The 72089-nt window shown below is 38.8% G+C and overlaps 2 protein-coding genes across 2 annotated transcripts; both read right to left on the minus strand.

The window, feature by feature from the left end:
* Positions 1 to 1324: 1324 nt before the first annotated feature.
* Positions 1325 to 33073, minus strand: LOC118899293 (golgin subfamily A member 6-like protein 6). The gene is made up of 10 exons (XM_036860814.1): positions 32998 to 33073; positions 32527 to 32682; positions 32005 to 32169; positions 31469 to 31656; positions 24026 to 24074; positions 23479 to 23643; positions 22970 to 23128; positions 22461 to 22616; positions 21923 to 22107; positions 1325 to 1435 (listed from the first exon to the last, which is right to left on the minus strand). The coding sequence occupies exons 1-10, from the start codon at positions 33071 to 33073 to the stop codon at positions 1325 to 1327; spliced, it is 1410 nt and encodes a 469-aa protein (XP_036716709.1).
* Positions 33074 to 34460: 1387 nt separating this feature from the next.
* LOC118899331 (guanylate-binding protein 7-like) lies at positions 34461 to 38952 on the minus strand. Its single transcript, XM_036860946.1, has 6 exons — positions 38836 to 38952; positions 37627 to 37744; positions 37077 to 37267; positions 35557 to 35641; positions 35044 to 35202; positions 34461 to 34696 (listed from the first exon to the last, which is right to left on the minus strand). The coding sequence occupies exons 1-6, from the start codon at positions 38950 to 38952 to the stop codon at positions 34461 to 34463; spliced, it is 906 nt and encodes a 301-aa protein (XP_036716841.1).
* Positions 38953 to 72089: the final 33137 nt, after the last annotated feature.

Below are 72089 nucleotides of genomic sequence, written 5' to 3' on the forward strand. Positions count from 1 at the left end.
ATATGAGTATTGCTACTCCAACTTTCTTTTGATTTCCATTTGCATGGAATATCTTTTTCTATCCCCTCACTTTCAGTCTGTATGTGTCCCTAGGTCTGAAGTGAGTCTCTTGTAGACAGCATATATATGGGTCTTGTTTTTGTATCCATTCAGTGAGCCTGTGTCTTTTGGTTGGAGCATTTAATCCATTTACATGCAAGGTGATTATCGATATGTATGTTCTTATTACCATTTTGTTAATTGTTATGGCTTTGTTTTCGTAGGTCCTTTTCTTCTCTTGTGTTTCCCACTTAGAGAAGTTCCTTTAGCATTTGTTGTAGAGCTGGTTTGCTGGTGCTTAATTCTCTTAGCTTTTGCTTGTCTGTAAAGCTTTTTATTTCTCCGTTGAATCTGAATGAGATCCTTGCCGGGTAGAGTTATCTTGGTTGTAGGTTCTTCCCTTTCATCACTTTAAATATATCGTACCATTCCCTTCTGGCTTGTAGAGTTTCTCCTGAGAAATGAGCTTTTAACCTTATGGGTGTTCCCTTGTATGTTATTTGTCGTTTTTCCCTTGTTGCTTTCCATAATTTTTCTTTGTCTTTACTTTTTGTCAATTTGATTACTATGTGTCTCCATGTGTTTCTCCTTGGTTTTATCCTGCCTGGTACTCTCTGCGCTTCCTGGATTTGGGTGGCTATTTCCTTTCCCATGTTAGGGAAGTTTTCCACTATGATCTCTTCAAATATTTTCTCTGGCCCTTTCTCTCTCTCTTCTCCTTCTGGGACACCTATAATGCGAATGTTGTTGTGTATAATGTCCCAGAGGTCTCTTAGGCTGTCTTCATTTCTTTTCATTCTTTTTTCTTTATTCTGTTCTGCAGCAGTGAATTCCACCATTCTGTCTTCCAGGACACTTATCCGTTCTTCTGCCTCAGTTATTCTGCTATTGATTCCTTCTAGTGTATTTTTCATTTCAGTTATTGCATTGTTCATCCCTGTTTGTTTGTTCTTTAATTCTTTTAGGTCTTTGTTAAACATTTCTTACATCTTCTCGATCTTTGCCTCCATTCTTTTTCCGAGGTCCTGGATCATCTTCACTATCATTATTCTGAATTCTTTTTCTGGAAGGTTTCCTATCTCCACTTCCTTTAGCTGTTTTTCTGGGGTTTTATCTTGTTCCTTCATCTGGTACATAGCCTTCTGCCTTTTCATCTTGTCTATTTTTCTGTGAATGTGATTTTTGTTCCACAGGCTGCAGGATTGTAGTTCTTCTTGCTTCTGATGTCTGCCGTCTGGTGGATGAGGCTATCTAAGAGTGGTTTAGTGGTTTAGTTCCTGGAAGGTTACTGTAGCTGCTTCAGAGGCTGATGGCTGATGGTACTCATGTAGTGGGCAACAGTGCTGCTCAGAAGTACAGTCAAGGCAAAGATCCATGAGCCATTCTTACAGTCAGCCTAGAAAGCATATTGCAGAGAGGGATTTAGGCATCCACTCTTCATTCGATAGCTCATTCACTATTTCTGCTATACTATATATAGCTAAATAGTAGGGCAAAAAAACATAACATTTGAAGACAATCTTAAGTTTAAACCTCAGCTTTGGTGTTTACAGTAACACCTCTCAGGGCTTTCTTTAGCTATTAAAAGAAGTGAATGATGCTGAGGACTTTTGCATCTATATTCATCAGAGATATTGACCTGTAGTTTTCTGTCTCTTTTTTTTTTTTTTGTACTGTTTTTGTCTGGTTTGGGTACCAAGGTAATAGTGGCTTCATAGAATGAGTTTTGTAGTGTTCCTTCTTTTACACTTTTTTTTGAGTAATTTGAGAATTAGGTTATTAACTCTTCTTTATATGTTTGGTAGAATTCCCCTGTGAAGCCATCTGGTCCTGGAATTTTTTTGCTGGAAGTTTTTTTTTTTTTTTTAATTACAAATTCAATTTCACTATAAGTGATCAGTCTGTTCAGATTGTCTATTTCTTCCTGACTCAGTCTTGGAAGGTTGTATATCTCTAGAAATTTGTGCACTTCTTCTAGATTGTCCAATTTGTTGCCATCTAACTGTTCATAGTATCCTCTTATGATTGTTTGTATCTCTGTGATATAAGTTGTTATTTCTCCTTTTTTGTTTCTTATTTTACTTGCTTGGGTCCTCTCTTTTTTTCTTGATAAGCCTGGCTAAAAGTTTATAAATTTTGTTTATCTTTTCAAAAAATCAGATCAAAGTTTCATTGATTTTATCTATTTTTTTAACCTCTATTTTATTTACTTCCAATCTGATCTTTATTTTTCTTTCTTTCTACTGACTTTGGACTTTGTTTTTCTTTTTCTAATTCTCTCAGGTAGTAGGTTAGGTTATTTGAGATTTTTCTTGTTTCTTGAGGAAGGCACGTATAGCTGTAAACTTCCCTCTTACAATATAAAATGGAGAAAAGATAACCTCTTCAATAGTGGTGCTGGAATGAAGCAACTGACAAAGGATTAATCTCCAAAATTTACAAGCAGCTCATGTGGCTCAATATCAAAAAAACAAACAACCCAATCCAAAAATGGGCAGAAGACCTAAATAGACATTTCTACAAAGAAGATATACAGATTGCCAACAAACACATGAAAGAATGCTCAACATCATGAATCATTAGAGAAATGCAAATCAAAACTACAATGAGATATCATCTCACACCAGTCAGAATAGCCAGCATCAAAAAATCTACAAACAATAAATGCTGGAGAGGGTGTGGAGAAAAGGGAACCCTCTTGCACTGCTAGTGGGAATGTAAATTGATACAGCCATTATGGAAAACAGTATGGAGGTGCCTTAAAAAACTAAAAATAGAACTACCATAAGACTCAGCAATCCCACTACTGGGCATATACCCTGAGAAAACCATAATTCAAAAAGAGTCATGTACCACAATGTTCATTGAAGCTCTATTTACAATAGCCAGGACATAGAAGCAGCCTAAGTGCCCATCAACAGATGAATGGATAAAGAAGATGTGGCACATATATACAATGGAATATTACTCAGCCATAAAAATAAACGAAGTTGAGTTATTTGTAGGGAGGTGGATGGACCTAGAGTCTGTCATACAGAGTGAAGTAAGTCAGAAAGAGAAAAACAAATACTGTATGCTAACACATATATATGGAATCTAAAAAAAATGGTCATAAAGAACTTAGGGGCAAGACAGGAATAAAGACGCAGACCTACTAGAGAATGGACTTGAGGACATGGGGAGGGGGAAGGGTAAGCTGGAACAAAGTGAGAGAGTGGCATGGACATATATACACTACCAAATGTAAAATAGATAGCTAGTGGGAAGCAGCCGCATAGCACAGGGATATCAGCTCGGTGCTTTGTGACCACCTAGAGGGGTGGGATAGGGAGGGTGGGAGGGAGGGAGACGCAAGAAGGAAAAAAAAAATAGTGGTGCTGGGAAAATTGGACAGCTCCATGTAAAAAAATGAGATTAGAACATTCTGTAACACTGTATACAAAAAATAAAAAAAACTCAAAATGGAATAGACCTAAATGTAAGATTGGAAACTGTAAAACTCCTAGAAGAAGACATGTATGGGGGTACTCTTTTACATAGAGCATAGCAATAGTTTTTTTTGGATCTGTCTCCTAAAGCAATGGAAATAAAAGCAAAGATAAACAAATGATATGACCCATAAGGAGTTAATATCCAAAATACATAAACAGCTCATATAACTCAACATCAAAAAAATAAACAACCTGATTGAAAAATGGGCAGAAGACCTGAATAGACATTTTTCCAAAGAAGATATACAGATGGCCAACAGGTACATGAAAAGATGCTCAGCACCACTAATCATCAGAAAAATGCAACTTAAAACCACAATGAGATATCACCTCGCACCTGTCAAATGGCTATCATTAAAAAGTCTACAAAAAACGTTGGCCAGGGTGTGGAGAAAAGGAGATTCTGGTATACTTTTGGTGAAAATGTAAATTGGTGCAGCCACTATGGAAAACAGTATGACAGTTTCTCAAGAAAACAAAAATAGAACTACCATATGATCCAGCTATCCCACTACTAGGTATATATCCAAGAAAATGAAAATATGGATTAGTAAATATACATGCACCCCAGTGTTCATAGCAGCATTATTTACAAAAGCCAAGATATGGAACAACCCAAGTATCCATCAACAGATGAATGGATAAAGAAGATGTGATAGATGATAGATAGATAGATAGATAGATAGATAGATAGATAGATAGATAGATAGATAGATAGATAGATAGATACACACACAATGGAATACTACTCAGCCATAGAAAAGAATGAAATTTTGCCATTTGCAACAATGTGGAAGGACCTGAAGGGTATTATGCTTAGTGAAATAACTCAGAGAAAGACAAATAATCTATGTTATCACTTACATGTGGAATCTAAAAAATAAAACAAATGAATGAATATAACAAAACTGAAGCAGCCTCACAGATATAGATAACATACTAGTGAGTACCAGTGGGGAGAGGGAAGGGGGGAAGGAGCAATACAGGGCTAGGTGTTAAGAAATACAAACTACTGTGTATAAAATAAATAAGTTATAGTTCCTCCTGAAGGGGTATAGATAACAATTGGATATATAGCTCTGAATTCTTCTACAGAAACTAAGACCCCCCCCCCACCCAGGTGGAGGATGGTGATTATGTGCTGACCACAAGCTTGTAGACCCCAGATTGGTTGAAACCAGAAGGTTGAGATTCCAGAGATATCACCCTGTTACCTCACTACCAACATATCAGAAGGATGTCACATACCCTGCAAATTTCACATTTAAAAACTCTTCCAGGAAAAGCATCAGAGAGTCCAAGCCTTTTGAGCAGGAGCCACCTGTTCTCCTTGCTTGGCCCTTGCAATAAACTTTCTCTGCTCTAAACTCCAGTGTTTGGTTTGTTTGGCCTGTGTCAGGCACAGTAACTTGAACAACGCTGACACTTACATCCTTGTTTTCTCCCCCTCTGCTCCAGAAGGCATTCAATGAATTTTTACAAACATGTGCATTTCCCCCTCTATCAAGAATTGGGGGTCATATGTTAAAATAATAAACCTTTGTTTTATCTTTTGATAATGTTATCCCAATACATATTTTGCTAGAAGAGGAAAGAGGCTGTGTGGAAACTCTTAAGAGTTCATATAGTGCCCAGATACTTTAGCTTTGGAAACCCTGTGGCAAAATGTACCACAAGATGACAGAGACATGCAGCTTAAATTGAATTACACATTTTGAATTACACCACTCTGTAATTAGTGAAGTTCCCAGCCAAGCAGCAGTTGCACATTCCTTGGAATTTTTCTGGCCAGTGAAAGACAATGTACCTCAGAGGAAGAGTGTGGTGTCTAAAGAGAATCTGCAGAAGCATTTTGGGAAAGTGATTTAATTATTGCTTGACCACTTTTCAAATTCTGCTATGGATTTAGATTTTCAAAATCAGGCTATTGTTTTGCTCATACAGAAAGACTTCTGATTTCCTAGGAATGAGCTTGTTGTAAAAGGAGCTCTTCCTTGCTTTCAGTTTCAATCTGAATTATGTTTATAGGAAATATCATTTCAAGTGGCCTTGAGTGACATAAGATATTATTTTTCTAGCTGGAAAACTTGTTATGCTAGAACATTTAAAAACTTAATGACTGTTCACCGTAAACTTACCCAATATTATATGTCAACTATATCTCACTAAAGCTGGGGGGGGAAAGCTATGACTGGAAGCGTGTGCAGTTTGGAGGGAGCAAGGGGAAGAACATTATATCTCAGAGTTCCAGCACCTCTCATTATCACTTTTCAAGAGCAAGTCTATGGCACTTAGCATTCTAACTCTCTTACAAACAGACTGTTAATTTTAGAAAACCCCAGATTGGTCTATCTGTAGGGCTGATGGCATAGCCTGGTATCATTTTTAGCAGTCTCCAATTCATTTTCACCCAGAAGTCATGGCGAGGTTTTTAAAACACAAAGTAAGTCAGGGCACTTTTCTGCACAAAATTCTTAGAAGCATGCATTCTCCATATGGAGGTTACAGGATCCTACATCATCCGGCTCCTGCCTGCCCCTCCCCTCCTCACGTGTTATCTCAGCTTCAGCATATGGACCTTCCTTCAGGTACCAGACACACCCAACTCTTCTCCAATCAGGAATTTTGTACACAAACTCTCCTTCTGTCTAGAATTTACTTCTCTCATTTCTTTCCTAATTGTGCTCTTACTAAAAATTCATCTGAACCCTCATTGTATCAGGGAAGGATTGCTGACTGACTAACCTAAACTGGGTCTCCTTTCGATACTTACTAATGGCACCCTTTGCACTGCTTATCAGAAAGTCAGATATTATATTTGTTTGTATAACTTGTTTTAATGTCTTCTTTATGAACTAAAAAAGTGCATGAGCAGGGACCACAGTTGTTATACTAACCACAGAATGCTCAATGCCGTTCCGATACCTCCCACCGTGCCCAGCACATGGTCAGTGGTCAATACATATTTACTGAGTGACTGAATGCAGTCACATTTAAAAGTGCCCACTTCGATGTCAGTCAGGACTATGTATGACTTTTGCTCTCTGCAGTGTAATCTTGTTAAAAAATATGGAAAATCCATCAGTAATATGCAAAACATAAATTGATGAAGGTGAGTCTTGCAAGTATTTGTTGCTCTTGTCATATCATCATTATCATCGTCCCCATCACTATCTGCATAAGGTTTGCCTTTGATGGTTCTGTGACTCAAAAGAAACCACTTTCTCTAAGAGATAAATGTATTTCTCAAAGCAAGGAACTTTAGGGATTTTACTTAGACTTGTTTTCTACTAATAGTGAGAGTTTCAGATTTTATTCTAGGCCCAGTTATTTACTTAATATCGTTCTTAATTTTTTAAAAAAGGACAAGATATTGAAAAAATTTAATAAAATAGGGCACACTTCCTTACCCATTAATAAAGCAACAAAAAACAGAGACCTGAGGAAGTACGGGTTTAGTGAATGGATTGAATCATGTTAGTTTTACATGCTACACAGAGAGTCAGGCAATTTAAACATATTTTAAGGCAAAGAAGACATCTTCTGTAGACATTTTTAAGTGGCCCCTTCCTCCATTCTTTTATTCAGCGCTTATGACCATTCAAACTCTGGAGCACCTATTATGAGATTGGGATGTGTTTGCATGAAGATACTTTTAATTATTCCAGCTCAGTATCTCCCAAAGGTGCTGATTTTGCCCCTGTGTGACATTTGGCAATGTCTGGAGACATATTTGCTTCTCATAACTGGTTAGTCTTCTTCTCAGGAAATTTCCCTTGACTGAACAGGAACTACTTTGCCCAAATTGGATGGCCCACAGACAATGCCTGACATGGGGTGCAGATGCCCAGTCCTTTCCTTCAAGGAGAGATCAACTCTGGTGCTCTTTGTGTTACAGAGATCCCATGGGACCAACTTGAAGCCAGTTTCCACCTGAGACTGCAGCCTTTTTCATTCTTACTTTCTTGCCCTCTCCTGCTTCCCTCAGACCCCTTCTACTGAAAGCACTTCCGCAATAAGTCACTTGCATAAAACTACGTCTCTCAGTCTCTGCTTCTAGGCAATCTGACCTAAGGTTTAAAAATCCTGCTTTGTGGTTTAGTATATGTAAACTTCATGAAAAGTTCCAAGTGTGTTTTCAAAGAATGAGTGTTCTACAGTTGTTGGGTGCAGGTGCTACATTAACACATTAAGCCAAGTTTGTTCATCATGTTTTTAAAGCATTTTTTAAATTTACTGACATTTTTGGTGTTTCATTTTTTGAATTACTGAGATCTGTTAAAATCATTTTTATACTCATGATATGGAAATTAAAAGCTTTCTCTGTTCTTTAATTACAAGTGAAAATATTCATACTTAAATTATCAAACTCAAAGTTATTCACTTTTACCCTCCTCCAAAATAATTCAAAGACTTTAGAACACTCGAACTGTATCTGCACCCTTTCTGAATGTTTTAATCTTAATTCTATCTTCTTATTTTTTAATCCCAGCATACAGTATGATGTTTAGTGTAGTCAATATTTATTGATTGTTTCACATATCAACTGCTGTCTTGCATCTTCATTTGCTTTTATACTTCAGGTTTCCTATTTTGGATCTCTATACTTTTGCCTAAAGTAAAATATTACAACTTCCGTTAGAGTTGATCTGCTCCCACCGAAATATATGACAGTTCTAGTTGCTCCACAAACTCACCGATATTGAGCAGTCTTCTCAGTTTTAGCCATTCTGATGGGTATGTAGTGCTGGCTAATTGTGGTTTAATTTGAATAAATATGTTGAATGTTTGATCTTGTTCTTATTGGCCATTTATATATCTTCTTTTGTGAAGTGTCTGTTCAAGACTTTTGCCCATGTCTTAAATTAATAGATTTTATTTTTTAGAGCTATTTTAGGTTTTCAGGAAAGTTGAGTAGGAATACAGAGAGTTCCCACATAACCCCTCCCCCAATGACAAAGAGGCCCTCCTTCAACAAACATTAGTGATGCTCCCTCTGAGTTCTCCTCTCTTCTCAACTAGGACTTGATCTTTGTCCCTGTTCTTGGCTTGCCTAGCCCAACTTTAATAAGAATCCCGCTAGGTTAGTTTATCAAGATTTCCCCACTCCTGATATCTGATCAAACTCCTCATCACCCACTCTTGATGCTATGGACTGAATGCTTGTGTTCCCCCAAGACAGAATTTGGTATCAAGAAGTGAGGTGCTAAAGTTTAGCAAATACCTACAAACGTGGAATCAGCTTTGGAACTAGGTAAGGGATAGAGGCTGGAAGAGTTTTGAAGTAGATGCAAGAAAAAGCCAATATTGCCATGAAGAGAACTAGAAAGGTGATTCTGGTGAGAACTCAGACAGAAATGAGGAACATGCTATTCAAATCTGGAGGAAAGATAATCTTTTTTATAAAGTGACAAAGAACCTCCCAAATGTGTTCATTTTCTAATATGTGGTAGAAGGTAGATGAAACTGGATATTTAGCTGAGGGGATTTCTAAGAAAATTCTTGAGAGAGAGGCTTGGTTCCTTCTAACTGCTCATAGTAAAATGTGAGTAGAGAGAAAGTAATGAAGATGCAATTGTTAAGGAAGAGGAACCAGAAGGCAAAGATTTGGAAAATTCTCAGGCTGACCATATTACAAAAAATAAGAAAATGTGTTCAGTAGATAATAGTAAGGATGTGGTGGCAGACAGACCATTTGATAAGAAAATCACTGTGTGTGAACCATGAATTTAATTAGCCATCTCAACAAAAGGCAAAGATAGAGATGAGACAATACCCACAGAAAGGCTGCCAGCTGGAACTACAGGAAAAAGAGAAAACGGGATGAAAGGAAGAAAGACTGTTGGACTTCTTAGACTCAAGAGAACTGGACCATAGAGCCATTCTTCTGCTAATATGTGCTATTCTTTAAGACAAGGGAAGAAGAACCCCAAATGCAATTCAGAGATCATCAGGGCTGCCACTTCTACCACAAGCACAGAGTGCATGGACATGTTGGGTAGGGGTACGGGGCTGCCTTTATTTTGATTTCAAAGGGTGGGGGAAATGCCCAGCAGAGAAATTTATAGCAACATGACTTCCAACCCACAGAGCCACAGGCACCTGACCCCTACCAGGCAGACCCTCAACCACACAACCCTCACCAGGCAGAATTGTGGAGGTTGGTTAATGCCCCAGTGAGTCCTGGGGCAGGACTCTGCCCCAATAAATATAGAAGGCAGAACATTGAGAAAAAGAGGATTATTCTTGTGCCTTAAGATCTAGTAGAGCTTGCCTTGCTAGGATTTAGGTTTGCTTGGGACATTCTCACCTTCCTTCTTTCTTTCCTATTTTTCCCTTTTGGGATGGAATGTGTATCCGTATGCTATTTGTCCATGCCCCACCATTGTATTTGGGAAATATATAACTTATCTGGTTTAACGGGTTCACAGTTAGAGAATTTTGCCTCAGGATGATTTTTACCTCAAATTCCTACACATATCTGATTTAGATGATACTTTGATAAGACTTTGCACTTTAGATTTTAGAGTTGATGATGGAATGTGTTAAGACTTTTGAGACTGTTGGGATAGAATGAATATACTTTGCATGTGTAAAGGACATGAATTTGGAGGGGTCAGGGATGGAACGCTCTGGACTTCATGTTTGTGTCCCTCCAGAATTCACATGTTAAAGCCTAAATTCCCAATGTAATAGTATTTGGAGGTGGGGTTTTTTGGAAGTAATTAGATCATAGGGTGGAATCTTCATGAATGGAATTATGCCCTAATAAAAAGAATGAAACGTGGGATCTCTCTCTACTTTCTGCCATGTAGGGATACAATGAGAAAACAGGTATTTACAAACTACGAATTAGGCTTCCACCGGACACAGGATCTGTCAGCACCTTGATCCTGAACTTCCCAGCCTCCAGACTGTGAGAAATTAATTTCTGTTGTTTAAGCCACCCAGTCTATAGTATTTTTGTTATAGCACCCCAAACTGACTAAGTTTCTTAGTGTTTAAGTCCTTGGCCTGTCCTAACAAGAATCCTATTAAGCCAGTTTAGCAAGAATTTCCCTACCTTTGTCTTTTAGTAATTTTCCATCTACTGACTCCCTAACTCAGCTTCTCAGCTATATATGCCCAGCTGGCTTTGCTGTATTTGGAACTGAGCTCAATCTTTTTTCTCTATTGCAACAGCCTTGACTCCTATTGCAATAATCTTGAATAAAGTCTTTCTTACCATTTTAACAAGTGTTGGTGTAATGTTTCTATTACAGTCTTGTGCTGCATCTCATATAAGATCAGATTCATCATTGTACACCCAGAACTATCACCTTGTGCTCCAGGTATAAACCTGTTAATACTATGTCTTCATTCCTGACTGATTGATAGGGGATCCATTAGTGAGTTTGACTCCTGATCCAGTGCTCCAGATGTTAGCACAGTAAGAACAGATTTTTGATTCTTAACCGTCTGTGTATGGTCTTCAAAGTGCATTAGAATCCCAGACTTCTATGATCTAGGACATGAGAGCTTCTCAGTTGACTGAAAACCCCCCTTCTTGAATCCCTGCTGACTACTTTTATCTTAGAGAAAGCCTGGAGCAAAAAGGTTCCAAGATCAGTCCTTCAGACCCTGAAACCCTTCTTGGACTTCCCAAAACACAATCCCCTACACCCCATCCTCCAGTGCCTCCATACTCCCCTCTCCACTCTCCATTTTCCTTCCCTTCTCAAAATGCTCTCCTGCTTTTCAGTATACCTCAACAATAAATGTATTGGATTTTCACCTTCTGTAGATGACGCTCAAGCCACTCCCAATCAGGACCAAACTGAGAAGTAACATTTAAACTTTGAGCTTTGATCAGATTCCATGACTAAAGATTTCCCCAAGTCCCAAAATGCAAGAGAGAAATTTACTGAACAATTCATGGGGTGTTGGGTGCTTACTCTCTGAGACTCCCTTAACATATTAAATTATCCACTTATTTGTGGATATGCCTTTCTCTGGTTTACGAAAGCTAAATGGACAATGATCTTGGAAGACCTTAAGGGACTTCAAACCACTGCTGAGTCCAGTCAGAGAGTAAGGGAATTAAAAAAAAATTTTAGAAGCCATTCCAAGTTTTATGCTCTTAAAATTGATTGGACATGTATTCAAAATTGTAAACAACTAAAGGATGAAACTGTGCTAAATTATCACCAGCAATTAGACACTACTTGGAAAGAGCAGTGAAAGCTTGAACTTACCATATAGCCTTCACTTTAGCCACAATTTTCTAAATGTTCTAAGACTTAAGCTTCATGACACTACCAAAAAAAGTCTATGTTTAAAATGCTGAGATGTATGAACTTCAGACAGTATCTCAGCACTGTGAGAGTTATATTTCTAAAAAATAAATAAATAAATAAGAAAAATTTAAACAAAGACAGGACCCCCAAAACCAGCCTCCATTGACCAGGATACTTGCTAGTATTACAAAGAAAAAGTCCATCGGGTTTGGGAATGTCCATTCCTCAGAAAGAAAGAAAAGACCCAAGTAACCTCTTCACAGGAGGAATACTAACTCAGGTCTGAGGAAGCAGACATTCCATACCCTGAATTCCCAATAAACTCACAAGATACTATTACCCTGTGAGTTGAAGGGCGTCCTACCATATTTCTTATCAATATTTCTGTGATACATTTCACCCTGAACACTCCTTCATCCCCCAGCCACTTCAAATTCATCAAACATTGCCAATGGTGGGCTCTGACAATTTGCCTCCCAGTCCCTCATTATCTTTATAGGATCCCTTCAGGCACAACACAATGTTCTTTTTAGACAAACTACCCCAATAATTTCATGAACTGGGGTGTTAAACTTTATTATGACCCTGAAGGACTTCTTTCACAAGTCCCCTATTCATTTCCCTCACACCTATTTCCTCTAATGGCTTTGCCTGACTTCCCAAAGTTTTTCTGTCCTCTTCAACCTAATACCTATCTTACTGAGGACTTAAGTAAATTAGTGGAAGTATTTCTCCTGTTTGTAGACAAGGAATTCCACTAATATCTGGCATTTATGGGGTGCAGAACCCCATAATAAAGTGCTATAACATGTAGAGGTAGATCTCTACATGCCCCTCCTTAAGATTCCCCAACATAATTTAACATCAGAGGGACCTGAGGGGCTCTGCCCAATAATTCAGGGACTACTAGATAAGGCACTTCTTTTTCCTACTTCTAGCCCATGCAACACTTCCATTCTGGCTGTTAAGAAGCCAAATGGAAAGGGGTACTGGCTATTCCAAGACCTGAGAAGTAACATTTAAACTTTGATAGTATTTCGAGGTGGGGTTTTTTGGAAGTAATTAGATCATAGGGTGGAATCTTCATGAATGGAATTATGCCCTAATACAAAGAATGAAACGTGGGATCTCTCTCTATCTATCTATTAATAGATTCCCCTTCAAATTGTTTCCCTTCCTACATACTTCAACCTTCAATCCACCGTTGTCAGACTTTCCCCTTCCCACTCTAGCCCTTAAACTCTCTACTGTCACTTGAGCTTTAGGATTTTTTCCTCCAGCTGGGGCTCTTGAGAAATGCAGGAACCCCAAAAGCAACTAAAAGAGGCTGAAAAGACTAATTGAAATAGAATGGATATTTAAACACCCAGACAGCTTCTTGGTGTCTTCTTAGTCCCTCTTCCAAAATTTAGTTTATGGTCTCCATAAGATTACATATCACAGCAAAAGAAAAAACTTACAAGTGTCCTTCAACAACTTTCACTGCATTTCACAAATTTTGGTAAGTTGGATTTTCATTTCATTTAACACATTTTAAATTTTCTCTTGACACTTGTTTGACCTATGTATAATGTCGAAGTGTGTTGTTTAATATCCAGATATCTTTTCAGATATCTTTCTGTTATTGGATTCTAGTTTAATTCCACTGTGGTTTGAGACATACATTGTAACATTTCTTTTCTTTTAAATTTGTTAAAGCCCATAATGCGGTCTATCTTGGTGAATGTTGCATGTGAGCTTGAGAAGAATGTGTCTTCCAGTGTTTTTTGGTATTCTATAAATGTCAATTACATCCTGTGGGTTCAAAAGACAAAAATCAATCAATGTAATATACCACATTAATAGAATAAAGAAAAAAGTGATCATCCAATTGGTGCACAAAAATCTTTGACAAAATTTATGAACATTTCTAGAAGAAAAAACAACCTAGGAATAGAAGAAAACTTCCTCAATATAATAAAAATTATGTATGAAAAATCCACAGCTACATAAAACTCAGTGGTGAAAGAATGAAACATTTTCCCCTAAGATAAGGAACAAGAAAAGAATGCCCACTTTTGCAAACTCTATTTAACATAGTTTTGAGAGTACTAGCCAGTGCAATAAAACAAGAAGAAAATGGATTCAAAATTGAAAAAAAAAGAAGTAAAATTCATCTGTTAAGAGATGACATAATCTTACTGTAGAAAATCGTTAAGATTTTACCAAAAAAGCATTAGAAAAAATATACAAATTCAGAAAAGTTTGAGGATACAAAATGAACACTCAAAAATTAGTTGCACTTTTACACACTAACATGAAATTCAAAAAAATTAAGAAAGCAATCTCATTTAAAATAGAATCAAAAAGAACAAAGTACTTAAAAATAAATTGAACCAAGAAGGTAAAAAACTTTTCACTGAGAACTACAAACATTGCTCAAAGACATTAAATAAGACATAAATAAATGAAAAGACAGCCATGTTCATCAGCTGGAAGTTTAAATATTGTTAAGAGGTCAGTACTACCCAGCACCATCTACAGATTCCATGCAATCCCTATCAAAATCACAATGATTATTTTTGCAGAAAAAAAAAAAACTCATCCTAAAATTCATAGGGAATTTTGATTGTCCAAAATAGACAAAGAAAAAAAATCTTGAAAAAGAAGAACAAAATTGAAGAGATCACACTTCCTGATTTAAAATCTTACTACAAAGCCACTGTAATCAAAGCAGTTATAGCAGCAAGGGAAAAGCAAAAAATAATATACAAAGAAATACCCATAAGGTTGTCAGCTGATTTTTCAAGGGAAAAACTTCAGGCCAGAAGGGAGTAGCACAATATACTTAATGTGATGAAAGGGGAAAACCTACAACAAAGAATACACCACCCAGCAAGGCTCTCATTCAAATTTGATGAAGAAATCAAAAGTTTTACACACAAGCAAAGGGTAAGAGAATTCAGAACCACCAAATCAGCTTTACAGCAAATCCTAAAGGAACTTCTCTAGGCAGAAAAGAAAAGGCCACAACTAGAATCAAGAAAATTATGAATGGGAAAGCTCACCAGTAAAGATAAACATAAAGTAAAGGTAGGACTCTCACCACTATTATTCAACATAGTTTTGGAAGTTTTAGCCACAGAAATCAGAGAAGAAAAAGAAATAAAAGGAATCCAATTCAGAAAAGAAGAAGTAAAACTGTCACTGTTTGCAGATGACATGATACTACACATAGAGAATCCTAAAGATGCCACGAGAAAACTACTAGAGCTAATCAATGAATTTGGTAAAGTTGCAGGATACAAAATTAATGCACAAAAATCTCCTGCATTTCTATACACTAACAACAAAAGATCAGAAAGAGAAATTAAGGAAACACTTCCATTTACCACTGCAACAAAAAGAATAAAATACCTAGGAATAAACCTACCTAAGGAGATAGAAGACCTGTATGCAGAAAGCTATAAGACACTGATGAAAGAAATTAAAGACGATACAAACAGATGGAGAGATATACCGTGTCCTTGGATTGGAAGAATCAATATTGTCAAAATGAGTATACTTTCCAAGGCAATCTATAGATTCAGTACAATCCCCATCAAATTACCAATTGCATTTTCACAGAACTAGAACAAAAAAATTTTTGATTTGTATGGAGATACAAAAGACCCCAAATAGCCAGAGCAACCTTGAGAAAGAAGAACAGAGCTGGAAGAATTGGGCTCCCTGACTTCAGACTATACTACGAAGCTACAATAATCAAAACAGTATGGTACTGGTGCAAAAACAGAAATATAGACCAATGGAACAGGATAGAAAGCCCAGAAATAAACTCACACACCGGGGCTTCCCTGGTGGTTCAGTGGTTGAGAATCTGCCTGTCAATGCAGGGGACACGGGTTCAAGCCCTGGTCTGGGAAGATCCCACATGCCGTGGAGCAATTAGGCCCGTGAGCCACAATTACTCAGCCTGCGCGTCTGGAGCCTGTGCTCTGCAACAAGAGAGGCCCGATAATGAGAGGCCCGCGCACCACGATGAAGAGTGGCCCCCACTTACCGCAACTAGAGAAAGCCCTCACACAGAAGTGAAGACCCAACACAGCCATAAATAAATAAATAAATAAATAAATAAATAAACCCAAAAGTTTAAAAAAACAAAACAAAACAAAAAAAACCAAAAAAACTTAAGCATACAAGCCAGTACTTGTTTAATGTTTTTAAAAAAAAACTCACACACCTATGGTTAATTAATCTATGACAAGAGAGGACAGAACATACAATAGAGAAAAGACAGTCTCTTCAATAAGTGGTGCTCGGAAAACTGAACAGCTATGTGTAAAAGAATGAAATTAGAACATTCTCTAACACCACACACAAAAATAAACTCAAAATGTATCAAAGACCTAAATGTAAAACTGGGCACTATAAAGCTCTTAGAGGAAAACATAGGCAGAACACTGTTTGACATAAATCACAGCAATATCTTTTTGGATCCGCCTCCTAGAGTAATAAAAATAAAAACAAAAATAAACAAATGAGACCTAATTAAACTTAAAAGCTTTTACACAGCAAAGAAAACCATAAACAAAATGAAAAGACAACCCATAGAATGTGAGAAAATATTTGCAAATGAAGTGACCCATAAGGAATTAATTTCCAAAATATTCTGAGATTAATTTCCAAAATAGCTCATGCAGCTCTATGTCAAAAAAACAAACAACCCAATCAAAAAAAAAAAAAAAAAAAAAAAGGGCAGGAGATCCAAACAGACAGTTCTCCAAAGAAGACATACAAGTGGCCAAAAATCACATGAAAAAGATGCTCAACATCACTAATTATTAGAGAAATGTAAATTAAAACTACAATGAGGTATCACCTCACACCAGTCAGAATGGCCATCATCAAAAACAAACAGTAAATGCTGGACAGGGTGTGGAGAAAAGGGAACCCTCCTACACTGTTGGTGGGAATGTAAATTTGTACAACCATTGTGGAGAACAGTATGGAGGTTCTTTAACAAACTAAAAATAGAACTACCACATGATCCAGCAATTCCACTTCTGGACATATATCCGCAGAAAACCATAATTCAAAAAGATACATGCACCCCAATGTTCATTACAGCACTGTTTACAATAGCCAAGACATGGAAGCAACCTAAATGTCCATGTACAGAGGAATGGATAAAGAAGATGTGTTACATGCATACAATCAAATATTACTCAGCCATAACAAAGATCGGAATAATGTCATTTGCCGCAGCATGGGTGGATCTTGAGATTATCACACTAAGTGAAGTAAATCAGGCAGAGAAAGACAAATATCACTCATACGGGGAATCTAACTTTTAAAAATGATACAAATGAACTTAGTTACAAAACAGAAACAGACTTACAGATATCGAAAAACAAACTTATGTTTACCAAAGGGGAAACGTGGGGGAGAGGGATAAATCAGGAGCTTGTGATTAACATACACACACTACAATACCTAAGGTAGATAACCAACAAGGACCTACTGTATTGTACAGGGAACTCTACTCAATATTCTATGATAACCTATATGAGAAAATAATCTGAAAAAAAATGAATATATGTATATGTATAACTGAATCATTTTGCTGTACACCTGAAACTAACACAGCATTGTAAATCAACTGTACTCCAATAAAATTTAAAAAACAAATGGATATATGCGGGGTCGAATCAAGACAATGGAACAGAAGGACAAGAGCTTACCTCCTCCCACAAATATTTACATCATAAATATATCTACACGCAGAACAATTCTCACAGAAAACCTGCTGAATGCTGGCAGAATATCTCATAAAACCAAAATTGCAAAACAGATCACCATGTAACCAGGTGGGACAAAAAGGAAAAAAGGAATGGGGACAGGACATGTACCCCTGAGAGGGAGCTGTGAAAGAAGAAATATTCCCTCACCCTTGGAAGCCTCCTCACCAGCACGGAGATCAACTGGGACAGAAAGGGAGTTTCAGAGGCTCAGAAGAGAGTGCAGCAGCCAATTTGTGGCAGGCAGAATAGATAGAGACCAGCACAGAGGGTCCATGCCACCTCACTGCATTCCCCAGCCCAGATGTGCATCTGTGGGTGTTTGCTGGAGCTGGGTGCTGAAACTTGAGCTTCAGAGGACAAACCCAAGAGAGGACTGCAGTTGACTTTTCGGAGACAGCCTAAAGGGGCTGGAGTGTGTTCCAGGGGGCAACGTGAGGAGCCTGGGTCCACCACTGAAACCCCACTGTTAACATGTGTGCTTGAAGGGAGGGTGTTTCCTGCCACAGCAGCTACCTCATTCTCACCATACTTAGGAAGCAGGGCTAAAATCTGAGCACTCTCCCCAGGGCTGTGCAATCCATGAATTTGTGTATCACCTGCAGCTTTGTAAAATAAGTGCCTTTGGGACATCCAAGTGGTTGCTGGTACTTCCCTGGCTGCAGCGGTTCTGGCTGAAGGCTCTGAGGATGTGTGCACATGGAGGCTGGGCCAGGGCCTGGGCTGACTCACGGCAGGTCCAGGTGCAAGACTACAGCAGTCCCATGCCTGACCTCAGCAGTTCTGCACCAACAGATCTGCTCTAGTGGCTTTGTGAGCACAGCACCTGATGAACACCCAGGCCGATTGTTTGAATATCCACAGTTGAGGTGCAGCCAAGGGTGGTGGCCAAAACAGTGTGCTTTGTGAATCCGAGCAATGGGTGACAGGCAACACCACACAGGGCACTTCTCGCTGGGCAGTTCCTGCAGTATAATACTCAGTGGCTCCTCTCCCAGCAGGAGCACTCCAGTCCCACCTACCTCACACCACAGTTCAGAAATGGATCTGGAGGCATCTATTCCAACAACTGTGGAGCTGACCCTGCTCCCAACAGGGCTGTGACAACCATAGCGCAAAGAGGAGTCACCACTCAACAACCAGTGCAGGCTCTGGTCATCACAACAACAACAGCCCCTATTAAGGGGAGAATAGCCAGCGCACATGGAGGAAAGATGTGGCAGCAGCATCCATACAAAAAAATAGCCCTCACACCTAAAATATTAGACTCACACAGACTACACAGGGACACTCCCACATAGAAACAGCACTTCAAGACCACAGTAGGTAACCATTTCTCCTAAACTCATAGAGTCAGAGAAACATAAGTAAAATGAAGAAGGAGAGTCTCATTCAGTCTACCAGATCACAAGTTCAAAAAGGAGGTAATGAAAATACTGAAGGAATGAAGAAAGGCTTTACATAGAAATGCAGTTTACTGTAAAATGGAACTAGGAACTATAAAGAGGAGCCAACAGAAATTAGAAGACTCATTTGCAGAGACAAAACCTGAGCTAAAGACAATAAATAGCAAACTGCGTAATGCGGAAGAATGAATAAGTGATCTGGAAGACAGAATAATGGAAATTACCCAGATTAGAACAGCAGACAGAAAGACAAATGAGGAAAAATGAAAGCAATTATAAGATAATATAAAGGGTTCCAATCTACACATAATAGGGATCTCAGAGGAGAAGAGAGAAGGGGATCAAAAATGTATGTGAAGAAATTACAGCTGAAAACTTCCCAAACCTAAAGAAGGAAACAGATATCCAGGTACAGGAACCACAGAGGGTCCCAAACAAGATGAACCCAAACAGACCTACACAAAGACATATTATAATTAAAATGGCAAAAAGTTAAAGAGAGGATTCTAAAGGCAGCAAGAGAAAAACAAAGAGTTAATTGCAAGGGAACTCCAGTAAGTCTATTAGCTGATTTCTCTACAGAAACCTTGCAGTCCAGAAGGGAGTTGAAAGATATATTCAAAGTCCTGAAGGGGAAAAACCTGCAACCTAGGATACTCTACCCAGCAAGATTATCATTTAGAACAGAAGGAAAGATAATTTCTCAGACAAGTGAAAACTAAAAGAATACAGAAATACTAAACCTATCCTAAAAGAAATTGAAAGGTCTTCTCTAAATAGAAAAGAAGTATCTATAGGAAAAAGAACATCACAATTGGAAAGTAAATATCTTAAATAAGTCAGTACACAGATTTTTAAAAAAATCAAAAAATTTCTGTGAAAGAAGTGATAACCACAATGAATAGCAAAATGATAAATATGAAGATGTAAAAGAGGACATCAAAGTCATAAAATGTGTGTCTGAGTTTTATGTCACTTAAAAATAAATTTGATGTTCCAAGTTTATTTTACAATTATCTGACATTTACTGTTTTTATCAAGATTTTTTAATGTTTAAGTCTAAAATCAAGCTGGAATTTTCTTTGTGCAGGATTTGTAAGTGATCTAGTCACCCTCTTATTCTATATGACTGTCCAGTTGGCTGACAACACTTTATATACAGTTTATATTTTCCAACTGATCTGAAATAACACTGTTCACATCGATTAGGTGTATTTTTGGTTCTATTTTTAGACTATGTAGCATGTTCTTATTCTTTGTTTTCATATTTCTGCCTCAATGATACATTGTTCTATTTATTGCAGTTCTATAAACTTCATTGTACCCCTTCTGAATTGTCACAGCTTTTTAATTTGTTTGATCAGCTCCATTTAAAATTTACAATCAGCCTTTGTGAAATTTTAACTCAAAACACATAAAATTTACAGGTGAAGTAAAAGATAATTGTTTTATATAAGAAATTAGTCCTTTCCTCTCAAGAAATCAGTATACATATTCATTTGTATAATTATTTATATGTGACTTTCAGAAGCATTATTTAATAAGTATATTCTAATGTTGCTTTTTTTCAAGATATTACAAATTTGACCTTCTCTTTGTCTTCTACTCAGTTGTTTCCATTTCCATTTAAATTAACTATCCAGCAACATTAATTCTATACTTTGTGTCCCAGGCATTGATGTCCTATAGTAGATAATTTTGCTATTTTTATATTAAAATTTTGATGAAAAAAGAAAAAGTGCATACATAAATAAAAATAATCCAGATCACAAAGCTGTTATAAAAACTTTTAATATTACCAGAATTTAAACAAGAAAAAAACTGGGTAATTAGTGACCACACATGTTTTATCTTCTCCCAAATCTGAGACCAAAACAAAAGGCCGTGAAGTATTTTCTTTGTCACTGTCTTCCTATGTCTATGAAGTGCAGTCGTTTTCAGTATTTTGCTCATAACCCTTGTCATTATCATTGCTCCCTGTGACCTAAAAATGTATGATGTGTTAGTAAACTGAAAACTTTTCAAAGTTTCAATATTTCAAAAACAAGGTTTTCCATTAACAATTTATAAAATCATCTGTGATTTCTTTTAAAAAGCTCTTTCTGAATAGATCATGAGAAGATATTATTTTCATCAAGAATATCTCCTGGTTTAGGCTCGGAAGGTGAGAGGAAGCATAACACAACCTTACTCATACTCACTCATCACTAGGGGTTTCCTAGAGTGCTAACAAGGCATAAGGACAATTGTTATAAGATATTCCAGCCAAATTTATGCTCTTTGGGTGGGAGCCCTCCCTGTGAATGGTACGAATTCTCACCCACATATTAAAAATACCCAGAACTCCTAAGCTAAGTTCCAGGTGGAAGAAGAGAGAACTGCCCCTCTACTGAAGGCTGTTCTGAAGGTCATCCTCACCTGCAGACAACTGCAGCCAGACTAGGAGCTGTCAGTTGCCAATATTTCTAAGTCTGTGCATATTTGACAGTTTTAGGTCAGCAAAGATCTGTCTTAGGGTCTTTGGGGGTAGTAGGATTCCTGAAAATTGGCAGGAAGCTTGGTAAACTGAACCAATTCCTGCTTCTATTGATATTAGATACAATTGGTTAGAAATCCACTTGAAAACCCTGGGAACCCCATTTAATACTGGCCCCATGAGACCATGCAGGAATACCTCAAAACAGCAGCACAAGCCCTGGGAAAGTTATTTATATTCTGTAAATGCTTGGAGGTACCAAGACCCTTCAGAAACTCATTGTGAAGAGAACTCAAGTGCCTGGATACAAGCCATTAAAATCTCAGGGTTTCTAGTGAATCTAAAGCAGTAAAAGACCGTGGTGCTTCTCTCTATGACTGCTTTAATTTTCACTCATCCCTTCCTGAGGTTCCAGGGCTTTGTTCCACAGTCACTGCCCAGACCCAGACCAGGTTACCTCCAGCATCTGAATCCTCTCATTCATCTTTCTCAGAAGACTGTCTCTTTCTTTCATCTCCTCTGTCATTTTGACTCTAAATGCCTCAAAGGCTCTTCCTTGGTCCTCAAACTTTTGCTGCAATTCATTAAACTTTTGCTCAGAAAGCTCCTTTCCCCTCTCAGTGGCCTTTCTTTTGGCTTGTTCTGCTCCAGGAAGATTATACACAGGGAAGAAGACAATAGTCAGCCCTGAGAGCTACAACCCTCATCGCCCACCCCTCCACTTTCTCAGTGACCAAACTGTCTTGAAAAAAGCAAATGGACATGTCTGAATTCACCTGTGATCACATATCAAGGGCAGGTGTGAGAGTGTGCTAGGAAAGGCGCTGACTAGCTGGATAGATGTACAACCATAACTGGCCTTGTTTTCACATGTAGCAGAGTGTGTTCAGGGAAGGAGAAGAAGGTCTCTGCTTCTGGAAGTTCCTCCTGTCATAGTTCTCAGAGGACACTGAAGGAAACTTCCTACCCCACTGTGAGCTGAGCCCTCCCAGTACCTGCTGAGGTCTTTTCACTTTCTCTTATCTCCTCTGTCATTTTGGCTCTTAATCCCTCGAAGGTTCTTTCTTGGTCTTCCAAATTTTTCTGCAGCTCTTTAACGTTTTGTTCAAGAGACTCCTTTTCCCTCTCAGCTGCCTCTATTTTGGCTTGTTCTGCTCCAGGAAGATTATACACAGGGAAGAAAACAATAGTCAGCCCTGAGAGCTACAACCCTCATCCCCCACCCCTCCACTTTCTCAGTGACCAAACTGTCTTGAAAAAAGCAAATGGACATGTCTGAATTCACCTGTGATCACATATCAAGGGCAGGTGTGAGAGTGTGCTAGGAAAGGCGCTGACTAGCTGGATAGATGTACAACCATAACTGGCCTTGTTTTTACATGTAGCAGAGTGTGTTCAGGGAAGGAGAAGAAGGTCTCTGCTTCTGGAAGTTCCTCCTGTCATAGTTCTCAGAGGACATTGCAGGAAACTTCCTACCCCACTGTGAGCTGAGCCCTCCCAGTACCTGCTGAGGTCTTTTCACTTTCTCTTATCTTCTCTGTCATTTTGGCTCTTAAGCCCTCGAAGGCTCTTTCTTGGTCTTCCAAATTTTTCTGCAGCTCTTTAACCTTTTGTTCAAGAGACTCCTTTTCCCTCTCAGCTGCCTCTCTTTTGGCCTGCTCTTCTGCTCCAGGGCGATGTTTGAAAGGGAAGGAACCAACGGTCAGATCTGAGAGCTACAACCCCCCCAATTCCCAACCCTCCACGTTCTCCGTGACCAAACTGTCGTGAAGAAGCAGTTGGACATGTCTAAATTCACCTGTGACCACATAACAAGGGCAGGTTTGGAAATGTGCTAGGAAAGGCCCTGACTGGCTAGATGGAGCTACAACCACAACTTTCCTTCTTATTTTCAGATGAAGCAGAGTGAGTTCACAGGAGGAGAGGAGCTTCTGGAAGCTCCTCCTGTCAGAGTTCTCAGAGGGCATTGCAGGAACCTACCCACCCCACTGTGAGCTGAGCCCTCCCGTGTACCTGCTAAGGCCTTTTTCCTTTCATTCAACTCCTCTGTCATTTTGACTCTTACTATCTCGAAGATTCTTTCTTGGTTCTCCAACTTTTGCTGCAATTCTTCAACCTTTTGTCCAAGAGGCTCCTTTTCCCTCTCAGCTGCCTCTCTTTTGGCCTGCTCTTCTGCTTCTGGAAGATTTTAGATAGGGAAGAAAACAACAGTTAGCCCTGAGAGGTAGAGCTCACCATACCCCCAAACTTCCACTCTGTCAGTGACCAAACTGTTGTGAAAAAGGAGATGGACATGTCTAAATACACCTGTGACCACACACAAGGGCAGGTTTGGGAACCTTCTAGGAAAGGCCCTGACTGACTGGCTGGACCTACAACAGCAATTAGCCTTGTTTTTGCAGATGTAGCAGAGTGTGTTCACAGAAGGAGAAGGTCCCTGCTTCTGGCAATTCCTTCTGTCAGAGTCTCAGAGGGCATTGCAGGAACCTACCCACCCCACTGTGAGCTGAGTTCTCCCCTGTACATGCTACATTCATTTCTGCATCACAAGGGAGCTCACCTTTCTTCATGTAGTGTTCCTCTGGTTTTTCTGGTATCCTAAGTAAGCACTGGAGACCAGAAAGAGGCAAAGACATGTCAGGTAGGTCTGACCTGAACTTCAACTGAAATGTTCTGAGAAATGAACTGTTCTGAATAACGTTCCCTGGTTGCTTCCCACTCTTCAAGTAAATTTACCAGATCCTGCCTGCCTCGCTACCCCTCTAGCCTCCTTGCCAGTTTTGCTTCTACCACCCATGCTAAGTTCCACCAGTCAGAAGAATGTGCAGTTTTACAAATAGGTAACCTTGGGTGCTTTCATATTTTTTTTCATATGCTGTATTTTACTGCTTGTGACTCTTCTGGTAACATCCCACCTTGGATAATATGTACAAATTTTCAAAATTTACATCACACTCTACACCACATCAACTAATTGAAGAATAAAAATCATACAATCATCTCAATAGATGCAGAAAAAGCTTTTGACAAAATTCAACACCCACTTATGATAAAAACTCTCCAGAAAGTGGGCATAGAGGGAATCTACCTCAACATAATAAAGGCCATATATGACAAACATACAGCTAGCATCATACTCAACATTGAAAAGCTGAAAGCATTCCCTCTAAGATCAGGAACAAGACAAGGATGCCCACTCTCACCACTTTTATTCAACATAGATTTGGAAGTCCTAGCTACGGCAATCAGAGAAGAAAAAGGAATCCAAATTGGAAATGAAGAAGTTAAACTGTCACTGTTTACAGATGACATGATGCTATACATAGAAAATCCTAAAGACACTACCAGAAAACTACTAGCGTTCATCAATGAATTTGGTAAAGTTGCAGGTTGCAAAATTAATACACAGAAATCTCTTGCATTTCTATACATTAACAATGCAAGATCAGAAAGAGAAATTCAAGAAACAATCCCATTTACCATTGCATCAAAAAGAATAAAATACCTAGGAATAAACTTACCTAAGGAGACAAAAGACCTATACTCCGAAAACTATAAGACACTGATGAAAAAATCGAAGACACAAACAGATGGAAAGATATACCATGTTCTTGGAATGGAAGAATAAATATTGTCAAAATGACTATACTACCCAAGGCAATCTATAGATTCAATGCAATTCCTATCAAATTACCAATGGCATTTTTCACAGAACTAGAACAAAAAATCTTAAAATTTGTAGGGAGACACAAAAGACTCCAAATAGCCAAAGCAATCTTGAGATAGAAAAAAAGAGCTGGAGGAATCAGGCTCCCTGACTTCAGACTATACTGCAAAGCTATAGTCAGCAAACCAGTATGGTACTGGCACAAAAATAGAACTATAGATCAATGGAACAGGATAGAAAGCCCAGGAATAATCCCACACAACTATGGTCAATTAATCTAGGACAAAGAAGGCAAGACTGTACAATGGTGGAAAGACAGTCTCTTCAACAAATGGTGCTGGGAAAACTGGATAGCTACATGTAAAAAAATGAAATTAGATCATTCTTTAACACCATACACAAAAATAAGCTCAAAATGGATTAAAGACCTAAATGTGAGACCAGACACTATAAAACTCCTAGAGGAAAACATAGTCAGAACACTCTCTGACACAAATTGCAGCAATATCTTTTCCAATCTGGCTCACAGAGTAATGGAAATAAAAACAAAAATAAACAAATGGGAGCTAATTAAGCTCAAAAGCTTTTGCACAGCAAAGGAAACCATAAACAAAATGAAAAGACAACCCACAGATTTGGAGAAAATATTTGCAAATGATGCGACCAACAACAGATTAGTCTCCAAAATCTACAAACAGCCCATGTGGCTTAATATCATCAAAACAAACAACCCAATAAAGAAATGGGCAGAAGACCTAAATAGACATTTTTCCAAGGAAGACATACAGATGGCCAAGAGGCATGTGAAAAGATGTTCAGCATCACTAATGATTAGAGAAATGCAAATCAAAACTACAATGAGATACCACCTCACACCAGTCAAAATGGCTATCATCAAAAAATCCAGAAACAGGGCTTCCTTGGTGGCGCAGTGGTTGAGAATCTGCCTGCCAACGCAGGGGACACAGGTTCGAGCCCTGGTCTGGGAAGATCCCACATGCCGCGGAGCAACTGGGCTCGTGAGCCACAATTGCTGAGCCTGCGCGTCTGGAGCCTGTGCTCCACCACAAGAAAGGCTGCGATAGTGAGAGGCCCGTGCACCGCGATGAAGAGCGGCCCCCACTTGCCACAACTGGAGAAAGCCCTCATACAGAAACGAAGACCCAACGCAGCCATAAATAAATAAAAATTTTTTTAAAAAATCCAGAAACAATAAATGCTGGAGAGGGTGTGGTAAGAAGGGAACCCTCCTACACTGTTGGCGGGAATGTAAATTGGTATAGCCACTATGGAGAACAGCATGGAGGTTCCTTAAAATCTAAAAATAGAGCTACCATATGACCCTACAATCCCACTCCTGGGCATATATCCAGAGAAAAATATGGTCTTAAAGGATACATGCACCCCAGTGTTCATTGCAGCATTGTTTACAATAGCCAAGACATGGAAGCAACCTAAATGTCCAATGACAGAGGAATGGATAAAGATGATGTGGTACATATATACAATGGAATATTACTCAGCCATAAAAAACAATGAAATAATGTCATTTGCAGCAACATGGATGGACCTAGAAATTGTCATAGTGAGTGAAGTAAGTCAGACAGAGAAAGAGAAATATCATATGATACTGCTTATATGGGGAATCTCAAAAGAAATGATACAAATGAATGTATTTACAAAACAGAAATGGACTCACAGACTTAGAGAATGAACTTATGGTTACCAGGTGGGGAAGGGTGGAGGGAAGGATAGTTAAGGAGTTTGGGACTGACATGTACACACTGCTATATTTAAAAAGAATAACCAACAAGGACCTACTGTATAGCACAGGGAACTCTGCTCAGTCTTATGTGGCAGCCTGGATGGGAGGGGAGTCTGGGGGAGAATGGATACCTGTATATGTAGGATGAGTCACTTTGCTGTGCACCTGAAACTATCACAACATTGTTAATTGGCTAAACTCCAATATAAAATAAAAAGTTAAAAAAAAAAAGAAACTCTGGATCAGAGAGATACTTAAGACAAGAGTCAAAATTTCAAATGTTCTATTCCATTATGGTTTATCCCCAGATATTGAATATAGTTCCCTGCACTATACAGTAGGACCTTGTAAAAAAAAGAAAAATTTTACACGACACTCCTCTTCCAGGAAGATTCCCTAAAGCACCTTCTCCAAGTGAAATCATTGTACATACTTTGGTCAATTTGTATCAATTATACATTTTAAATGCATGAAATTTATGGTTTGTGAATTATAACTCAAAAAACTGTTAAAAGAATCTTGAATCACTCCATTTCAGAAAAAATAATGAAATACTCTATTATGGCTGCTAGTAAGTGGCTTAAGTCCCTGAGCTTTCCTTGTGAAATGTTGGGTTTACATTATATAATCTTTATGCTTCCTCACAGCTCTAGCATCCTGAGTTTCTATCTACAGGGTATGATTAACAGTAATACAACTAAAAGCAAAGTAAATATAAATAAAGACCTGGTAAGAAAATCTTCCCAGAGGAACTTGGGTTGCTATGAATGAGAGAGAGTGCACAGAAAAACAACAAGCTCAAAATAACTTAAGTGTGTTCCAAGGACATATGGGAACTTTTCAAGTGTTCAGTCAAGGAGGACATCTGAGTGCCTGTACTATACTGACTTTGCTTCAGAGGTCAGACAGATTTCCAGAAGAAGTGCCTGAGTTTGGAAAAGAAGGAGGTAAAATAGAGTAATATCATCTATTAGAACTCTCTTACTCAGAGGAATCAGGATCTTTCTACTATGAATGGAAATAAATCTGTGGCCAATAAGGTGGCCTTGAGGTAGAGGGGGTAACATGAAGAATCAACTATTAAGACAAATTACATGTAGTGCTTCAGTAACTTCTCCTGCTTATATTAGATACACTCCTTTAGAATATCCACCTGATAACCCTGGGAACCCCATTTAATATTGGCTCCATGAGATCATTCAAGGATCCCTCAAAACAGCAGCAAATAAACCATTAGCCAGACTCATCAAGAAAAAAAGGAAGAAGACTCAAATCAATAGAATTAGAAATGAAAAAGGAGAAGTAACAACTGACACTACAGAAATACAAAGGATCATGAGAGATTACTACAAGCAACTCTATGCCAATAAAATGGACAACCTGGAAGAAATGGACAAATTCTTAGAAATGCACAACCTTCCGAGACTGAACCAGGAAGAAATAGAAAACATGAACAGACAAATCACAAGCACTGAAATTGAAACTGTGATTAAAAATCTCCCAACAAACAAAAGCCCAGGACCAGATAGATTCACAGGCGAATTCTATCAAACATTTAGAGAAGAGCTAACACCTATCCATCTCAAACTCTTCCAAAATATAGCAGAGGGAGGAACACTCCCAAACTCATTCTACGAGGCCACCATCACCCTGATACCAAAACCAGACAAAGATGTCACAAAGAAAGAAAACTACAGGCCAATATCACTGAAGAACATAGATGCAAAAATCCTCAACAAAATACCAGCAAACAGAATCCAACAGCACATTAAAAGGATCATACACCATGATCAAGTGGGGTTTATCCCAGGAATGCAAGGATTCTTCAATATATGCAAATCAATCAATGTGATACACCATATTAACAAATTGAAGGAGAAAAACCATATAATCATCTCAATCGATGCAGAGAAAGCTTTTGACAAAAATCAACACCCCTTTATGATAAAAACCCTGCAGAGAGTAGGCATAAAGGGAACTTTCCTCAACATAATAAAGGCCATATATGACAAACCCACAGACAACATCATCCTCAATGGTGAAAAACTGAAACCATTTCCACTAAGATCAGGAACAAGACAAGGTTACCCACTCTCACCACTCTTATTCAACATAGTTTTGGAAGTATTAGCCACAGCAATCAGAGAAGACAAAGAAATAAAAGGAATCCAAATCGGAAAAGAAGAAGTAAAGCTGTCACTGTTTGCAGATGACATGATACTATACATAGAGAATCCTAAAGATGCTAGAAAACTACTAGAGCTAATCAATGAATTTGGTAAAGTAGCAGGATACAAAATTAATGCACAGAAATCTCTAGCATTCCTATACACTAATGATGAAAAATCTGAAAGTGAAATTAAGAAAACACTCCCGTTTACCATTGCAACAAAAAGAATAAAATATCTAGGAATAAACCTACCTAAGGAGGCAAAAGACCTGTATGCAGAAAATTATAAGATACAGATGAAAGAAATTAAAGATGATACAAACAGATGGAGAGATATACCATGTTCTTGGATTGGAAGAATCAATATTGTGAAAATGACTCTACTACTCAAAGCAATCTACAGATTCAGTGCAATCCCTATCAAACTACCAATGGCATTTTTCACAGAACTAGAACAAAAATTTCACAATTTGTATGGAAATGCAAAAGACCCTGAATAGCCAAAGCAATCTTGAGAAAGAAAAACAGAGCTGGAGGAATCAGGCTCTCTGGCTTCAGAATATACTGCAAAGCTACAGTAAGCAAGACAGTATGGTACTGGCACAAAAACAGAAATATAGATCAATGGAACAGGATAGAAAGCCCAGAGATAAACCCACACACATACGGTCACCTTATCTTTGATAAAGGAGGCAAGAATACACAGTGGAGAAAAGACAGCCTCTTCAATAAGTGGTGCTGGGAAAACTGAACAGCTACATGTAAAAGAATGAAATTAGAACACTCCCTAACACCATACACAAAAATAAACTCAAAATGGATTAAAGACCTAAATGTAAGGCCAGACACTATCAAACTCTTAGAGGAAAACATAGGCAGAACACTCTATGACATAAATCACAGCAAGATCCTTTTTGACACAGCTCCTAGAGAAATGGAAATAAAAACACAAATAAACAAATGGGACCTAATGAAACTTCAAAGCTTTTGCACAGCAAAGGAAACCATAAACAAGATGAAAAGACAACCCCAAAATGGGAGAAAATATTTGCAAATGAAGCAACTGACAAAGGATTAATCTCCAACAAGCAGCTCATGCAGCTCAATATCAAAAAACAAACAACCCAATCCAAAATGGGCAGAAGACCTAAATAGACATATCTCCAAAGAAGATATACAGATTGCCAACAAACACATGAAAGAATGCTCAACATCATTAATCATTAAAGAAATGCAAATCAAAACTACAATGAGATATCATCTCACACCAGTCAGAATGGCCAGCATCAAAAAATCTAGAAACAATAAATGCTGGAGAGGGTGTGGAGAAAAGGGAACACTCTTGCACTGTTGGTGGGAATGTAAATTGATACAGCCACTATGGAGAACAGTATGGAGGTTCCTTAAAAAACTAAAAATAGAACTAGCATACGACCCAGCAATCCCACTACTGGGCATATACCCTGAGAAAACCATCATTCAAAAAGAATCATGTACCAAAATGTTCATTGCAGCTCTATTTACAATAGCCAGGACATGGAAGCAACCTAAGTGTCCGTCAACAGATGAATGGATAAAGAAGATGTGGCACATATATACAATGGAATATTACTCAGCCATAAAAAGAAATGAAATTGAGTTATTTGTAGTGAGGTGGATGGACCTAGAGTCTGTCATACAGAGTGATGTAAGTCAGAAAGAGAAAAACAAATACTGTATGCTAACACATATATATGGAATCTAAGAAGAAAAAAAAAAAAGGTCATGAGGAACCTAGAGGCAAGATGGGAATAAAGACACAGACCTACCAGAGAATGGACTTGAAGATATGGGGAGGGGGACGGGTAAGCTGTGACAAAGTGAGAGAGTGGCATGGACATATATACACTACCAAACGTAAAATAGATAGCTAGTGGGAAGCAGCCGCATAGCACAGGGAGATCAGCTCGGTGCTTTGTGATCACCTAGAGGTGTGGGATAGGGAGGGTGGGAGGGAAGGAGACGCAAGAGGGAAGAGATATGGGAACATATGTATATGTATAACTGATTCACTTTGTTATAAAGCAGAAACTAACACACCATTGTAAAGCAATTACACTCCAATAAAGATGTTAAAAAAACAACAACAACAAAAAAAACAGCATCACAAGCCCTGGGAAAGTTATTTATATTCTGTAAATGCTTGGAGACACCAAGGTCCTTACGGACTCTTCAGAAACTCACTGTTTACCAAACTAAAGTGCCTGGATATAAGCCACTAAAACTCAGGGCTTCTAGTGAATTAAAAGCAGTAAAGGACAATAGTGCTTCTCTCTATGACTTTGATTTAATTTTCACCCATCCCTTCCTGAGGTTCCAGGCTTTGTGTCACAGTCACTGCCCTGACCCAGACCAGACATACTTCCAGCGTCTGAATTCTCTCATTCGTCTTTCTCAAAAGGTTGTCTCTTTCTCTCATCTCATCTGTGATTTTGACTCTAAATCTCTCGAAGGCTCTTTCTTGGTCCTCCAACTTTTGCTGCAATTCTTTAACCTTTTGCTCGAGAAGCTCCTTTTCCCACTTGGCGACCTCTCTTTTGGCCAGATCTTCTGCTCCCAGAAGATTTTAGAGAGAAAAGAAAACAACAGTCAGCACTGAGAGCTACAACTCCCCAACCAACAACCCTTGCTTTCTGAGTCACCTAACCATCTGGGAAAAGCAGATGGACATGTCTAAATTCACCTGTGACGACACATAGGGACAGGCGTGAGAATGTGCCAAGAAAGGGTATGACTGGCTACCTGGAGGTACAACCACAACTCTCCTTGTTATTTTCAGATGTAGCAGAGTGTGTTCACAGAGGAAGAAGAAGGTCCCCGTTTCAGGAAGTTCCTCCTGTCAGAGTCTCAGAGGGCATTGCAGGAACCTACATACCGCACTGTGAGCTGAGCCCTCACCTGTACCTGCTGAGGTCTTTTCTCTTTCTCTTATCTCCTCTGTCATTTTGACTCTTAATTCTTCAGAGACTCTTTCTTGGTCCTCCAACTTTTCCTGCAGCTCTTTAACCTTTTGCTCGAGAAGCTCATTTGCCCTCTCAGCTGCCTCCCTCTTGGCACGCTCTTCTGTTCCAGGAAGATGTTAGAGAGGGAAGGAAACAATAGTCAGATCTGAGGGCTGTAACCCTTCACCGCTCCCCATCCTCTAATTTCTTTGTGACCATACTGTCGTGAAAAAGCAGATGGAAATGCCTGAATTCACCAGTGTCCACACACCAAGGGCAGGGTAGAGAATCTCCTGGAAGATCCCTGACTGGCAGGCTGGACCTACAACCACACCTCACATTGTTCTTTCCCAGTGTAATAGAATGTGTTCACAGATGAGAGGAAGCTCCCTGCTTCTGGAAGTTTCTCCCATCAGACTTCTCAAAGGGCATTGCAGGAAACTACCCAGTGCATTGTGTGCTGAGCCCATCCATGTACCTGCCGAGGTCTTTTCTCCTTTTCTTATTTTCTCTGTCATTTTGCCTATGAATCCTTCGAAGCCTTTTTCTTGGTCCTCCAACTTCTGCCACATCTCTTTATACTTTTGCTTTAGAAGCTCCTTTTCCCCCTCTGATGGCTCTCTTTCAGTCCATTCTGCTTGTCCAAGAAGATTTTAGAGAGGGAAGAAAACAACAGTCAGCCCTGAGAGGTACAACCTCCTCCATCCACTAAACCTCTACTTTCTCAGTGACCAAATTGTCACTGAGGGCAGGTTTGGGAATGTGCTAGGAAAGATACTGACTGGCTGGCTGGACCTAAAACCACACCTGGCTTTGTTATTTTCAGATGAAGCAGTGTGTTCACAGAAGGAGAAGAAGTCCTTGCTTCTGGAAGTTCCTCCTGTCAGAGTTCTCAGAGGGCATTGCAGGAACCTACCCACCCCACTGTGAGCTGAGGCCTCCCCTGTACCTGCTAACGTCTTTGCTGCATCACGAAGGAGCCCGTCTGTCTTCATGCAGCATCCCTCTAGCTCCTCCTTTATCATCCCTATGCTCTGGAGACACAAAGTGGCAAAGACATGTCAGGCAGGTCAAACCTGAACTTCCATTGATATATTCTGAGAAAAGAACTATTCTGAATAACACTCCCTGGTTGTGTCCAACTGCCTACAAGTAAAGTTTCCAAGATCCTGCCTACATTGTTACCCTTCCAGCCTCCTCTTCCAGTGTTGCTTCCACCATCCATGGAGGTTCCACCAGTCAGAATAATGTGCAGTTTTACAAATACTTAACCTTGGGCAATTTCATATTTTTCATACGCTGTTTTTTCTGCTTCTGGCTCTTCAGGTAACATCCTACCATGGATAATAGGTACTAAATTTTCAAAATTTACATCACACCTCTTCCAGGAAGATTCGCTAAACCACCTTCCCCATGTGAAATCACTGTACATTTACATTCATAAATTTGTATCAATTGTACACTTAAATGTGTGAAATTTATGGCTTGTGAATTACATCTCAATAAAACTGTTTAAATAAACTTGAATGACTGCATCTCAGAGAAAAGTGCTGAAATACTCTCTTTAAGACTACTAGTAAGTGTCTTTATTCCCTGAGCCTTCCAGGTGAAATGTAGGGTTTGCTTTATATAATGTCTATAGTTCCTCACAGCTGTAGATTCCTCAGATTCTATCTAAAGTGTATGATTAACAGTAATACAACTGAAAGAGTAATAAAGATAATGCAAGATCTGGTAAGAGAAGCTCCACAGAGGAACTTGAGTTGCTATGAATGGGAGAGAGTGCACAGGAAAAATAACGATCTCAAAATAACTTGAAGTCTTTTCCAAGCACATAAGGAAATTTTGCAAGTGTTCAGTCAAGGAGGACATCTGAGTGCCTGTACTGACGTTGCTTCAGAGGTCAGACATGTATCCAGAAAAGTGCTTCAGTTTGGAATTGAGTAATATAGTCTATTAGAACTCTCTTACTCAGAGAAATCAGGATCCTTCTACTATGAATGGCAGTAAACCTGTGGCCAATAAGATGGATTTTAGGTAGTGAGGGAAACATGAAGAATCAACTATTAAGACAAATTACCATGTACTGCTTCAGTAACTTCTCCTGCTTATATTAAATATACTCAGAATGTCTACTTGTTAAACCTGGGAACCCCATTTAATATTGATTCCATGAGACCATTCATGAATCTCTCAAAACAGCAGCACAAGCCCTGGGAAAGTTATTTATGTTCTATAAATGCTTAGAGGTCCAAGGTCCTCCTGGGCTCTTCAAAAACTGTGAACTGAATTCAAGTTCTTGGATACAAGCCATTAAAATCTCAGGGCTTCTAGTGAATCAAAAGCAATAAAAGACAATGGTTTGTCCCTCTATGACTTTGCTTTAATTTTCACCCACCCCTTCCTGAGGTTCTAGGGCTTTGTTCCACAGTCACTGCCCTGACCAGACCAGGTTACCTCCAGCATCTGAATCCTTTCGTTCATCTTCCTCAGAAGGTTGTCTCTTTCTCTCATCTCCTCTGTCATTTTGACTCTAAATCCCTTGAAGGCTCTTTCTTGGTCCTCCATCTTTGGCTGCAATTCTTTAACCTTTTGTTTAAGAGGCTCCTTTTCCCTCTCAGCTGCCTCTCCTCTGGCCCACTCTTCAGCTCCAGGAAGAATTTAAAGTAGGAAGAAAACAACAGTCAGATCTGAGAGCTACACCCTCCTGTATCCAACCCTCCACTTTCTCAGTGACCAAACTGTAGGTAAAGCAGGTGGACACATCTAAATTCACCTGTGGCCACACATCAAGGGCAGTTTTGGAAATGTGCTAGGAACGGCCCTGGCTGCCGGGCTGGACCTACACCAGCTTGCCTTGTTGTTTTCACATGTAGCAGAGTGTGTTCAGGGAAGGAGAAGGAGGTCCCTGTCTCAGGAAGTTCCTCCTGTCCCAGTCTCACAGGGCACTGCAGGCAGCTACACACCCCACTGTGGGCAGAACCCTCCCCTGTACCTGCTGAGGTCTTCTCTCTTTCTCTTATCTCCTCTGTCATTTTGGCTCTTAATCTCTCCAAGAGTCTCCTTTGGTCCTCCAACTTTTGCCACAGCTCTTTAACCTTTTGCTCAGAAGGGTCTTTTTCCCTCTCAGCTGCCTCTCTTTTGGCACACTCTTCTGTTCCAGGAAGATTTAGAGAGGGAAGGAAACAACAGTCAATCCTGAGAGCTGCAACCCCTCATCCCCCAAACCTCAACGTTCTCAGTGACAAAACTGACTGGAAAAAGCAGATGGACAGGTGTGAATTCACCTGTGACCACATATCAGGACACATGTGGGAATGTGCTAGGGAAGGCCACTACTGGCTGCCTGGACCTATAACCACAACTCTCCTTGTTATTTTCCGATGAAGCAGAGTGAGTCCACAGGAGGAGAGGAAGTTCCCTGCTTCTGGGAGTTCCTCATGTGAGAGTCTGAGAGGGCATTGCAGGAACCTACCCACCCCACTGTGAGCTGAGCCCTCCCTTGTACCTGCTGAGGTCTGCTCTGAAACATGAAGGAGCTCACCTTTCTTCATGGAGTGTTCCTCTTGTTCTTCTGTCATTTTTCTTAAGATCTGGAGACACAAATGGGCAAAGACATGTCAGGCAGGTCAAACCTGAACTTCCACTGAAATATTCTGAGAAATCAACTGTTTCAAGTAACATTCCCTGGTTGCTTCCCACTGCCTATAAGTAAAGTTTCCAGATCTTGCCTACCTCTCTCCCCTTGCAGCCTCCTTGTCAATGTTGCTTTTCCCCAGATGCTAGCTTCCACCAGTCAGAAGAATGTGCAGTTTTACAAATAGGTAATTTGGGGGGTTTTTATATTTTTCATATGCTGTTTTTTCTGCTTGTGGTTCTTCTGATACATCCCACCTTGAATAAGATGTACAAATTTTTCAAAACTTACTTTACATGCCCCTTCCAGGAAGATTTCAGGAAACACCTTCCCCGTGTGAAATCATTGTACGTTTACATTGGTACATTTGCATCAATTGTATATTTTTAATAAACAAAATTTATATTGATAGTTTTAAAATTATATCTCAATAAAACTGCTTAAGGAAAACTGAATCACTCCATCTCAGAAAAAATATTGCAATACTCTCTTTACGGCTACTAGTAAGTGTCAACTCCCTGAGCCATGCTTATGAGATGTTGGATTTACATTATATAATCTCTATGGTTCACCGCAGCTGTAGCATCCTGAGATTCTATCTACAGGGTATGATTAACAGTAATACAACTAAAAGTAAAACAAAGATAAAGAATGATCTGGTAAGAGAATCTTCTCAGAGGAACTTAGCTTACTGTGAATGGAAAGAAGTACAGAAAAAGCAACAAGCTCAAAATAACCTAAGTGTGTTCCAAGCACATAAGGAAACTTTGGACATGTTCTGTCAAGGAGGACATCTGAGTGCTTTTGCTTTGCTTCAGAGGTTAGACAGATTTCCAGAAAAAGTGCCTGTGTTTGGAAGAGGAGGAGATCACTTGGAGTAATATAGTGATTTAGACTCTTACCCACAGGAATCAGGATCCTACTACTATGAATAGTAGTAAATCTGTGGCCAATAAGGTGGCCTCGAGGTAGATGGGGTAACATGAAAAATCAACTATTAAGACAAATTACATGTACTGCTTCAGTAACTTCTCCTGCTGATATTAGATACTCTCAGACTGTCTACTTGATAATCCTGAGAACCATATAATATTGACTCCATGAGGTCATCCAGGAATCCCTCAAAAGAGCAGCACAAGCCCTGGAAAAGTTATTTATATTCTATAAATGCTTGGAGGTACCAAGATCCTCCTGAAATCTTCAGAAAACTTGCTGTGATCAGAACTCAAATGCCTGGATATAAGTCATTAAAATCTCAGAGCTTCTAATGAATCAAAAGCAGTGAAGGGCAATGGTGCTTCTCTCTAGGACTTTGTTTTAATTTTCACCCACCCCTTCCTGAGGTTCGAGGACTATTTCCACAGTCACTGCCCAGATCCAGACCAGGTTACCTCCAGCATCTGAATCCTCTCATTCATCTTTCTCAGAAGGTTGTCTCTTTCTCTCATCTCGTCTGTGATTTTGACTCTAAATCCCTTGAAGGCTCTTTCTTGGTCCTCTAACATTTGCAGCAGCTCTTTAAACTTTTGCTCAAGAGGATCCTTTTCCTTCTCAGCTGCCTCTCTTTTGGCCTGCTCTGTTGCTCCAGGAAGATGTTAGAGAGGGAAGAAAACAAAAGTTAGCCCTGAGAGCTACAACCCCCATCCCCCAAACCTCCACTTTCTCAGTGACCAAACTGTCTTAAACAAGCAAATGGACATGTCTGAATTCACCTGTGACCATGCATCAAGGGCAGTTTTGGGAATGGACATGTCTGACTTCACCTGTGACCACACATCAAGGGCAGTTCCTTTGCTAGGAAAGGCCCTGACTGGCTGCCTGGACCTATAACCACAACTGTCCTTGTTATTTTGAGATGAAACAGAGTGTGTTCATAGAAGGAGGTCCCTGCTTCTGGAAGTTCCTCCTGTCAGAGTCTCAGAGGGCATTGCAGGAACCTACCCACCCCTGTGTGAGCTGAGTTCTCCCCTGTATCTGCTAAGGTCTTTTCTGTGTCCTGAAGGAGCTCACCTTTATTCATGAAGCATTCCTCTAGTTCCTCTTTTGTCTTCCCTGAGCTCTGGAGACAGAAAGGGGCAAAAACACGTCAGGCAGGTCAAACCTGGAATTCCATTGAAATATTCTGAGAAATCAACTGTTTCAAATAACATTCGCTGGTTGCTTCCCACTGCCTACAAGTAAAGTTTCCAAGATTCTGCCTACCTCGCTCCCACTGCAGCCTCCTTGCCAGTGCTGCCTCCTGCACCCTGTCCCCCACCCCTCCCACCCCATCCCTGCCACATGCTAGCTTCTACCAGTCAGAAGAATGTGCAGTTTTACACATAGGTAACCTTGAACACTTTCATATTTTTCATAATTTTTTTTCCACTTACAGTTCTTCTGGAGACATCCCACCCTGGATAATACGTAAAAATATTTCACAATTTACATACCACACCTCTTCCAGGAAGATTTCCAAATACACCTTCCCCACGTGAAATCATTGGACATTGACCTTGGTACATGTGTATCAACTGTACATTTTAAATGCATTAAATTTATGGTGCTTGTTTTATAGCTCAATAAAACTAGTTAAAGAAACTTGAATTACTCCCATCTCAGAAAAAAAAAAAAAAAACCTGAAATACTCTCTTTAAGACTACTGTACTCTCTTTAAGACTACTAGGAAGTTTCTAAGTTCCCTGAGCCTTCCGTGTGAAATGTTGGTTTGTACTACATAACTCTATGGTTCCTCGCAGCTGTAGCATCCTGAGGTTCTATCTACAGGGCATGATTAACAGTAAGACAACTAAAAGCAAAGGTAAAGAAAGATCTGGTAAGAGAATCTTCCCAGAGGAACTTGGCTTACTATGAATGGGAGAGAGTACACAGTAAAAGCAACAAGCTCAAAATAACTTGTGTTTTCAAGTATTCAGTCAAGGAGGACATCTGAGTCTCTTTACTGACTTTGTTTCAGAGGTCAGACAGATTTCCAGAAAAAGTGCCTGAGCTTGGGAGAGGAGGAGATAAATTGGAGTAATATAGTCTATTAGAACTCTCACTCAAAAGAATCAGGATCCTTCTACTACGAATGGTAATAAACCTGTGGACAATAAGGTGGCCTCAAGGTAGCGGAAGTAACATGAAGAATCAACTATTGAGACAAATTACCATGTACTGTTTCAGCGACTCGGGTTTGTCGTATTTGATGGAGTACTCCATTGTGTCTTGTCTATAGGCCGCTGTTGACAGTGCAGGGGCAGTTTTGGTGGGAACCTCCTTCTGCATAGCCACTTAATTTCCACACTAGGACAGAGGTTCTCCAAACAAGGAACCTCCCATTGTTGAAGGCAACCAGAAGATCACCACCAGAATCCACAGTCCTGAATAAGGCAGGAAATTTAGGGAAGCAATGATTAATGATCAATAAATCTGAAACTACACATCTAAAATGATTTTTTAATCCTATGTAGTATGAAAATCTTCATAAACCACATCTCCTCCTACTAAATTAGTGTTTTTTTCTATTAATCTTTATGGTTCTCCAGGTTACTGCACAATCATACAACTCTATAACCAAACAAAATTAAATAAATAATTCAATTATAAAATGGCCATAGGAATGAAAAAAACGTTTCATATTAGACATCCCAATGGCTCACAGGTATACGAAAAGATGCTCAACATCACTAATCATCAGGGAAATGCAAATCAAAGCCACAATGAATGATCACTTCACACCTGCTAGAATGGTTATTATCAGGAAGACAAGAGACAAGTATTGGTGAGGATGTGAAGGTAAAGGAAAGTTTGTGCCCTGCTGGGAGGAATAGAAATTGGTTCAGCCACTATGGAAAACAGTATGAATATTCCTCAAATAATTAAAAGTAGGATTACTATATGATCCAGTACTTCTACTTCTGGGTATATACCCACAGGAAATGGAAACAAGATATTGAAAAGATGTATACACTCCCATGTTTACTGTGGTATTAGTGACAATAGCCAAGATATGGAAACAACCTAAGTGTCCATCAATGGATGAATGGATTAAAAGTTGTGGTACATCTATACAAGGAAATATAATTTCTCCCTGAGAAAGAAGGAAATGCTGTTATTTATGACAACATGTGTGGACCTTGAGGGCATCATACTAAGTAAGTCAAACAGAGAAAGAAAAATACTGTATGATATCACTTATGTGTGGAGTCTTAAATAGCTGAACTTGTAAAAAACAGAGTAGAATGGTGGCTACAAGAGGATGGTGGTAGGGTGGAGGAGTTGGGGATATATGGTGTAAGGGTACCAAATTTCAACTAGTAGATAAATAAGTCCCAGAGATCTAATGCACAGCATAGAGATTATAGACAACAATACTGCATCATAAATTTCAAAGTTGCTAAGAGACTAGATCTTAATCCTTCCCACTACAAAAAATACCTTATTAGGTAACGTGAGAGAGATGTTAGCTACGGCTACAGTGATAATCATACTTCAATATATAAATGTATCAAATCAACACCTTGTACACCTTAAACTTACACCATGTTATATATCAATTTTATCTCAGTAAAAATAATTTTTAAAAAATTAAATAGATAAGAGGTAAACAATTAGGGCAGTTATATGAGATTACATTTGTCCCTATTGAAATTCCACCTAACCTTAAGGAACCAATTGTTTGAAATTTAGATTTCTCTGGATTAAAAAATATGTATGTTGTTTGTGTTCTCTCTGAGATTAGCACTTATTATATAAGATGTCTCCTTGGAGGCTATGGTAACTTGAAAACCCAAGAGAGTCTCACAGTGCAATATAATCACAAAGATATTCTCTTGCTTCAGAGTCATCCAAAGCATGTGTATGTCAGCACTTCTGTACTTTTCTATGGCACAAAATGTAGGCTAGTGCTAGACCTACACAGAGTGCTGCCTCATTATTTCCCAAGTCTCTGCTGAAGCCAACGATGAAATACAGGGTATTGTCTCTAGTGTTTTGCTTCTGTAAAATAATAATATTTAAGCATTTATTGACAGTCTAATATTTGCTTACATTCCCCATACATGCCTTACTTACATCCCTTACTATACCCCCTTTGCAAATGAGATTAGTGGGGCTCAGAAAATCTAAGGTATTTGCCCAAAGCACATAGCGAATAAGTGGTAGAACCAGGATTTGAAACCTGGAAGGTCTGTTTGCATATTCTGCGCTTTGCACCCAAATATCTGACAAAATAACCCTCCTCAAAAACATTGGTTCCTCCACACTCCTTGATCAGTAACTTCCTGGGGCTTTCTGTAGACTCTCCTGTACCAAAAAGATTCTCACTAGTGTCTTCTTGTGACCTGATGGGCTCCTCTTACTTCTGCAGAGTCAGCCCTCACACCACACACCACTCCACAGTTTCCAGACCTGGCTCTTTCCTGGCACAGGTAGTGCTCACCAGGGGCTCTAGTTCACCTCAGGTTTATGAAAGACATTTTTTCACGTTTTTATTCCTTGATAGTAGATGAAAATTAACCTGCAAAAACTACAGTGACAAATTAGTCCATTAATGTATTTTAATGCATTCTATGAACTGTAAATTCCAGAGATATGAGTTGTGAGAATAAATTATTCATTAGAACAAAACAATAATATGCTGAAAACACAGTTTCTGTTCACCCTTCCTTTATTAGATTCTTCAGGCTCTGAGGAATAAGTCATATGGAGGTAAAATATAACCCCTAATCACAGCATTATAATCACTAGATTTGCATTCCCCTTTTCAGGGACAAGATTAAGGGAACCTGCAAAAAATGTGGATTTTACCGCAAAGTCTTTTGTATAAAACTAATCTGTGTTGTCTCAGCTATGAAAGAATCACAAATTTTAGCTTCACATTTACAAAGTAGTGTTGTTCACTCCTGCTCAGAACATAGGCTACAAGGATGTATTGTACAACATGGGGAATATAGTCAATATTTTGTAATAACTGTAAATGGAGTGTAACATTTAAAAATTACATTAAAAGTAAAAGATTCAAATAAATAAATAAAAATAAATTTAAAAAAAAGAAGTAGTTTTCAAATTTGATGTACACAAGAATCACCCGGAGTGGTTGTAAAACCCAGATTCCCAAGCCCGAGTCTACACGTGTAACAAAAGCCACCACTGAAGTTTCTAAGGGAAACGTCTACAAAAAAACTCAGTTTTGACTAGTTATTTTTATCTGATAAAGTTCTGTTATGTAGGACTAAATTCATTCCTACCTGATGATTTTCAAAGCTCTTACAGCAGTGCTCTATAAATGTGAAACAATCTCTTCCAATGATAATTGTTTGTAGCCTCCTGGATGAAGACTGTATTTGTTCTCTGGATCTACAAACCACCATTTCTGTAAGGGGATGGTATTTGATCAAGGAGGTCCATAAAGAGAATTGAACCTCCCCTTTTGAAAATCGGTTGGAAAATTGTTATAGGAGTGCTTTTTTTTTCCCATTTCTTTATTGTGGTAAAATATACATAATGTAATATTTACCATCTTAACCATTTTTAAGTATAGAGCCCTGTGGTATTAAGTACATTCATACTGTGTGCAATCACCACCACCGTCCACCTCCAGAACAGTTTTCATCTTATAAAACCGAAACTCTATATTCATTAAACAATAACTCCCCAATCCCCATTTTCCCAGCCCCTGGTAACCACCATTCTATTTTCTGTATCTATGATTTTTACTACTCAAAGTACCTCATGTAACTGGAATAACATGGCATCTGTCTTTCTGTGACTGGCTTATTTCACTCAGCATAATGTCCTCTAGAGTCATTCATGTTGTGCTATATGTCAGAATTTCCTTCATTTCTAAGTAAGGCTAAAAATATTCCATCATATGCATATATCACATTTTGCTTTTCCATTCATCCGCTGATGGACATTTGGGTGACTTCCACATTTTACATATTGTGTATAATGATGCTATGAAAATGCATATACAAATATCTTTTTGAGATGTTGCTTTCAATGCTTTTGAATATATATTCATAAGTAGAATTGCTAGATCATATGGAAATTCAATTTTGCATTTTTGAGGGGAACCATCATACTGTTTCCCACAATGGCTGTATCATTTCACATTCCGATCAACAGCACACAAAGATTGCAATTTCTCCACATCCTCTCTGACACTAGTTATTTTCTATTTTTTGATAGTAGTCATTTTAGTGGGTGTGAGGTAGTTTCTCATTTTAGTGTCTATTTGTATTTCCCTAATGATTAGTGTTGTAAAGCATCTTTTCATGTGCTTACTGGTCATCTGTATATCGTCTTTGGGGAAATGTCTATTCAAGTCCTTCGCCCATCTTTGGATACGGTTGTCTGTTTCTGCATTCTTGAGTGTTAGGGGTTCTCTATATATCGTGGATATTAATCCCTAATTAGATATATGACTTACAAACATTTTCTCCCACTATCTGAGTTGCATTTTTATTCTGTTGATAGCATTGTTGAAGAAGTTCAGTTGGTCTGGTAGAATTCACCAGTGAAGCTCTCAGATCTCGGTGGGGGGTGGTTCCAGGAAATTTTTGATTACTGATACAATCTCCTTACTAATTATAGGTCCATAACGATTTTCTTCATGACTTAATCGTGGTAGGTTTTGTCTCTAGGAATTTGTCCATTTCGCCTAGGTTATCTAATTTGTTGGTGTACAATTGTTCATAGTTCTCTCTTACAACCATTTCTCTTTCTAAAATATTGGTAGTAATGTTCTCGTTTTCATTTCTAATTTTAGTATTTGTGTCATCTCTTTTTGTTCCTTAGGTAATCTAGATAAAGGTTTGCCAATTTGGTTGATCATTTCAAAGAACCAACTTTTGGTTTTATTGATTTTCTCTATTGTTTCTCTATTCTCTACAGTAGCCCTCTTTATCCGCAATTTTGTTTTCCATGGTTTCAGTCACCTGCAGCCAACCTCAGTCTAAAAATTCTAAATAGAAAAGTTCAGAAATAAACAATTCATAAATTATAAATTGTGCACCATTCTGAGTAACATAATGAAATATCACACCATCCTGCTCTGTCTCTCCTAGGATATGAATCATGCCTTTGTCCAGCGTATCCACCCTGTATATGTTACCTGATTGTTAATATAGGAAAAACATAGTATATGTAGGGTTTGGTCCTATCTGAGGAGACTACTATATTTCATTTATCTTTACTCTGATCTTTATTATTTACTGGCTTCTGCTAGCTTTGGATTTAGTTCATTCTTCTTTTGCTAGTTTTTTTCAAGTAGTAAAGTTCTATTTTTGATTTGAGGTCTTTCTTCTTTTTTAATATAAGCATTTATACCTATAAATTTCCCCTTTGACACTGCTTTAACTGTTTACCATAAGTTTTGGTATGTTGTGTTATTGTTATCACTCATCTCTAAGTATTTCCAGTTTCTCTTGTGATTTCTTCCTTGATCTACTGATTGTTTGAGTGCATTGTTTAATTTCCACAAATTAGTTAACTTTCCAGTTTTACTTCAGCTATGGATTTCTAACTTCATCCATTGTGGTCATAGAAGATACTTTGTATGATATCTACCTTTTAAAATCTATTGAGACTTTACTTGTGGCCTAACATATATTTGGTCTATCCTGGAAAATATTCCAACATGCCCTTGAGGAGAATGTGTATTCAGATGTTGTTTGTAGAGCATTCTGTATGTGTCTGTTAGATCTAGCCGGTTTACTTTATTTATCAAGTCCTCTCTTTAATTTTCTTCTGTCTGGTTATTCTATCCATTATTGAGAGGTGGATATTGAAGTCTCCAAATATTATCATAGAACTCTTTATTTTCATTTCAATTCTGTCAATTTTTGCTGTGTATATTTTGAAGGTTCTGTTATTAGGTATACAAATGCTTATGATTCTTAGACCTTCTTTCTATATTGAAATTTTTATTGATGTATAATGTCCTTCTTTGTGTCTTGTAACAGATTTTTTATTTTAAAGTCTATTTTTTCTGATATCCATATAGCTACCTATGCTCTCCTTTGGTTACTGTTTTCATGAATATCTTCTTCCATCCTTTCACTATCAACCTATTTGTGTCTTTGGCTCCAATGTAAGTCTCCTGCAGACAGCATATAGTTGGATCATTTTTTAAAAATCAATTCTGCCAATCTCAGTCCTTCGATTGCACAGTTTAATCTATTTATATTTAGAGTAATTCCTGTTAAAGAGCGATTATTTCTATCATTTAGCTATTTGTTTTCTATACACCTTATGACTCTTTTGTCCTTCATTTCCTGCATCATTATCTTCTTTTATGTTTAGCTGACTTTTTGTACTAAAATATTTTAATTCCCCAATTATTTCCTTTTGTGTATATTCTATAGCTATTTTCTCTGTGGTTATCATGGGGATTACATTTAATATCCTAAAGCTGTAACACTGTACTTTAAGTTTACCAGCTTAACTTGAATAATATACAAAAACTCTGCTCCTTTACAGTTCTGTTCCCATCTTTTTCAGTTGTTGATGTCACAAATGACACTTTTATATTGTGTGTCCAAAAACATGAACTAATCAGTGTTTTTATTAAAGCATTAGTCTCTTAAATTATGTAGAAAAAAATGTGCATTTACAAATCAAAGATAAAATGATACTAGATTTTAGGCTAATTTTCTTTAAGAGATTGATCTCTTAAATATAGTTGAGAACAAAAACTAGAGTTACAAAATGTTGTTATAGTAATACTAGCTTTTATACTTGGTCACATATTTACCTTTAATGAGATCTTTATTTATTTCACTGGTGCTTCTGCCATGAAGAAAATGTGCATAGAAGGGCCCTGAAAAAAATCTCAGTCATTCCAAGCTCTTAATACTGACTTTTTCCCTGACCACATTCATGTGCACAGTGCAGGAAACCATAGGACCAAAGATAAGCTTGCTGTCCAAGCCACAGGCTGATAAAATAAGAGAGTCTTCATTAAAACGAGTTTGGTAACTGTAAATGCTTGGCCCTTTCCCTTCAAATATCCATCAGTGCTCTGATGGTTTCTGAGGCCAACCTACATTCTGGTCCTAGTGGAAACTCTATTCCTTAATTATATTTCAGGGAAACTTGGAGGAAAGAGACACAAAATGAGGAACCAAAAGGAAAAGCTGAAAAACAACAGCTCTTTCTGGGGTTCCCAAACCACCATTCCAACACCAACAGGGATAATCACCACCTGTGCCTCTCTGGGAAGAAGGTCTTCATATCTAGGCTGCACTTCAGCAGTCTCTGAGTTTAGTCATTCTTTCTTCCTGCATCCCTGACACAGTATGCGTAGGCTAAGGCCTACAATTAAAAACTCATCTATTTTTCCGGGCTTCCCTGGTGGTGCAGTGGTTAGGAATCCGCCTGCCAATGCAGAGGACATGGGTTCGAGCCCTGGTTCGGGAGGATTCCACATGCTGCAGAGCAACTAAGCCCGTGCACCACAACTACTGACCCTGAGCTCTAGAACCCATGAGCCACAACTACTGAGCCCATGCACCACAGCTACTGAAGCCCGTGTGCCTAGAGCCTGTGCTCCGCAACAAGAGAAGCCACCGCAATGAGAAGCCCGCACACCACAGTGAAGAGTAGCCCCCATTCGCCGCAACTAGAGCAAGCCCGCACGCAGCAACGAAGACCCAGCACAGCCATAAATAAATAAATTCATCTATTTTTAATTCTGCCCCTATAATGACTCCACAAGGGTGACAGTGCTCTTAATACTGTGAGGATCTCAGGTTGGATGTTATTGTTGGCACAGGGCAGTCACATCCTATGATGCAGTACACTGTCTCCATCCAAAGCCAAGGAGATGGGGCGGGGGAGGGGGTGGAGGGCAACCATCATTACTGAGAAGCCGTCATCGCCTCACCTGACCGTCCTCTCCCCAAACCTAAGGCTTAAGCAGATGCTAAGAGAAAACTGATCAGTAAAGACAATGCTGAGGGAAGACCTGGGACTACGATGACCTTGGGAACACAAGCCATGAAATGTTAAAACATGGTTTTCATGCATCTCTTCTGTCCCTTGATCTTAGTTGTTGAGAACAGCTGTAGAACTAGTGATGAGGATAGCAAGTATTCATCAGAATCTGAGCTTTTAAATTGACAATTCCAGTTTGACATATGACAGATCAATGAAACGCAGTATCTATAGAACTATTTATACTATTCAAGGGACTGAAGGAGTTTGGGATTCCAAAAGGGAAACAGCTTTTGTTTCTTCTTTTTTAGAAGTCATCAAAATCCTTTTGGCCACACAGTTTAAGAATCACCCTCTGTGAAGGGAAATGGAGTCATTGGGAAATTGATTTTGTTTTTCGAAATACAAATGTGCATCAACATCAAGAAAAAGATGTATGTAATAAGCCAACAAAAAGTGTACCTTAATTAAAAAGTCAATGAAGAATAACAAGAGACCGATTTCTGCACCCTACATGTAACTGTTCAAAAATATCCATGTGAAAAGACTCAGAACCAAACTCTGCCCTCAGGTGGGTCTGCATAACTCCTGGATATGTCTGCCACAGGACTTCATTAAGGAAGAAGAAAGAATTACTTATTTCCCAGGAGTGCTGAGTTGGTCCTTCCTAATTTTCAAACTGTACCCAGAAAGAAGCTGCCCTGGGAGGTGTCAGAGGCAAGCTTGGGCCTGAGCAATGACTTACAGCCAAGACCAGGAGACAACATGCTTGCTTCCCAACTTTTAAGGATGCGACTGGGGGTGAGAGTGAGGCTGCAGTCCTTAGGTAGTCCATTTGTTTTGGGGGGGTCTCATTTTTTTCCTTATTCAATACATAAAGGCAGGCAGAACTGTCTGAGCCAAGTATGGTCTTCATTCAAAAAAAAAAAAAAAAAGTGTAGGAGGTGAACCTAGTGTGGAGCCCTGGTTGAGAACCAGCGATAAGTCTCTCTTAATGCATATACACTGAGGAAGCTTGAGGTCATGGATGGAAAAAATGCTTCCCTCCCCTGCTCCCCCCTCCAAAGAGCCAGGAGGAGACCCTAATCTCTCATCTCTCCAGGCAGGGTTCTTTCCACTCCACCTGCTGCTGTCCTGGTTATGTGACACAGTGTGAGGCTGTCACCTCGTACCTACCACTGGTCCAAATGGAAAAGCTGAGCTTTCTCAGAACTAAAGCCAGCATCTGAACCCTGCAGTATAGACTATCAGGCTACATTCTCCCTGACCTCTCCATTCCTCACATACCATTTTGAATCAGAAATTGAGAGTTTTGAGCTCAAGACTAATTTGCATGCAAAAGAAAGTTGACAAATCAGCATTTCTGCTCCACAGCTCTTCAGATCAGTGAGTTCCAGAAAAAGCTCCTGGTTGTTTCCCACTCATCCTTCCTCTCTGTCCTCCTTCCACTTTTCTGCTGCTATCTTAAGGAAGTTGATAGCAAACTGAGGAATTTTTTTCATTCTCACAAAGGAAACAGCAAAAAATTGAAACTGAAAATAACAGTAATTTATGGATTGTTTTTGTTTGTTTGTTTGGTAGGGACTACACATTTGGAAGCAACGAAGCATCAGAAAACAGGCTTAGACCTTATAGTTATTTTTAAGGGTTGTTTAGAAAGTGTGAGAATGAATTATTTCATATAAATACAGCTTTGCAGAATCTTTGGAATATTACATATGGTCAATACAAGAATTTTTTGGAAATGTTTAAATTGTATGTCGAGGACCTTCTTTTTTGTTTTTACACTGCCCAGCGGAGTGCAGCCAGGAAGTGTCTGAGGATGGAAGGAGGGGGCAGGAGGGAGCTCCCCACCCGGCTCCCCTTCTAGGAGGCGGGATTTGGTCCCTCAGTCCTTAAAAGGAAGTCAGCTCCCTTTCCTCAGATGAGGTAGGATGCACTCCTCCTCCCAAGCAGGTCTCTTTGCTGCAGCCCTGGACTGAGGCCCCAGGGAGAGCAGCGCCATCTGGGGACATGCTTCGCAGCCGCCCCAGATCCAAACGAAGACGCTGAGCTACCCCAGCAAAGCACCCCGCTGGCCTCACACAGTCCCGCCCCGGCCGCTGGCACCCTTCCCTCCTGCAGTGTGGTGTCTGGGCTGGGGGATTTATTTTTGTTAGTTAACGGAAATGTGCTTGGAAGGTAAAGTTTCGAAGCAAGCTTACTTGGCGCAGGCGCTGCAGCCGGGGGACAAGTTCTCAGCCGCTCTGGCTCTACGCTGGGGTTCCCCTTGCGTCTGGTTCCTCCGGAAACAAACTCTTCTCTTTAGAAGCTGAAAAGCAAGCAAGTTATTATAGCCATCCTGTTATGGGTGAGGTTTATAAGAAACGAAATCGAAAGGACACGCGCTTCTCCTGGGTTTAATTGTTACAGGCTTTTATCTTTTTTAACCGAGGCGAGAGACCCCAGAGTGCGGGCGAAATCCAGGCCAGCCCCTCCTCCACGGCTGGCTTAGGTGTCCTTGACACCACAGTGGGGACAGAGCAGAAGGTGTGAATGTGAGCAAAGTAGCAGTGGGCTGAGATCGTTCAGCAGCCTGTCTCTCAGGGGTACTTCTGGTGGGAGGCAAGCAGGATTTTTTTGGTTTCAATTTTTTTGCTTTGAATCTCTTTTCGTTTCTCTCGCTCTCCCTCTTTTTAAAGTACTCTTGTTATTAACATAAGTACTTTTTCATTAACAATAAGTGAGTTTATGAAACACCTAATTTTACAGTCCAGAAATAATCACTATTATTTTGTAGCATACTTTTCCTTTTTTTTTTTGTAGTGGATCTATGGGAATGGCGGTCTGGAGGTTATATGTTTTGAGTGTTTATTTCAAATAAAATAATATAAAGGTACAAATTCAAAAGTGTTTATTTACTCAAAATGAGTAAAGAAATCATAATCATCAACAAAGTTTTTAAAGCTGGCAAATGCTTCAAATATTTTCTCTCAGTTTTCTGGTTTTATTGTCTATTAAGGTTCTTCCCCTCATATTTGAATTTTAGTATGAACAATTTTTTAAATTAATTTATTTATTATTTACTTTTGGCTGCATTGGGTCTTCGTTGCTGCGCTAGGGCTTTCTCTAGTTGCGGCGAGAGGGGGCTACTCTTCCTTGTGATGTGTGTGCTTCTCATTGCGGTGGCTTCTCTTGTTACAGAGCACCAGCTCTAGGCACTCAGGCTTCAGTAGTTGCGGTGCATGGGCTCAGTAGTTGTGGCTTGAGGGCTCTAGAGCGCAGGCTCAGTAGTTGTGGTGCACAGGCTTAGTTGCTCCGCTGCATGTGGGATCTTCCCGGACCAGGGATCTAACCCATGTCCCCTGCATTGGCAGCCAGATTCTTAACCACTGTGCCACCAGGGAAGTCCCTGAGCAATTTTTAATAATTGTCTTACTTGGTATTTTTTAATACTTGATTTTTTTCCTGCAACACTTGGTGGTACAACTTACTGGTACATGTAATACAATTGTGAAGCCCATCGCTATTGCATATTTAAAGATGAACAGAGCAAGGTTCTCACCTACATCCAACCTATACCTTGAAGGAGGCAAATATTATAAAATAAAGCAAGACGTGATTGGGTGTAAAATATGATGTCATAAATAAAGTGCTTATTTTCTGCAAAAGCAACAGTTAATTATGTTTGGAAGGTTATAGATAGCTTCACTGAGGAGGTATCATTTCTGTTGGATCTTAAAGGGTGATTCAGATTTCAGAAAGGGTAATTGGAGGAAACATATTTTAAAGCAAAGGAAGGCAATGACCAAATATACACATGTAGGGGCTAGGTGCTGGGAAACAGCCAGGTCCATGTAGCCAGTGTAATAGGCTCACTGAGAATAAAGTTGAAAGACCTGGCTCATGGACTATAATCCACAGGCAGATAGAGACTTTGAAGGTTACTAGGCATGCTCAGAGTCACGTTTGAGCTTCCTCTCTCTAATGGCAGGAAGAGAGAATAAGGTGAGAACACTGGAGATAGAGATGGCTCAGGAGGTTGGTACTACAGCTTAGAGGACATATTACTATACGGTCCCACTACTCTAGGTTCCACAGAGTCATTCAGAGATTCAGCTTCCTTCTATTTGTTGTTCGGTACCCCCTAAGACATGGTACACATCTGCAAGTTCAAAGGTTAACTACTGCCACATCATCTGGTATCCAGACAGTAAGTTGAACAGGAGTGACTGGTGGAGAACAGGCTCAAAATTCTCTGGCCCAGACCCACAAGTAAGGAACATATACTTCTGCTCATCCTCCGTGTGCACATGGTCACACCTAGATACAAGAGCAGCTAGAAAACTGCAGTCTTTACCTGGGTTATCCTGAGCTCATCTCATAAAACAGAATCATATTTACAGCTTAAAATTCGGTCCTATCTCTAAAAGTATATGCAACAATATCAGAGACAGCTTTTTTAAAATGCCTTAAATTAAACTTGGCAATTTCTAGAGTTGAAACTTAACTGGGATAAAGGATAGTGACCCTGTACTTACTGAGACACAGCAAATGACAATGAGGGGATGATGGTTGGGCACTGATCCAAGCCCAAAGAAAGAGTCCTTCCTGACCAACTGAGTCAAGGAATGCTGCCTGTCCTCCCTCTTTCTCTCTCTCATTATTGTTTTTTTATTATTTAATTTTTATTTTATACTGACATATAGTTGATTTATAATGTGTTAGTTTCAGGTGTACAGCAAAGTGATTCAGTTACACATATACATATATCCATTCTTTTTCAGATTCTTTTTCTATATAGGTTATTACAGAATATTGCATAGAGTTCCCTGTGTAATACAGCAGGTCCTTGTTGGTTATCTATTATTTTTTAATTTTTTATTTTATATTGGAGTATAGTTGATTAACAATGTATTAGTTTCAGGTGTATGAGTGCTCTCTGAAGGATCCAGGGCCCCAGGTCGTAGTGGGTTCCGGTTGTCAGATGGGCTACTTCTGTGTATCTTGAGGTGCTCCACCCGAAACCTGACCACCAAAGTTAGGTCACAGTGGCAGAGCTACCCAGCAAATATTCTTCCCAAAGTGTAGGAGAAATGATCAAACCTGAAGAAAGAGATCAAGTCCTTATAACTGAGGAAAGCTGTGGCTAACTTTTGCTAAGATTGTATGCCCAGTATATTTCACCAAAGTTTGACAGAATCAGCATCCTTGATGCCTTTTTTCCTTTCTCTTTTCCTTCTTCTGTCTTGTCCTCTTCCTCTTCTCTCCTTTTCATCCATTTTGCTCCTCCCACTTCTGGGATATTATACACAGCCTGTTGAGTCAGAGATATCTACTTACAGCAAAGTTCATTCCACACATTATTTTGTTAGCCGCCATGGATACACCGTATCCAAATAAATATAAACTGTCTGCCACTATGAAGACATAGAATCATTAAATATACACACATTATTTCAGACTAGTAATGCTTCTGAAAGGTTATTTCTCTTTTAGGAAACATATGTTTATCTCAAGATGACTCAACCTACACTCAGAAAAACTGTTTGGAATCATCTACTTAAGTTGAACTTAAGTTCCCTATGACCTGGCCATTTCACTCCTAAGTACACATCCAACAGAAATGTGGTTACACGTGCATAAAAAAATAGGGGCAGAATGATCTTAGCAGCAGTATATATAAAAGCTCTGAAGTGAATGTAACCCAAATGTCCATCCACAGTAAAATAGCTAAATAATCTGTGATGTATTTGTACAATGGAATGTCTTATAGTAAAGAAAATAGTGAAACTATAGTTAAACCCAACAACATGGATTAACGTCACAGTTATAATGTTGAGTAATATTTCAGTTGGTTATCTAGGACTAAAATTAGTTCATCCTATTGTATACATTTGTTCCTTTAATGGTAGATATTATCCAACAATTTTCCAATATGGATATCCCAATTTATACTCTCACCAAAAATGTATAAAATTTCCAGTGCTTCATATTGTCACCATCATGTGGAAATGCCAGACTTCAAAACTGTAGTCATTTTTGTGAGTGTCTAGTTTAAGTTGCAGATAAGTTTGATTCTCTTAGATAATTATTATTGATAAATAGGAAGGTGCAGCAACTTTTCACATCTATTGCTTACTTGGATATCTTATTTTGGTCTTACCTGTTTAATGTCTTACTTATTAGTCTTAGGTGTTTTCTGTCTTTTATTCTTCACTAGATGATCCCTTTATATATTCTGAGGTTGAGTTTCTTTCTGTGTGTGTGTATGCATACATATATACATACATAATACATGTCTACAAACAAAGCTGTCTATATATATATATTTATTTATATATATATATATTTATATATATATATTTATATATATATATATAAAATCCTTGATTTGCTTCTCATTCTTTTATGGTGTCTTTGGATGTACTGGGAATCTTAATTTTAAATGGTTAAAATTTTCAATTCTTTATTTGTGGTCAGTACTTTAGTGTCCTTTTTCTAAGCCTGGAGGACATGAAAATAATCTCTTTAACATTTTCTTAAAACTTTATTATTTTGCCTTTTACCTTTGGATTTACAATCCCTGTGCAACTGACTTTGTGAATGTTGTGATGTAAAAATCAGGCTTTGGTGTTTGTTTCTCCATAGATATAACATTGACCCAGCACCATTTATTCAAAAAAATATGGTTTTCCTATAGTTGCCCTGAATCACCTCTCCATAAATGTGTCAGTCTGTTTCTGAGCTCTCTAGTTGGTTGCATCTATCCATTTCTTTACGTGTGCACCAATATCATGATATCTTAATTATTCTAGCTTTATAATAAGATTTGACATCTGACAGAATAAGTTCTTTCATTTTGTTCTTCTTCACAATTGCCTTGGCTGTTCTTGGGTTTCTGCATTTTCATGTAAGCTTTAGAATAACCTTATCTTTATGTTCACAAATATATACCCTTTGGAATTTTGTTTGGAATTGCATTGAATCCATAGATAAATTTGGGAATAAATGACTTTTTTAAAAAATGAATCTTGCATTCTTTGATCTTTATATGTTCCACCATTTATTAAGCCTTTTAAAGTCTCTCAGTAATAGTCTGTACTTTTCCATGTATAGCCTTTGTATATGTTTGTTAGATTTATTCCCACATATGTTTTACACAAACTTCTTAGGGCATAAATATACATACAGAACAATGCACATTTCATAAATGTAGAACTCTATGTATTTTCAAACACAACACATCCACATTGTCACACCTAAATACAAAAATTAGATCATAACTGGACCCCCCAAAGTTTTCCTCATGCTCGCATTCTGGTTCTACCAACTCCCATCTCTCCCCATCAAGCATAACCACTATCCTGCTTTAGCATTTTATATGAATTTAATAATAAGATATGCACTTCTAGTATATTTTTTCAATATTATGCTTGTAAGATTAGTCTATATTTTATATGTAGATGTAGATCATTTATTCTCATTTCTATATAGTATTCCATTCTAAATGTACACCACATTTTATTTATCCACATGAGTGTTGATGGACATTTAAGCATTGTCCAGTTTTTTGGATTATTATGACAAAATTGTTATCAAAATACTTGTACATATCTTTCAGTTCAAATATGCACATATGTGCACATTCTTCTTTTATATATACATAGAAAATGAGCTGTAAAAGCATATGTTCAACATTAGCAGACACTGTCAAACAATCTTATAGTCGTACTAATTTGTATTTGCATTAGCAGTGTGGAGATTTCCACGGGATCCACAACCTCATCAATCCTAAATACTGGCAGATGTGTAGGGTAACGTAATTTTAATGACTCATATAGTGAGCATCTTTTCACATCTCTATTGGCCATTTGACATCTGCTTTTGTGACTCTGTTATAAAAATGATATCATTTATGTATTGTCCACTGAGAGAACTGCACAACCTAAAAGTTGAGAATCATGTTTTATTCAGCAGATTTTCTGAGGACTTAAGCCTGGAAGGCAGCCTCTCAGATAGCTCTGAGAGACTGCTCAGAAGAGGAAAGGGAGGAGCAGTGTATATGTTTTTGCAACAAAAACCAGGCAGTCAGAACAGCAAAAGATTACTGTTAATTAAAGAAAACCAGATGTCTCAAGTTAATGAATTTAGCACTTCTCCAAGTGTGGGAAGTTGCAGGTGTCTGGGTTCACTGAAATCATTCCTTTGATATGCAATGTAACTATCTAAGGCCAGTATACTGTTCTTTTCCACCCTGAATCACCTGATGGGAGCAGCTGCAGTGGGAGGTGGCTTGGTGGTTGACAGCCTGTTTATCTCCATGTTACCAAATGCAGGTTCAGCTGATCATCACTTGAAAGCCAATACTCTAGAGGCAAGTGTTGGTTGGAAGGAAAAGGTTGCTTTATTCAGGAGGCCAGCAACCTGGGAAGAAGGCAACTTGTGTCCAGAAGCCAACTACAAAGATCCTGCTGGACCATGATACTTTTTACAGGGAGAAACATTTGGGGAGGACAGCAGAATCTTCCTTATCTTCCACTGTGTGGAGACTTTCTTCTGATTGGTTGGTGATGTGGTAACAGGGCGGTGTTCCAGGAATCTTGTGCTCAGCCTCAAGTTACCATCCTTCACCTGGGTGGGGGGGGGGGGGCTTAGTTCCTACAGAAGAACTCAAAGATATTGTTATGCATATCCCTTGAGGAGGAACAGAACCCTGACCTATTGCTGCACTATTGTTTCTTGACTGCTCCTCCTTTGTGTCCTCATTTCCTCCCTTCCCGGAAAAGCCACTGTTTGAATACGCCCTTTGGAACTCAGGGAAGGTCAAGGAGGCTAAATGAGGCCTGTTTCCTACAAACAAGAAAGGAGGAACACAGAAAGTATTTGTACCTGGGAGGGCCCCACCTGGTCCTGTGCCATTTCATCCATCCTAGTTCCCTCAGGGCTCACCTTTGGGGGCAACTGTGGTGGCTGATGGCTTGATAGCCACAACATCCTCTGTTTGCTGACATGGCAGGTGGCATTCTTTGTCCACAGTATGTAGCTGTTTTTAACATTTCTTTTTTCACGTGATCTTTTTTCTGGTTTTGTTTTGATATCTGTGTGTGGATGTATGTATTCTTGTAGAGCTGTTTATACAGATATGGATATAACATTTGGGTTTACCCACTGAAACACATTTAGGCTGCTTTCATTTTTCAATACTTCTAAGACCATCCCTAGTTTTTGGCAGCACATGAGTCTGTAGCTCATCCTTCAGTACTTACCTCAGAGCCAATCTCATGCAGAGAACCCAGTCACCAAGGCACTCTGTCTTGACACATGAGACATAGTAAAGAGTTTAGAACAGTCCAATATTATGTGTCATGGACTTCTATTCCTTTCCCTAGGAATTCACTTTCAGAGCTCTTTTTTTTATTGTTGTTGATTAGTACATGACAGCCTTCTTCACTCTGCTAAGAAGATTTATGGGAATAAAAACTCATTTATCTAATTCAAGCAGTCTGTCTAAATTACACAGCCTCCCAAAGGGGAAAACAGATCAAGGAGTGCTTTTATTTTTTCCTGTGGCATCTGGGCAATTTCTAGGGCTGGATGACATCATGCTGTCTCAATGTCTGGTCACTTGCAGCATGACTTTTGCAGTCCTGGGGAAAGCGACCTCTCACTTTTTAGATGGTAATTCAATAAGAGTCAGAGCTGCAGATAGCACCTCCTATAAACCCACTGAAAAATGCAAGACCATCCAAAAAGCTCATGTAAGTGTAATAGATTTTACTGAAGATGGGGGAAAACAACTTTATTCCTAAGATTTATTTGCCCAACACAACTTTGCAGGGAACTGTGAGCTCTTCATTCCATCAAAGTCCAGCCCTTTCTACCTTGCTGAATCCTTTCTTCTCTCCCTATTTTATTCTTTCCATTACTCACTCCCTTCTCTGGGGAGCAATTGAAATTTCTCTAACAAAGCAATTTAGCAACATTTTTATTGCTTAGATTTCTGCTGATGAAACCTAGCAGGACCCTGAGGGGCCCTCCCAGGTACAAAAACCCATCTGTGTCTCCTGTTCTTTGTTTGAAGAACAAAAAAAAGGCTTCAGTCTCCTAAGCCTTCCCTGAGTTCCAAAGAGCAGGCTCAAGCAGTTAATAGGACAATAGAGTCACAGGACTCCTAGTTCCTCCGGAAGGGATAGAGATAATACAAGGATACATATCTCTGAGTTCTTAGACAGAAACTAAGATGCCCAGGCAGGTGGAGGATGGTGACTATATGTTGACCATAAGCTCATAGACCTCAGACTGCTTGGAACCAGAGGTGGAGATTCCAGAGATATCACCCTGTTACCTCACAACAAACATATCCAAAGGAAGACACACATCCTGCAAATTTTACATTTAAAAACACTTCCAGGAAAACCATCAGAGAGTTTAGGCCTTTTGAGAAGGAGCCTCTTGTTCTTCTTGCTTGGCCTTTGCAATAAACTTTCTCTGCTCCAAACTCTGACGTTTTGGTTTGTTTGGCCTCACTGTGTGTCAGGCACAGTAACTTGGACAACACTGACACGTCCTTGTTTTCTCCCTCTCTGCTCCAGAAGGCATGCCAAAACATTTTACTAACATGTGCATTTTCCTCTCTATCAAGTTTTGGGGGGGGGTCAGATGTTAAAATAATGAACCTTTGTTTTATCTTTTGATAATGTTATCCCAATATCTATTCTGCTATATTCTAAGAGCTCAAATAGTGGCCAGATAACTTTGCTTTGGAAATCTTTGGCAAAATGTACCATAGGAGGACAGAGGCATGCAGCTTAAATTGAATTACACATTTTGAATTATACCACTCTGGGCGTTGGTGAAGTTCCTGATGCTGAAAACTCAACCTCTGTGCACCGGGTACCAAATTGAAACTTGGAGACAGAGTTTTGCGTGAAGTAGAAAAGAATAGCTTTGTTGCTTTGCCAGGCAAAGGGGGACACAGCACGCTCTTGCCCTCAAAAACTGTGTGTCCCAAACTGGAGGGATTAGCTGGGAAGTTTTATAGCAATGGTTCAATGTTGGGGTTGCTAATAAGGATCTTGGTGTGTGCAGGGCCTACATTCTTTTAATCTGGCCTCAGGCCATGTCCTGATGAGCTGTGGTTCTCAAGTTTATCAAACTATCACCTTCTCTCTGGAATGAAGAATGCTTCATCAAGTACTTCATCTTCCATTTGTTGCGGGGTTTGTTTCTGCAGAAGAACTCAAAGATATTCTTATGTGTGCCCCTTGAAGTGGAACCAGGACCCTGCCCCAAGGTTGCACTATTGTTTCTTGACTGCCCCTCCCTTGTCTCTGCATCCCCTCCCTTCCCTGGTTGGCAACTGTTTGAAAGATTTCCATGCCCAGGAGCCCCACAGGGTCCTGCTTTGTTTCATTCCCAACTAAGCAGAAGTTGAACATTCCATGGGATTTTTCTGGCCAGTGAAATACAGTGTATCCCAGAGGAAGAGTGTGGTGTCTAAAGAGAATCTGCAGAAACACTTTAGGGACACTGACTTAATTGTCTGAACACTTTTCACATCCTGTTACGGATTTAGATATTCAAAATCAGGCTCTCCTTTTGCTCATACAGAAAACATGCTGATTTCCCAGAAATGAGCCTGTTATAAAAGGAGCTCTTCCATGCTTTCAGTTTCAGTCTGAATTATGTTTACAAGAAATGCCATTTCAAGTCGCCTTGAGTGATTTAAGAGATTGGCTGGACAACCGTTATTCTAGATCATTTTGAAACCTAATTACTCTTCACCTTAAACATAAACTATGTTATATATCTATTATATCTCACTAAAGCTAGAAGAAATAAAAAAGAAGTCATGACTGGGAGCATGTGCAATTTGGAGGGAGCAAGGGGAGAAACATTACGTGAAATAAAGTTTATATTTTATGGCAAGAGAACAAAAATTTAAGCATAAAAATTTTCTCTGCCCTTTGGTTGCCTGTCTCCCTCCTTCTGTGCATTGCGTAACTGCATTATGCATCAACCAGACTTCCAGCCTTGGCAGAAATACCTGCTCAACCATAAAGGACAACGTTCTCCTAGCACCAAGACAACTCTTTAAGAGGTAACATTCCTTCCTGATCTTGTTAAGGGCCACAGTGACGCTTAGCTCTTGATTGTGTGAACTACCAATAATACGTCATTTTATGTACAGCCCTCTGTCTCAAAAATCTTTTAAAACTGTGCCTTGTATAAAATAGATAACTAATGAGAACCTGTTGTATAACACAGGGAACTCTACTTCACTTTGCAGTACAGTAGAAACTAACATGACATTGTAAAACAAATATACCCCAATTAAAAAAAAATAAACAAACTGTGCTTTGACTTCTAATGGGTGAAACGAGTTCTCAGAGCTTTCTGCGATGCTCTTCCCAGGTTACAGTCCTCAAATTTGGCTTGAATAAAATTTTCCATTTCTTTCATAGATCAACTGATTAGTTTTTCATCAACAATTACATCTAAGAGTTACAGCACCTCTCATTGTTATTTTTCAAGAGCAAGTATATGGCACTTAATATTTAAATCTTTTATAAACAGGCTAGTAATTTTAGGAAGCCCCAGACTGGCTTGTTTGTAGGGCTGATGGCATGGCCAGGTATCATCATTTTTATCAGTGTCCAATTCGTTTTCACCTAGTAGTCGCAGTGAGGTTTTTAGAATACAAAGTAAGTCATGTCACCTTTCTGCATAAAGGTCTTAAGAGCACGCATTCTCCATATGGAGGTTACAGGATCCTACATCATCTGGCTCTTGCCTGCCCCTCCCCTGCTCACGTGTTATCTCAGCTTCAGCATATGGCCCTGCTTTCAGGTACCAAACACACCCAACTCTTCTCCAATCAGGAATTTTGTACACAAACTCTCCTGTCTAGAATTCACTTCTCTCATTTTGTTCCTAATTGTGCTCTTACTAAAATTCATCTGAACTCTCATTCTGTCAGGGAAGGCTTGCTGACTGACTAATCTAAACTGGGTCTCCTTTCCATACTTACTCATAGCACCCTGTGCTGTATTCCTTTACATTGCTTACCAGAAATTCAAATATTATACTTGTTTGTATAACTTGTTTTAATGTCTTATTTATGAACTAAAAAAAATGCATGAGCAGGGACCACGGTTGTTATACTAACCACAGAATGCTCGATGCGTTCCCAATACCTCCCACAGTGCCCAGCACATGGTCAGTGGTCAATACATATTTTCTGAGTGACTAAATGCAGTTATATTTAAAAGAATCCACTTTGATGTCATTCAGAACTGTGTATGACTTTTACTCTCTGCGGTGTAACTTTGTTTTTAAAAAATATAGAAAATCCATCATTAATAATCAAAGCATGAATTGATGAAGGTGAATCTTGCTAGTATTGTATTTGTTGCTCTTGTCATCATCATTATCATCATCACCATCGTCATTTACATTGGGTTTGCCTTTGATGGTTCTGTGTCTCAAAAGAAAGCACTCTCTCTAAAAGATAAATGTATTATACAAAGCAGGGAAATTTAGGGATTTTACTTAGCCTTATTTTGAATTAATACTGAGAGTTTTGGATTTTATTCTGAGTTCAGTTGTTTACATAATATCATTCTGAATAAAAAATGAAACAAAAAGTTATTGAAAAAATTTAGTAAAATAGGGCACCCTTCCTTCCCCGTGAATAAAGCAACAAAAAACAGAGACCTGAGGAAGTACAGCCTGAGTCAGTGGATTGAACCCTGTTACTTTTATCTTCTACACAGAGAGTTAGGCAATTTAAACATATTTTAAGGCAAACAAGACATCTTCTGTAGACATTGTTAAGTGGCCCCTTCCTCAGTGCTTTTCTTCAGTCCTTGAGACTGTTCAAACCCTGGAGCACCAATTATGAGATCAGAATGTGTTTGCGTACAGATGGTTTTAATTATTCCAGCTCAGTACCTCCCAATGGTGCTGATTTTGCCTCCAGGTCACATTTGACAATGTCTGAAGACATATTTGGTTGTCATAATAGGCTTGGTGAGCCCTCTTCTCTGGAGAATTTCCCTTGAATAAATGGGAACTGCTCTGCCCAAAGGGGATGACCCACGGGCAATGCTTGATGTGGGCTATAGATATCCAACCCTTTGCTTCAAGGAGGGACCAACTCTGGTGCTGGTTGTGCTACAGAGATCCCATGGAACGAACCTGAAGCCAGTTTCTACCTGAGACTATAACCTTTTTTAATTTTTACTTTCTTGCCCTCTCCTGCTTCCCTCAGACCCCTTCTGTTGAAAGCCCTCCCTCAATAAGTCACTTGCACAAAACTACATCTCTCAGTCTCTGCTTCTAGGAAAACTGACCTAAGATATTACAAATCCTGCCTTGTGGTTTAATATAAGTAAACGTCATGTGAAGGTTCCAAGTCTGTTTTAAAAGAATGAGTATTCTGTTTGGGGGTGCAGGTTCTACAATTGAACATTAGGCCAAGTTTGTTCATCATGTTTTTAAAATATTTTCTAACTTCTCTGATGTTTTGGTCTTTTATTTTCTGAATTACTGAGATGTGTTAAAATCATTTTTATACCTCACAGTATGGAAATTGAAAGCCTTCTCTGTTCTTTACTTGATTACAATATAAGTGAAAAAATTCATGCTTAAATCGTCAAACTCAAAATTATTTACCTTTACTCTCCTCCAGAATAATTCAAAGACCTTAGAACACTTGATCTATACCCCACTCTTTCTGAATTATTTTATGTTAATTCTGTCTTCTCATTTTTCAATCCCAGTATATATTATTATGATTGTTTCATGCACTTATTGATTATTTCACATATCTACTGCTGTCTTGGATCTTCATTTGCTTTTGCATTTCAGACTTCCTTCCTCTTGGATCTTTTTACTTCTGCTTAAAGTAAAATATTTAGAACTTCCATTAGAGTTGGTCTGCTCATGGTAAACTCTCCTCCAGATATGAATTTTATACCCATTTTTGAAAGGTTTTTTTTCCTGCATACATCTAGGTTGACAACTATCTTTTTCTTTACCTTGAACTCTTTCTCTTGCACTATCATTCCACTTCCACTCATGCTACTGAGAAATCAGCTTTCTTTTGTCTTGCTGTAAATGAAATGTTTTTCCTCTGTAAATATTTTTCAGACATTCTCATTTGTATGCTATAATTTTGCTCTGATTTCCCAGGTGTAGATTTACAATTTTTTTCTACTTGGACTTAATCTTCCATTTGCACATGGTTGATTTTTAAAGTTCTGGGAAATTCTCTGACACTGTATCTTCAAATATGACCTCTGTCCCTTTTCTCTTTCCTCTGCTACTACTTCTGATTACATATAGGTTAGACAACTTGCTCTATTCCCTCCATTACTACCCTATTTTTCAACATGAATCACTTTTTCTGATGTTCCTCTACCTCAATCAGTTTCTCTTCATTTGGGTCTAATCTGCTTCTTAAACATATAGCCCCTCTCCCAGTGACAAAGATGTTCTCTTTCACCAAATATTAGTTAGGTTTCCTCTGACCACTCTTCTCAGCTAGGACTTGACCTTGACCCCTGTCCTTAACTTGTCTAGCCCAACTTTAATAAGAATCCTGCTAAGTTAGTTTATTGAATTTCCCCACCTTTGATATCAGATCAAAACTCTCAACACCTACTCTTGATGCCGTGGACTGAATGCTTGTTCCCTCCAAGACAGAATTTGGTATCAAGAAGTGAGGTGCTAAAGTTTAACAAATACCTAAAAATGTGGAAGCAGCTTTGGAATTAGGTAATGGAGAGAAGGTGGAAGAGTTTTGAAGTAGATGCAAAAAAAAAAAAAGCCAATATTGCAGTGAAGAGAACTAAAAAGATGATACTGGTGAGAACTCAGACAGAAATGAGGAACATCTTTTTTGAAACTGAAAGTAAGATGATTCTTTTTATAAAGTGACCAAGAACCTGCCCAAATTTGTTCATGTTCTACTATTTGGTAGAAGATAGATGAAACTGGATATTTAGCTGAAGAGATTCTAAGAAAAGTGTTGAGAGAGAGGCTTGATTCCTTCTAACTGCTTAGAGTAAAATATGAGAAGAGAGAAAATAATGAAAATGTAATTGTTAAGGAAAGAGGAACCAGAAGGTAAAGATTTGGAAAATTCTCAGGCTGACCATATTACAAAAAATAAGAAAATGTATTCAGAAGAGCACAGTAAGGTTGTGGAGGCAGGACCATTTGATAAGGAAATCAGTGTGGTGTGAAGCATGGATTTAATTAACCATCTCAACAAAAAGCAAGAATAGAGATGAGACTGTAATTGCAAAAACACTGCCAGCTGGAACTACAGGCAACAGAGAAAATAGGATAAAATGAAGAAAGACTGTTGGACTTCTTAGACCCAAGAGAACTGGACCATAGGACTATGTCTGCTAATATGTGCTATTCTTTAAGATAAGGGAAGAAGAACACCCAAATATAATTCAGAGATCACCAGGGCTGCCACTTCCACCACAAGCACAAAGTGCATGGACTTGGGGGGTAGGGGTACAGGTCTGCCTTTATTTTGATTTCAAAGGGCGGGAAAAATGCCCAGCAGAGAATCTGTAGCAGCATGACCTCCACCCAACAGAGCCACAGAGCACATGACCCCTGCCAGGAAGAGATTCAACCACACAACCCCCACCAGGCAAAATTGTGGAGGCAGGGCTGATGCCCCAGTGGGTCCTGGGGCAGGATTCTGCCCCAATAAATATAGAAGGCAGAGCACTGAGAAAAAGTGGATTATTCTTGTGCCTTCAGATCTAGTAGAGCTTACCTTGCTAGGATTTAGACCTGCTTGGGACACGCACACCTTCCTTCTTTGTTTCCTATTTTTCCCTTTTGGGATAGAATGTCTATCCTTATGCTATTTATCCATGTCCCACCATTGTATTTTGGAAGCATATAACTTGTCTGTGTTCACGAGTTCACAACTGGAGAATTTTGTCGCAGGATGATTCTTACCGCAAGCCTCACCATATCTGATTTAGATTATACTTACATGAGACTTTGGACTTTAGATTTTAGAGCTGATGTTGGAATGTGTTAAGAATTGTAATTTGGAGTCTGTTGGGATAAAGTGAATGTATTTTGCATGTGAAAAGGACATGAATTTGGTGGGGCCAGTGATGGAATGCTATGGACATCATGTTTGTGTTCCCCCAAAATTCATCTGTTAAAGCCTAAATTCCCAATGTGATAGTATTGGAAGTGGGGGTTTTTGAAAGTAATTAGATCATAAGGTAGAACCTTCATGAATGGAATTATGCCCTAATAAAAAGAGAGTTAAACATAGGATCTCTTTCTGCTCTCTGCCACATGACCATACAATGAGTAAACAGGTAACTACAAACCACCAGACACAGGATCTGCCAGCAACTTGACCTGTACTTCCCATTCTCCAGAACTATTAAAAAGTTAATTTCTGATGTTTAAGTCACCCAGTCTATAGTATTTTTGTTACAGCACCTGAACTAAGACTCAATATTTAAGCCCTTGGTCTGTCTTTAGCAAGAGTCCTATTAAACCAGTTTAGCAAGAATTTCCCTATCCTTATCTTTCAGTAAGTTTTCATCCACTGACCCTCTAGCTCTGCTTGTCAGCTATATATTCCCAACTGACTTTGCTATATTTGTAACAGAGCTCAATATTTCTTCTCTATTGAAACAGCATTGACCCTTATTGCAATAATCTTGAATAAAGTCTTCCTTGCCATTTTAAGAAGTGTTAGTATAATGTTTCTATTACAGTCTGTTGTTGCATCAGATTCACCATTGTGCCCACAGAACCTTCACCTTGAACTTCAGTTGTGCACCTGTTGAGACTTTTTCTTCATTCCTGACTAATTGATGGGGGATCAATTAGTGAGTTCAACTCCTGATCCAGTGCTCCAGATGACAGCACAGTAAGGACAGATTTTTGATTCTTAAGAGTCTGTGTATAATCTTGGAACTGGGTTAGAATTCCAGACGTCTATGACCTAAAACATGAGAACTCCTCAGTTGACTGAACACCCCCTTCTTGAATCCCTGCTGACTACCTTTATCTTAGAGAAAGTCTGGAACAAAAAAGATTCCAAGATCACTCATTCAGAACCTGAGACCCTTCTTGGCTTTCCCCAAACACAGTCCCCTACACCCCATCCTCCGGTGTCTCCATACTCCCCTCTCTACTGTCCCTTTTCCTTCCCCTCTCAAAATACTCTCTTGCCTTTCAGTTAACCTCAAAGATAAATGTGTTGAAACTCCACGTTCTGTAGACGATGCTCAAGCCACGCCCACTACCTACTTTCAACCAGGAACAAACTGAGAAAGTAACATTTAAACCCTGGTCTTCAATCACATTCCATGACTAAAGATTTCCCCCAAGTCCCAAAAGGAAAGAAAGAAATTTTTTTAGCAATTCAGGAGGTGTTGGGTACTTACTCTCTGAGATCCGCCAACTTATATCAACTTATCCACTTATTTGTAGAGATGCCTTTCTTTAGTTTCAGAAACTAAATGGACTACTATCTTGGAAGACCTTAAGAGATCTCAAACCACTGCAGAGTCCAGTCAGAGAGTAAAAGTATTAAAGAAAAATTATTAGAAGCCAATCTGAGTTTTATCCTGTTAAAATTGATTGGTCATGTACTCAAAATTGAAAACAACTAAAGGATGAAACTATGGCAAATTATCACCAGCAGCTAGACATTACTTGGAAAGAACATTCAGGGCTTGAACTCAATTACCAAGCAGGCTTTACTCTAGCCACAACTTTCTGAATGGTCTAAGACTCGAGCTTCATGAAACTACCAAAAAAAAAAAATGTCTACTGTTAAAATGCTGAGGTGTCCGAACCTCAGACATTAGCCCAGCACTGTGAGGGTAACATTTCTTAAAAAAAGAGAAAATACATAACCAAATCATATGACTTTACAATTAAAGCAATTAGAAAAACTTAAACAAAGACAGGACCCCAAATTATGGGCCTCCATTGACCAGGATGCTTGCTGGTATTGCAAAGAAAAAGTCTATTGGTTTTAGGAATGTCCTGTTCTCAAATGGAAAGAAAAGAACCCAAAACCCTTTTCACAGGAGTAATATTAACTTAGCTAGGAGAAAGCAGACATTCCATGTCCTTAATTCCCACTAAATTCACAAGGTGATATTAGTTACCTTTGTGAATTACCCTACCACATTTCTCATAGATATAGGAGTGACACATTTCACCCTTAACACTGCTTCTTTTTCTGGCCCCTTCAAAATCACCAAATTGCCAGTGGTGGGCTTTGACAATTTGCTTCACAGTTTGCCTGCCAGTCCCTCAATATCTTTATGAGATCCCTTCAATATCGACACAGTTTGCTTCTTAGATCAACTATCTCAAAAACTTCATGAATTGGAGTATTAAACTTCATTGTACACTGAAGGACTTCTTTCACAAGTCCCCTACTCATTTCCTTCACACCTGTTTTCTCTAATGGCTTTGCATGACTTCCCTAAGTTTCTCTGTCCTCTTCAACCTAGTACCCATTTTACTGAGGATTTAAGCCAATTAGTGGACAGGATTTCTCCTCATTGTAGACAAGGAATTTCCACTGATATTGGGCAATTTTGTGGTGCAGAACCCCATAATTGAATGCTATGTTAGGTAGAGGTAGCTCTCTCCATGCTCCTCCCTAGGATTCCCCCATATAACTTAACACCAGAGGGACTTGAGGAACTCTGCCCAATAATTCACGGATTATTAGATAAGGGACTTCTGGTTACTACTTCTAGCCCATGCAGCACCTCCATTCTGTCTGTTAAAAATCCAAATGGAAAGGGTACTGGCTCTTCCAAGACCTGAGATATTAATATGTTCCCCTACAAATCTAGGAGATCCCTATCCTGAGCTCTATCAATATGTCCCCCTTTCTACAGGGGGACATATTGATACTTCAACCCTCAATCCACCCTTGTAAGACTTTCCCCTTCCCACTCTAGCCCTTAAATTCTCTACAGTCACTCAAGCTTTAGGCTTCCTTCTCCTCTGGAGCTCTTGAGAAATGTAGGGACCCCAAATGCAACTACCAGAGGCTGAAAAGACTAATTGGAACAGAGTGGATATTTTATCCACTCAGATGAGTTTTTAAAACACCCAGACAGCTGCTTGGTGTCTTCTTAGTCTCTCTCCTAAAATTTCATTTACAGTCTCCATAAGATTATATATCATGGCAAAGAAAAACTTACAAGTCTCTTTCAACTTTCACTGCATTTCACAAATTTTGAGAAGTTGTATTTTCATTTTCATTTCATTTCATACATTTTAAAATTTCTCTTGAGACTTGTTTGACCTATGTATAATGTAGAGGTGTGTTGTTTAATATCCAGGTATTTTAGGACTTTCCAGATATCTTTCTGTTATTGGTCTCTAGTTTAATTCCACCATGATCTGAAACATAAATTGTAAACTTTCTATTCCTTTAAATTGTTAAGGTGTGTTTTTTTTTTTTTTTATTTTTTTTATTTATTTATTTATTTATGGCTGTGTTGGATCTTCGTCTCTGTGCGAGGGCTTTCTCTAGTTGCAGCAAGTGGGGGCCACTCTTCATCGCGGTGTGCGGGCCTCTCACTATCGCGGCCTCTCTTGTTGCGGAGCACAGGCTCCAGATGTGCAGGCTCAGTAATTGTGGCTCCCGGGCCTAGTTGCTCAGCAGCATGTGGGATCTTCCCAAACCAGGGCTCGAACCCGTGTCCCCTGCATTAGCAGGCAGATTCTCAACCACTGCGCCACCAGGGAAGCCCATTAAGGTGTGTTTTATGGTCCATAATGTGGTCTACCTTGGCTAATGTTACACGTCAGCTTGAGAAGAAATCATATTCTGCTGGTTTTGGTATTCTATAAATGTCAATTACATCCTGTTGGTTCAAAATACAAAAATCAATTAACATAATATACCACATTAAAAGAATACAGAAGAAATGACCATCCAATTGATTCACAAAAATCCTTTGACAATATTTAATAATTTTTCTACAAATAAAAAAGGTCAACAAACTAGGAATAGAAGAAAACTTCCTCAACAAAATGAAAACCATGTATGAAAAATCCACTGCTACATCATACTCAATGGTGAAAGACTGAAATCTTTTCCCCCAAGATAAGAAAGAAGACAAGAATGCCCACTTTTGCCCCCTCTTTTTAACATAGTATTAAAAGTACTAGCCAGGGGGCTTCCCTGGTGGTGCAGTGGTTGAGAATCTGCCTGCCAATGCAGGGGACACGGGTTCGAGCCCTGGTCTGGGAAGATCCCACATGCCGTGGAGCAGCTGGGCCCGTGAGCCACAATTACTGAGCCTGTGCATCTGGAGCCTGTGCTCCGCAACAAGAGAGGCCGCGATAGTGAGAGGCTCACGCACCGCGATGAAGAGTGGCCCCCACTTGCCGCAACTAGAGAAAGCCCTCACACAGAAACGAAGACCCAACACAGCCATAAATAAATAAATAAATAAATAAATAAATAAATAAATAAAGTACTAGCCAGTGTAATAAAACAAGGAAAAGAAATAAAGGTATTTAAAATTGGAAAAGAAGTAAAATTCTCTCTTAACAGATGACATGATCTTATATGCAGAAACACCTCAGATTTCACACAAAATTATTAGAAATAAATAAATTCAGCAAATTTGAAGGATACATAATCAACACTCAAAATCTGTTGAATTTCTATATACTAACACAATTCAAAAATATTGAGAAAATAATTCCATGTAAATTAGAATCAAAGAGAATAAAATATTTAAAAATAAATGTAACCAAGAAGGTGAAGTACTTTACACTGAAAAGTACAAACATTAATGAAAGACTTAAATAAGACATAAATAAATGTAAAGACATCAATGTTCATAGGTTGGAGGTTTTAACACTGTTAAGATGTCAATCTACAGATTCAATGCACTCTTTATCAAAATCCCAACAATATTTTTTGTAGAAAAGAAAAACTTATCCTAAAATTCATAGGGAGATTTCTAGTAATCCCAAATAGAGAAAGAAGAAAATTCTTGAAAAAGAAGAACAAAGTTGGAGACATCACACTTCCTGAATTCAAAACTTACTATAAAACTACCATAATCAAAACAGACATATTGTCCAATACAATAGAATAGAGAGTCCATAAATAAACCCTCCTATATGTGGTCAAATGATTTTTGGCAAGGGTCCCAAGACAACTCAATGAGAAAAAGCACAGACTTTTCAACAAATCATACTGGGAAATCTTGATATTCATATGCAAAAGAATGAATTTGTACCCTTACCTTCCACCATATTCAAAAATTTACTAAAAATGTATCAAAGATCTAAATGTAGGAGCTAAACCCCTAAAAACTCTTAAAAGAAAACATAGGGAGAAATCTTCATTCTACTGGATTTGGTGATAATTTCTCAGACATACACAAAAGATATGACCAACAAATTAAAAAAATAGATAAATTGGATTTCATCAAAATTAAACATTTTTGTACATATCAAAGGACACTATCAAAAGAATAAAAGGCAACTCGCAGAATTGAAGAAAATATCTGCAAATCATATATTCGATAAGACATTGATATTCAGACTATATAAAGAACTACAACTCAAGAACAACAACAAAAACTCAATTCAAAAATAGGCAAGGGGGCTTCCCTGGCGGCGCAGTGGTTGAGAATCCGCCTGCCAATGCAGGGGAAATGGGTTTGGGCCCTGGTCTGGGAAGATCCCACATGCCGTGGAGCGACTGGGCCCGTGAGCCACAATTGCTGAGCCTGCGCATCTGGAGCCTGTGCTCTGCAACGGGAGAGGCCGCGATGGTGAGAGGCCCGCGCACCGCGATGAAGAGTGGCCCCCGCTCGCCGCAACTATAGAAAGCCCTCGCACAGAAACGAAGACCCAACACAGCCATAAATAAATAAATAAATAAATAAAATTAAGGGAAAAAAAAAAATAGGCAAGGACTTGAATAGACTTTCTCCAAATAAGATACACAAATGGCCAATAAGTACCTGAAGATGTGCTCAACATCATTAGTCATTAGAAAAATGCAAATCAAAGCCATAATAAGATAAATTTCACACACATTAAGATGTCTACTATTTTTTTAGAATACAAGAAACTTGTTTTTCAGAAAACAAGTTTTGGTAAGGCTGTAGAGAAACTGGAATTCTTGTACATTGCTGGTAGGAATGTAAAATGAAACAGCTGCTGCGGAAAACATTATGGCAGTTCCTCAGAAAGTTAAACATAAAATTACCATTTGATTCAGTAATTCCACTTCTAGTTATATATCTCAAAAGAACTGAAAGCAGGAACTCAAACATGTATTTGTACACCAATGTTCATAACAACATTATTCACAATAACCAAAAAATGGAAACAACACAGTTATCTATCAACCTATGAATGGGTAAATAAAATGGAGTATATTATCACGTCACACTGGTCAGAATGGCTATCATCAAAAAGGACACAAGTAACAAATGTTGGAGATGACGTGGAGAAAAGGGAACCCTCTGTACACTCTTGGTGGGAATGTAAATCCGTGCAACCACAGGGAAAACAGTATGGAGGTTTCTCAAAAATCTAAAAATAGAACTACCATATGACCCAGCAATTTCACTCTTGGGAATGCATCTGAAAAAAAGAAAAAAACCCACACTATTTCAAAAATATACATGCACCCCAATGTTCATAGCAGTGTTATTTACAATTGCCAAGGTATGGAAGCAACCTAAGTATTCATCAACAGATGAATGGATAAAGAAGATGTGATATATATACACCATGGAATACTATTCAGCCATAAAAAAGAATGAAATCTGGTCATTTGTATCAATATGGATGGACTTGGATGGCATTATACTAAGTGAAATAAGTCACACAGAGAAAGACAAATACTGCATGATATCACTTATATGTGGAATTTTAAAAAATACAACAAGCCAGTGAATATAACAAAAAAGAAGCAGACTCACAGATATAGAGAACAAACTAGTGGTTACCAGTGGGAGGCAGGAGGGGCAATAGAATAGTGGGGGCAGAGGAGGTACAAACTATTGCGTGTAAGATAAGCTACAGAGATGTACTGTACAACACAGGTAATAACTGTAACTGAAGTGTAACATTAAAAGTTGTATAAAATAAAGTTTTTTAAAAAAATAAAAATAAAATTCAGTATACATTTTCCATGGAATAATATTCAGCCTTAAAGAGGAAGGAAATTCTGACACGTTACAACATAAATAAACCTGAGGACATTATGCTACGTGAAGTAAACCCACTACAAAAAGACAAATACTGTATGATACCATTTATATGAGGTATCCAGAGTAGTTAAATTCATCGAAATAGAAAGTTTACTAATGATTACTGGGAAATTAGTGAGAGGGAAAGGGGGACTTATTGTTTATTAGATACGGAGTTTCAGTTTAGGATGATGAAAAGGGCTGGAGACAGATAGTGGTGATGATTGTAACAACTATGTGAATATATTTAATTCCACTGAATTGTACGCTTAAAATAGATAAAAGAGTAAATGTTATGTTGTGTATATTTTACCACAATGAAAAAAAATTAATATTTTAGGTGGAAGGAAAATAGAACTTGATAGTCTCTGCATTTTATATATTAATGTACAGTCAACAGGGACAGAGAGAGATTGGGACCTCTCCTACTCCAAATATATCAGGGGAGGAATTCATTAATTCATGTTTGATCTGGGCCTGTTCCCTAGACCAATCAACTGGGCCAAGAGTGGGCACCATATTCAGTGCAACCTTGGACAAGTGAGAACAAAAACAGTGGTCAGGGAATAAGTTCATATTGATGAAGTAAAAAGATTCCATTCAAATAACAATATTGAGTAGGGAAGCCACACTTCCAAGGAAAGGGGTACTAGGACAAATGGTCCAGCATTGATATATCAGTCACAGTACAGTCACAGAAACAGAAACCACTTTAGTTTGTTTACACATAATACATTTGTACAGGTGATAGAGGAATAGAGATCAAAGACAGGGGCCCGTGAAGTAAACCCAGGGCTAAGTAACTGCAGGAAGAAGCAACAATCTAAGGCTGGAGAGACAAGGGACAAGGTGCCTATACTGAAGCACAGAGACCTGGGCCTCACAACAGAAAGTGATGTGTCACAGGGCCTCTGCTGGGGCAGTTGGAGCCGCAGAGGAGATGTATCTCCTCCCAGATACTACCTGAGGAACACAGGAAGCAGAGATCCCAAATCGTCCCTTCCTCCCCACTCACAGTTTTCATCCAAGGCCTCATATCTTGGCTGAACCCAGCAGGCAGGCAAGGGAAAGGAGGAATGTGTGTGGTGCTGAGATGCAATTTCCACAGCAATGGAGAGCAGCAGGAAAGGAGCAGAACAGATCCCGGAGCAAACAGGCAAAGACCAGCAATGATAAGCACTCCAGAAACTACTGTTAGAGAGACAAAGGGATCTTTCTATTTTAAAAAGG

This window comes from Balaenoptera musculus, chromosome 1 (assembly GCF_009873245.2).
Source record: "Balaenoptera musculus isolate JJ_BM4_2016_0621 chromosome 1, mBalMus1.pri.v3, whole genome shotgun sequence".
Taxonomy (NCBI): Eukaryota; Metazoa; Chordata; class Mammalia; order Artiodactyla; family Balaenopteridae; genus Balaenoptera; species Balaenoptera musculus.

What these genes read in the sequence shown, in the direction of transcription:
- LOC118899293 (XM_036860814.1), bottom strand. Translation starts at nt 33,073, where the DNA reads ATGATAAAGGAGGAGCTAGAGGGATGCTGCATGAAGACAGACGGGCTC. An exon ending in GGAACACTACATGAAGAAAG is followed by an intron (nt 23,644 to 24,025) that starts GTGAGCTCCCTT and finishes AAAATCTTCCAG; the next exon opens with AAGCAGAAGAGCAGGCCAAA. An exon ending in AAGTGAAAAGACCTCAGCAG is followed by an intron (nt 22,617 to 22,969) that starts GTACTGGGAGGG and finishes TTCCTGGAGCAG; the next exon opens with AACAAGCCAAAATAGAGGCA.
- LOC118899331 (XM_036860946.1), bottom strand. Translation starts at nt 38,952, where the DNA reads ATGCAGAAGGAGGTTCCCACCAAAACTGCCCCTGCACTGTCAACAGCG. An exon ending in CTCAGCTCACACAGGGGTGG is followed by an intron (nt 37,268 to 37,626) that starts GTAGGTTCCTGC and finishes ATCTTCCTGGAG; the next exon opens with CAACAGAGCAGGCCAAAAGA. An exon ending in TTCAGAGCAGACCTCAGCAG is followed by an intron (nt 35,203 to 35,556) that starts GTACAAGGGAGG and finishes TTCCTGGAACAG; the next exon opens with AAGAGTGTGCCAAAAGAGAG.